Below are 72,089 nucleotides of genomic sequence, written 5' to 3'. Positions count from 1 at the left end.
TCTACCTTCGATTTTCCAGCATCTGCAGTTCCTTCTTATACACTATTCTATCTCTAGTTTTGTCACAAACTAAACCTGGAAAAGCCTTCTAAGTTAGACACAAAATGCTGGAGTAACTCAGCAGGTCAGGCAGCATCTCTGGAGTAATAGGATGGGTGATGTTTAGGGTCGAGACTCTTCTTCAGACCCTTCTTCAGTGTAAAGAAGCTCTTGACCTAAAACGACGCCCATCCTTTTGTTGGGGGCATGCCGAACTTCCTAATTGTTGGAGTAACTCAGCGGGATAGGCAGTATCTCTGGATAGAAGGAATGAGTGATGTTTCGGGTCAAGGCCCTTCTTAGGGTCTGTAGAAGGGTCTCAACCCGAAATGTCACCCATCCTTTTTCTCCAGAGATGCTGCCTGAGCCGCTGAGTTACTCCAGCTTTTTGGGTCTTTCAGTTTAAACCAGCATCTGCAGTTCCTTCCTAAGTCTTCTAAGGAAGTGGAGGCATTGGTGTGCTGTCTTGGCCATTGCCCTTTGGCCCAACTTGCCCATGCTGAACAACATGCCCCATCTACACTAGTCCCACCTGCCTGTGTTTGGACCGTATCCTTCTAAACCTATCCTATCCATGTCCTTGTCCAAATGTCTCTTAAGCATTATGATAGTACTTGCCTTAACTACCTCCTATGTAGCTCGTTCCATACACCCACCACCCTTTGTGTGAAAACGTTACCCCTCAGGTTCCTATTAAATCTTTCCCCCCTCAACTTAAACCTATGTCCGCTGGTTCTTGATTCCCTAGCTTTGGGCAAGAGAGTACCAATGCGGCACGGTGGTGCAGCGGTAGAGTTGCTGCCTTACAGTGCTTGCAGCGTCGGAGACCTGGGTGCGATCCTGACTACGGGTGCTGTCTGCACGGAATTTTACATTCTCCCCGTGACCGCGTGGGCTTTCTCCGAGATCTTCGGTTTCCTCCCACACCCCGAAGGCGTACAGGTTTGTAGGTTAATTGGCTTGGTAAATGTAAAAATTGTCCCTAGTGTGTGTTGGATAGAGTCCCTGTCCCACGATGCAAGTTTACCCAAGAGCTCTCCCGAGTTAAAAAAAAATCAAACTCGTGGTACTTCATCACGAGTATTTTCTTACTCTTGGAAATTTTTCACACCGTTGAAAAAACTTCACGAGTTACCGCGTTTCCCGAGTACCTGCCGTTAGCGTTACGAGCCGCTACGAGACATATACGAGCTCCGACGTACCCGCTACGTACATTCTACGTACTTACCACGAGTTTGATTTTTTTTTTAACTCGGGAGAGCTCTTGGGTAAACTCGCATTGTGGGACAGGGCCTTTAATATGCGGGGATCGCCGGTCGGCGTGGACTCGGTGGGACGAGGGGCTAGTTTCCGCGCTGTATCTCTAGACTAAAAATAAAAGTAGAACAGGTGGATTTAGGCCATTCAAATAGTAGAAGCAAGTTACTGAATGAATGAATGAATGAATGAATGAATGAATGAATGAACGAACGAGTGAATGAATGAATGAATGATTAATGAATGAAAGTGTGTAGAGATGGCCAGAAGGAGGCAGTGTTAGGTCATGTTTCCCCAGCAGAAAGTTAAATCAAAGCCTTAATGGGAAAGTGAGCATTTATTTTTAAAAGGTACACAAAATTGCTGGGGAAACTCAGCGGGTGCAGCAGCATCTATGGAGCGAAGGAAATAGGCGACGTTTCGGGCCGAAACCCTTCTTCAGTTTCAGGTGTGTAAAATCATGAGGAGAATGCACAGAGAGTCCAACTGACCGTTGTAACATAAAGAATTCCACTAGTTTAGCTTAGTTTAGCGAACCAGCAGTGGAACAGGCCCTTCGGCCCACCGAGTCCGAGCCAACCAGCGATAACCGCGCAGTAACACTGCCCTACACACACTAGGGACAATTTACAATTTTACAGAAGCCAATTAACCTGTAGGCCTTTGGAATGTGAGAGGAAACCGGAGCTTCCGGAGAAAACCCAACGCTGGTCACGGGGAGTACGTACAAACGTGCAGACGGCACCGGTGGTCAAGGTGGTCAAGGTGGTCAAGGTGGAACTCTGGCGCCATAAGGCAGCAACTCTATCGCTGTGCCGTGGTGCTGCTGCTAGGCTTACAACTTTAGGAAGTGAAGCCGAGAGGCCGTGTATTTCTCTTCCTTGGTGGCACAGTAGGAGAGAGAATCAATAGATGTCAGAATCACAGGCAAAATAACAAGAGGCTTATTACCTAGGGGTGAGAGATTGCAAGGGTCTGAGATCCAGTGGTTCAATAATGCTTTCACTGTCACTTGTACAACTTCTTCTGCAGTTGTATAGGGCTTTTTTTCTGCAGTTGTATAGGGCTCTGGTGAGACCACATCTGGAGTATTGTGTACAGTTTTGTTCTCCTAATTTGAGGAAGGACATCCTTGTTATTGAGGCAGTGCAGTGTAGGTTCACGAGATTGATCCCTGGGATGGCGGGACTGTCATATGAGGAAAGATTGAAAAGACTAGGCTTGTATTCACTGGAGTTTACGAAGGATGAGGGGGTATCTTATAGAAACATATACAATTATAAAAGGACTGAACAAGTTAGAAGCAGGAAAAATGTTCCCAATGTTGGGTGAGCCCAGAACCAGGGGCCACAGTCTTAGAATAAAGGGGACGTCATTTAAGACTGAGGTGAGAAAAAACTTTTTCACCCAGAGAGTTGTGAATTTATGGAATTCCCTGCCACAGAGGGCAGTGGAGGCCAAGTCACTGGATGGATTTAAGAGAGAGTTAGATAGAGCTCTAGGGGCTAGTGGAGTCAAGGGATATGGGGAGAAGGCAGCCACGGGTTATTGATACGGGACGATCAGCCATGATACAATGAATGGCAGTGCTGGCTCGAAGGGCCGAATGGCCTCCTCCTGCACCTATTTTCTATGTTTCTATGTTGTGTAAAGTGCCATCAAGGGTGACAGCACTATCCTACACACACTAGGGACTTTTTTTACATTTACACCAAGCCAATTTACCTACAAACCTGTATGTCTTTGGGGTGTGGGAGGAAACCGAAGATCTCAGAGAAAACCCACGTGGTCATGGGGAGAACGTAAAATTTCCGCGCAGACAGCACCCGTAGTCGGGATTGAACCCGGTTCTCTGGTGTTGTAAGGCAGTAACTCTACCACCGAGCCACCGCCTCCACCCCACGCAGAGTTTGCACGTTCTCCCTGTGACCGCGCGGGTTTCCCCCGTGTGCTCCGGTTACCTCTCACATCCCAAAGACGGGCTGGGTCTGGAGGCTAATTGGCCTCAGTAAACTGCTCCTGGTGTGTAGGTGAGGGGACGAGAAAGTAGAATAACATAGAACTGGTGTGAACGCCTGATCGATGGTCGGCATGGACTCGGTGGGCCGAAGGGCCTGTTTTAATGCTATCTCCAAACTATAAATAAGAAATGATTGCATAGGTCAGAGTTTAATACCATCATTGACTTCAATGTATAATTAGCTCCAGAGAACTAAAGGCCCAGCTAAGGAAGATGCGTAATCTCAAATCAAAATCAGTTTAAAAATCAATGGGTCTAGTTATTATCAAGTGCGTGTAGTTGCCAATATGTACGTCAGCACTCGGATAAACATAATTCAGGTCCTTATGTTTTTTGGCATTTGAATCCAACTGTAAAGATACTGAGTTGTTATGATAATTGTTATTGAAACTTGTATTTCTTGTTTCCGCCCTGTGCTCTCAGTAATCCTATTGTCATTGTTCTGACTATTGTCATAAGAAAAATGCATAGAAACATAGAAAATGGGTGCAGGAGTAGGTCATTCGGTCCTTCAAGCCAGCACTGCCATTCAATATAATCACGGCTGATCATCCAGGATCAGTACCCTCTTCCTGCTTTCGCCCCATATCCCTTGATTCCATTAGCCCGAAGAGCTAAATCCAACTCTCTCTTGAAAACATCCAGTGAATTGGCCTCCACTGCCTTCTGTGGCAGAGAATTCCACAGATTCACAACTCTCTGGGTGAGCAGGTTTTTCCTCACCTCAGTCCGAAATGGCCTACCCCTTATTCTTAAACTGTGACCCCTGGTTCTGGACTCCCCCAACATGGGGAACATTTTTCCTGCACCTACCCTTAAGAATTTTATTTTTCAAAAAGGTACCCTCTCATCCTTCTAAATTCCAGTGAATATAAGCCCAGTCGACCCATTCTTTCATCATATGTCTGTCCCGCCATCCCGGGAATTGGTCTGGTGAACCTGCTTTCAATTTATCTTCTACGGCTCACCAATGTTAAATGCTTTTATTGATTTCCCTTGTACAGAGTGTGTCTTTATTATGCTTGTGCCATCTTTCCATTTACCATGCTAGTTGCCATTTTAAATTACAGAAACTAAGCTACATCCCATTTTTCACCTTTGTGTTTTGTGTGATTATCTCTAAACCAGGTAGAGTTGCTGCCTTACAGCGCCAGAGATCCAGGTTCGATCCTGTCTGTACGGAGTTTGCACGTTCTCCCTGTGACCGTGTGGGTTTTCTCCTGGTGCTCCGGTTTCCTCCCACACTCCAAAGATGCGCAGGTTTGTTGGTTAATTGGCTTCTGTAAATTGGCCCTGGTTTAGTTTAGTTTAGTTTAGAGATACAGCGCGGAAACAGGCCCTTCGGCCCACGGAGTCCGCGCCGACCGGCGATCCCCGCACAATAGCACTATCCTACAAACACTCGGGGCAATTTACAATTTTACCAAAGCCAATTAGCCAACAATCCGGTACGTCTTTGGAGTGTGGGTGGAAAACGGAGCAACCGGAGTAAACCCACGCAGGTCACGGGGGGAACGTACAAACTCGCTACAGACAGCACCCATGGTCAGGACCGAACCCGGGTCTCTGGCGCTGTAAGGCAGCAACTCTACCGCTGCAGCATCATGCCACAACGCGTGTAGGAAAGACGTAGTGTTCCAGCGATCGCTCGTTGGCGGAGACACAGTGGGCTGATGGGCCTGTTTTCACACTGTATCTCTAAACTAAACTAAATCTTTCCCTTCACTGTCCTGGCTTGTCTCATTGGCAGGTTCGTTGCCACCTTAAATCACAGAAATTGAGCTGCACTCCATTTTTCACATTTGTGTTTTGTGCTATTATCCCTAAAACAGGGCGTAGCGGTTGTGATGCAACCTCACTGCGCCGGTGACCCCGGTTCGATCCTGACCACGGGTGCTGTCTGTGCGGAGTTTGTACGTTCTCCCCGTGACCACGTGGGTTTTCTTAGGGTGCTCCGGTTTCCTCCCACACTCCAAAGACGTTCAGGTTTGCAGGTTCATTGTCTTCGTATGAATGTAAAATTGTCCCTAGTGTGTGTAGGGAAGTGCTGGTGTGCGGAGATCGCTGGTCGACGTGGACTCGGTGGGCTGAAGGGCATGATTCCGCGCTGTACCTCTAAACTAAACTAAACGTACAAACTCCGTACAGACAGAACCCGTTGTCAGGATCGAACCTGGGTCTCTGGTACTGTGAGGCAGCAACTCTGCCACTGGGCCATAGTGTATCTGTAAATGGATATGACTTAGTTACGTGACCGGGATAAAAAATAGCAGATGAGCAGTAATATGGGACTGTGGAAAAGGAACTGCAAATGGTGGTTTAAACCGAAGATAGACACAAAGATGCTGGAGTAACTCAGCGGGACAGGCAGCATCTCTGGAGACAAGGAATGGGTGATGTTTCGGGTCGAGACCCTTCTCAGACCCTGTCCACTTGGTGCCTGGATTAGGGGGTAGAAACAATGAACTGCAGAGGTAGACAAAAATGCTGGAGAAACTCAGCGGGTGCGGCAGCATCTATGGAGCGAAGGAAATAGACAACGTTTCGGGCCGAGACCCTTCTTCAGACTGATGTAGGGTGGGGAGGGGGGGGGAGAAGAAAGGAAGAGAAGGAGCCAGAGGGTTGAGGGAGAGCTGAGAAGGGGAGGAGACGGAATTTGGAGGTCAATGTTCAAGCCGTTGAGGTGCAGACTGCCCAAGCGGAACTGCAGATGCTGGTTAATACACACAAGGACACAAAGTGCCGGAGTAACTCAGCAGATCAGGCAGCATCTCTGGAGAACGTGGGTCGAGAGGGCATTAGCTATGAGGAGATTTTGGACAAACTTGCAATGTTTTCTCTGGCGCTTCAGAGGCTAAGGGGAAGCCTGAGAGAAGTATTTAAAATTATGAGGGGCGTAGATGTGGTGGACAGTCTGAACCTTTCTTCCAGGGTGGAAATGTCAAAGACTACAAGACATAGCTATAAGGTGAGAGGGCAATGTTTAAACAATGTGGGGCACATTGTTTAAATGGGGGGGGGGGGGGGGGGGGGGTTGGTGAGTCACAGAATCATACAGCATAGAAACAGGCCCTTCGGCCCAACTTGCCCAAACCGGCCAACATGCCCCATCTCCATTAGTCCCACCTGCCTGTGTTTGGCCCATATCTCTCTAAACATGTTCTATCCATGTATCTGGTTCTTAAACGCTGCCTCAACTATCTCCTCTGGCAGCTCGTTCCATAGACCCACCGCCCTTAGTGTGAAAAAGTTACCCCTCAGCCTCCTGTTAATCCTTTTCCCCCTTCACCTCAATTCCCCTACAGTGGACACGAGACACTATGCGCCTAGCCATGAGTGCCTGGAACGAGTTTCCAGGGGTGGTGGTGGTGGTGGGGCCAAATGCTTGGCAAACGGAACTAGCCTAGATGGGGGAAGTTCGGCATGGTCGAGTTGGGCCGAAGGGCCTGTTTTCACGCTGTATGACTCTATGATCTCAGAGACTTCACCAGCCTCGAAGGTGACGGCCACAAAAATGATTCAGCGACTCATGCCACAAACCTCCAATCTATTCCGACTCTGATTCTTGCCTCATATAGCAAACATTTTTAACGTGCTGGACCCAGGCTTTGACATTTGGCTTGCACATAATATTATGCAAACAGTATCTTTCAGGGAAGGGAATCACGCAGGTTCAATAAAATTGGTTCTTGGAAACAAACAGATAAATGTGGAACTGGTGACACATCAAACATCAGCTGCTGTTTTTGTGTGACCTCTCATGCATTCTACATTTTACTGCCTGACATCTCTTCTCCTTCCCCCTGTCTCTTTCCAATAATGTAACATTGTTTTTCCTTAATTTCTGACAATTGAGGCATGTTCCGTATGCATGACTTTACCTCCTCAAAGGATGTTTTACATTTTGAACTGAATTGTCTGCGTTTTCCACTCACCGCGCGGAAACTGGCCCTTCGGCCCACCGTGTCCGCGCCGACCAGCGATCACACCTCGTACACCAGCACTGTGCTACACACACTCCGGGTAACTCAGCGGGTCAGGCAACATCTCTGGAGATAATGGGTGGGTGACGTTTCGGGGTCACAACCCTTCTCTAGTCTGAAGGAGAGTCCCGACCCGAAACGTCACCCATCCTTTTCCCCCCGAGATGCTGCTTTTCCCCCCTTTAGTTACTCCAGCACTTTGTGTCTATCTTTGGCATAAACCAACATCTGCAATTCCTTGATTCTACTCTAAGACTGGACTTGTTCACTTACAGTAACAGGAGTGAAGGGGTGGGGGGGTTGGTGGTGAGTGGGGGGGATGGAATGCGGGGGGGGTGCGGGAGGGAAATGAGGCCAAATAGTCCCTTACACTGACAAAGATGTGAAGTCAGTTGAACTGCCACAGACTGCGACAGGGTTGTAAGTGAACTTCGACAGGTGTACAGTAGAGAGCATATTGACTGGTCACATCACGGACTGGTTCGGCAACTCGAACGTCCCGGAAACAAGTTACTCCAGCACTTTGTGTCTTTTTGTGTAAACCTGCATCTGCAGTTCCTTGTTTCTACTTTCCTGTCCACGGCCCGGGACAAGTTTCTTTTGAATGGTGTTATTGTACCTGCCTCCTCTGGCAGCTCGTTCCTTCGACCCACCACCCTCTCTGAGTGAAAAAGTTGCCCCTCAGGTTCCTTTTAAACCTTACCCTCCCCCATCAGGCAAAAGATATAGAAGTGTGAAAACGCACACCTCCAGATTCAGGGACAGTTTCTTCCCAGCTGCTATCAGGCAACTGAATCATCCCACCACAACTGGAGAGCGGTCCTGAACTACTAACTACCTCATTGGTGACCCTCGGACTATCTCTGATCGGACTTTACTGGCTTTAACCTGCACTAAACATTATTCCCCGGTTATGTATCTATACACTGTAAATGGATCGATTGTAATCATGTATTGTCTTTCTGCTGACTGGCCAGCACGCAACAAAAGCTTTTCACTGTACCTCGGTACACGTGACAATAAACACAACTGGCTCACCTCAAACCCATGCCGTCAGGTTTTGGATTCACCCACCCTGTGTAAAAGAGTCTGAGCGTTCAGATTGTACGAAGCAATATAACAAGATGCGGGCAACATTGATTATTGAACATTTAATCACGGAACGGTACAAGATTATATTAATATAGAGATTGAGCAATTCCACATACAGGAATCGCATTAAAGGCACGTATTGTTTAAGGCACAGTGTAGAAGCCAACTCATTTCTGAAAATAAATATATACTTCTGGTAATTTACTAGAAAGGCACTAATGAATAGTTGATTAAAGCTTAAGCAGTTTTCTCTATGTTAAATATGCTTTCTGCTGCATTCACCATTTTGCATATTGCTGTAGCCATTATTCATATTAAATATTATGACTTTAAATTGAAAACTCGGCCCCATTTAATTCCCACTTTACTCCAAAGTCCCGAACCTCATTGGTGACCCTCGGACTATCCTTGATCGGACTTTGCTGGTTTTTACCTTGCTAAAGGTCGTGTACCTGTACTCTGTGGATGGCTCCGTTGTAACCATGTATTGACTTTTTGATGGCTGGTTAGCACACAACAAAAAAGCTTCTCACTGTACCTCGGTACACGTGGCAATAAATTAAACTGAACTAAATGAGACTCCGACTGATGGAAGTTACACCTAATGAAGTTTATCCTTCCTTCCTGAAATTGCCCCAAACCCTTTCCACTTCACGCCTTGATCTGGCTAAAAAGAAGACATTATCACACTTGCCTGTGATAGTGCAATTAGAGGAGAACGTCAGGGACAGTCTTGCTATTGAGGGGGTGCAGCGTAGGTTCACCAGGCTAATTCCCGGGATGGCGGGACTGACATGGGATGAAAAATTGGGTCGACTGGGCTTGTATTCACTGGAATTTTGAAGGATGAGAGGGTATCTTATAGAAATATATAAAATTCTTAAGGGATTGGGCAGACTAGATGCAGGAAAAATGTTCCCCATGTTGGAGGGAGTCCAGAACCAGGGGTCACAGTTTAATAATAAGGGGTAGGCCATTTAGCACTGAGATGAGGAAAACCCTTTTCACCCAGAGAGTTGTGAATCTGTGGAATTCTCTGCCACAGAATGTGTTGGCCAATTCACTGGTTGTTTTCAAGATAGAGTTAGTCATAGCTCTTAGGGCTAACGGAATGCAAGAACGGGGTACTGATTTTGGATGATCAGCCATGATCATATTGAATGGCCGTGCTGGTTCGAAGGGTCAAATGGCCAACTCCTGCACCTACTTTCTATGTTTCTAAGTGAAAGAAGGACGATGATTCCAGATTCTTGAATAATATGGGCGTCAGGGGTGATGAGAAGGCAGGACGATGGGGTTGAGAGGGTAAGATAAATCAGCCATGATTGAATGGTGGGAGTAGACTTGAAGGACCAAATGGCCTAATTCTGCTCCGAGAAATATCTTGTACTTGACATAGATTTTACTGATATAGTTTGCTCGGTCCTTGTAATTGTGTACACTTGCAGAGGAAGGATGTACTGGCACTGGAGGGGGTCCAGAGAAGGTTTACGAGAATGATCCCAGGAATGAGTGGGTTCATATATGATGAGCATTTGACGGCACAGGGCTTGTACTCGCTGGAGTTTAGAAGAATGAAGGGATGGGGGGACTGGATTACATTTACTGGATAGTGAAAGGCCTGGATAGAGTGGATATAGAGAGGATGTTTCCACTAGTGGGAGAGTCTAGAACCAGAGGCCATAACCCCAGAATAAAGGAACGTGCGGGCAACACAGTGGCGCAGTGGTCCAGTTGCTGCGTTACAGCGCTTGCAGCGTCGGAGATTGGGTTCGATCCCGACTACGGCTGCTGTCTGTATGGAGTTTGTACGTTCTCCCCGTGACCGCGTGGGTTTCCACGAGATCTTCGGTTTCCTCCCACACTCCAAAGACGATCAGGTTTGTAGGTTAATTGGCTTGGTGTACGTGTAAGTTGTCCCAAGTGTGTGTAGGATAGTGTTAATGTGCGGGGATCGCTGGTCGGTGCGGACTCGATGGGTCAAAGAGCCTGTTTCTGCGCTGTAACTCTAAACTAAACTAAACTTTAGAAAGGAGAAGGTGGTGAAATTTATTTAGTCAGTGGGTGGTGAATCTGTGGAATTCATTACCACAGAAGGCTGTAGAGGCCAAGTCAATGGATAGTTATAAGGCGGACATTGACAGATTCTTGATTAGTACGGGTGTCAGCGTTTATGTAGAGAAGGCAGAAGAATAGGGTTGAGAGAGAAAGATAGATGGAATGATGGAGTAGACTCGATGGGCCGAATGGCCTAATTCTGCTCCTAGAACCTATGAACATTATGGACAATTATGAATACCCAGGCAAACTATTTAGTGAAATATATATTCATAGATTATACACAATTACGAAGGACCTAGTAAACTATTAGAACCTTTAAAACAAGATTTTGCTAAATATATACCATGTGATACAATACTTTGCTAGCATTTGAGGTAATGCCGTGAAGTACAAACCAGCAACAGAATTATTTAATCTTTAAGAAAGAACTGCGGATGCTGGAAAAAATTAAAGGTTTTCCACCACTGGCCACATCTTCCCATCTCCTCCCCTTTCTGCTTTCCGCAGAGACCGCTCCCTCTGTAACTCCCTGGTCAATTCGTCCGTTCCCACCCAAACCACCCCCTCCCCGGGTACTTTCCCTTGCAACCGCAGGAAATGCTACACTTGTCGCTTTACCTCCCCCCTCGACTCCATTCAAGGACCCAAGCAGTCTTCGTTCCAGGTGTCAGCTGCCCTACATCGGTGAGACCAAGCGCAGGCTTGGCGATCGCATCGCCGAACACCCCCGCTCAGTTTGCAATAACCAACCTGATCTCCCGGTGGCTCAGCACTTCAACTCCCCCTCCCATTCTGTATCCGACCTTTCTATCCTGGGCCTCCTCCATGGCCAGAGTGAGTCCCACCGCAAATTGGAGGAGCAGCACCTCATATTTAGCTTGGGTAGTTTACACCCCAGCGGGATGAACATTGACTTCTCCAATTTCAGATAGTCCTTGCTTTCCCCCTCTTTCCCCTCCCATTCCCAGCTCTCCCAACAAGCCTACTGTATCCGCCTCTTCCTTTCTTTTTCCCTCCCCCACCCCTCCAAAATAAGTCTGAAGAAGGGTCTCGACCTGAAACGTCGCCTATTCCTTCCCTCCATAGACGCTGCCTCACCCGCTGAGTTTCTCCAGCATTTTTGCCTACCAACAGAATCATTTAAAAGTGCTGCCACTAGCTTTGGAGCAGAAATTCTGTATAATGTTAAAAACTTTACATCTACTTTTGACGTCCAACATGAAGTAAATGGTGACAGGAAGTGTCATAGGGCACAGAAACTGACCCGGCTCATCCATGCTGACCAAGATGCCCCATCTAGGCTGGTCCCTCCTGCCCACGTTTGGTCCATATCCCTTCAAACCTTTGATAGAGTCCTCAACTCTTGCAGCACGGAAACAGGCCCTTCGGCCCAACTCGTCCATGCCGACCAAGACGCCCCATCTAGGCTTCTCCCTCCTGCCCACGTTTGGTCCATATCCCTTCAAACCTTTGATAGAGTCCTCAACCCTTGCAGCACGGAAACAGGCCCTTCGGCCCAACTCGTCCATGCCGGCCAAGATGCCCCGTCTAAGGTAGACCAACCTGTCCGCATCCCTCGAAAAACTTCTCCCACCCAACAAAACTGCACATCAAAGAAAAACCAAACAAACCAACAAACAGAGACCAGCTTTTACAATTATGTGAACACATTAAAAGAAAGTAATAAATAAGCATTTTAAAAAAAATCGGAATGAAAATGACCTAATTTTCCAGCTAGATCTTCACTCCACCACTTGGAGATTAAGACATTGATACATGTAAATCAGACTGATTCAAGAATTAAAAATCGTGAAATGATGAGACTACACAGAAGGACAGCGGGTAAGGAAACAGCCTTTCATAAAATGCCTTTTGTGTTGCAAAGAAGGAAACATTAATTGCTCTTTTCCAGCGAGGAGTAGTATTCTGTCAGCACCTTCCATGCCTTTGGAGCCATGAAACCATCAGGTGGATTTTTATTCTCCCGAGCGAGCTGCCTCATACGAGTGCCTGAGATGAAATCGAAACTCTGTGGTCTAAAAATAAAGTGAAACAAAATACAAATTTAATGCACTCTGCATTTAAAATGTGTGTGTGTGTGTGTGTGTGTGTGTGTGTGTATGTGTGTATGTGTGTGCGCGCGCGGGCGTGGGCGTGGGCGTGCGTGTGTGTGTGCGTGTGCATGTGCGCGTGTGCGTGTGCGTGGGCGTGGGCGTGGGCGTGGGCGTGGGCGTGCACACATAATAATAATAATAATAATAATAAATTTTATTTGTGGGCGCCTTTCAAAAGTCTCAAGGACACCTTACAGAATTTAACAAGAGTAAAAAACATATAATCGGAGTAAAATAAATAATAAAGACATCACCAATACACAAATTAAAGACAGCATTCGATCCAAAGACAAAAAAATCAAAAACACAATGTGAAGAGAGAGCAGCGGCAGCTAAACCGCGCCAGCGTCCACTCTCCCTTCCGACAGCCATCTTGGACACAAACTAAAATAATCACTTACACGCAAAAATCATCCCCCCACAATGGTTACCACTGTGGGGGAAGGCACAATGTCCAGTCCCCATCCCCAGTTCTCCCAAAGATATACATGTATATATGTGTGTATGTATGTGTGTGCATGCATATGTGTGTGAATGTGTATGTGTGTGGGTGTATGTGTGTGTTGTGTGAATGTAAGTGTGTGTGTAAGTGTGTGTGTGCGCGCATGTACATGTGTATCTGTGTGTATGCATGTGTGTGCGTGCATGTGTGTGTATGTGTGTGTATATACTTGTGGGTCCATGTTGTGGAGTAGCTCAGGACCAGCAACTGTCCTCAGTCAGCAAAATCGGATTCCAAAAACACCCGACACAAGGAACTGCAGAAGCTGGTTTACAAAAAGAGACACAAAGTGCTGGAGTAACCCATGGGGTCAGACAGCATGTCTCTGTGTAGAGGGAGGTTGGTTTATGCGATGGTCTGGGCATGGGTCACGTGCAGGGCAGAGGAGATTAGTTGACCTTGGCATCATGTTCAGCATGCACATTCATTAGGTCACATGTGATAGGAGTCGAATTAGGCCATCCAGCCCATCGAGTGTTAACTTGAATGAACATTAACTAACATTAAACTAACATCAAACTAAACTAATCAGAAACCTTCTAACGTTCATAAGTTCTAGGAGCAGAATTAGGCCATTCGGCCCATCAAGTCTACTCTGCCATTAAATCATGGCTGATCTATCTCTCCCCCCCCCTAGTTCCATTCTCCTGCCTTCTCCCCATAACCCCAGACACCAGCAAAGATACTAGAGGAACCTAGTATCTTTGGACACCAGTACTAATCAAAAATCCATCTATCTCTGCCTTAAAAATATCCACCGACTTGGCCTCCACATCCTTATGTGGCAAAGAATTCCACAGATTCAAATTTCTCCTCATCTCCTTCCTAAAAGAATGTCCTTTCATTCTCAGGCTATGATCTCTAGTCCTAGACTCTGTAACACTAGTGGATACATCCTCTCCACATCCACTCTATCCGGGCCTTTCACTATTCACCTTCCAGGGTCGTAGAAGTCCATGCACCTCTTGTCCTTGTCGTAGGCGGCCACTCTGAAGGGTATGATCTCCACTGTGGTGAGGCCTGGGGCCATGCTCAGCACCTTTGCGCCGTGCGTGGGTTCGTACAGGTCCTTCTTGGTCACGGGATGAGGCATGCCGGCCGGGTCTCGGCCCACGATGTAGAAGTTGGCTCCAGCAATCATCCGGGACCTGCAGTGCCACTGGACCTGCAAGGGGGCAGCAACGTTAACACGTGTACGAAGAACCCAACTGTTGCAACGAAGCAGTTTAGTTTAGTTCAGTTTAGAAGTAGTAAACACTGCCCAGTCCGTCATCGGCTCGGACCTTCCTTCCATCGAGGGGATCTATCGCAGTCGCTGCCTCAAAAAGGCTGGCAGTATCATCAAAGACCCGCACCATCCTGGCCACATACTCATCTCCCTGCTACCCTCAGGTAGAAGGTACAGGAGCCTGAAGACTGCAACGACCAGGTTCAGGAATAGCTACTTCCCCACAGCCATCAGGCTATTAAACCTGGCTCGGACAAAACTCTGAACGTTAATAACCCATTATCTGTTATTTGCACTTTATCAGTTTATTTATTCATGTGTTTTGTAGTCAATGCCTATTATGTTCTGTGTGCTGAAGCAAAGCATGAATTTCATTGTCCGATCAGGGACACATGACAACAAACCCACTTGAACTTGAAATACACAGCTGAGTTACTCCAGCTTTTTGTGCCCAGGAGATCCATTGTTGGCTGGGGAAGGTGTGATAGACAATAGACAATCGACAATAGACAATAGGTGCAGGAGTAGGCCATTTGGCCCTTCAAGCCAGCATCGCCATTCAATGTGATCATGGCTGATCACCCCCAATCAGTACCCCGTTCCTGCCCTCTCCCCATATCCCCTGACTACGCTATTTTTAAGAGCCCTATCTAGCTCTCTCTTGAAAGCATCCAGAGAACCACCCTCTGAGGCAAGGAATTCCACAGACTCACCACTCTCTGTGAGAAAAAGTGTTTCCTCGTCTCCGTTCTAAATGGCTTATCCCTTATTCTTAATCTGTGTAAACTCCTTATTCTTAACTGTGATCTTAAGTGGGATACAATGTAGCGAATTCTCAACACATAATAGCATCATTCAGCAGCATGAACACCGAACTTTCCAATTTTAAGTAACTTCAGTACGGTGGCACCACCATGGTGTTGCACCCGCACAGCGCCAGCGACCCGGGTTCGATCCTGACTCTGGGTGCTGTCTGTACGGAGTTTGCACGTTCTCCCCGTAATTTACATGGGTTTTCTCCGGGTGCACACTCCAAAGGCGCGCAGATTTGTGGGCTAATAGGCTTCTGCAAATTGTCCCTAGTGTGTAGGATAGGACTAGTGTACGGGTGATCGCAGGTCGGCAGGGACTCGGTGGGATGAAGGGCCTGTTTCCACACTGTATCTCCAAAGTCTAAAGTCAAAAGACTGGAGGATAGAGATACAAGAAACTGCAGATGCTGGTTTACAGAAAAAGACACAAAGTGCTGGATGCAACTCAGTGGGTCCTCGTTAAGACCCTTCCTTATTTTTTTACTCTCTCTTGAACCAAGTCCCACTTCCTCCAGCCGGAACTGCTGGATTTGCATTCTTGATCAATGCCAAAATTCTGCATTGTCATTGAAGCGCTTAAAATAAGATAAGGCTTGGTGCATATTAAGACATTCTCAGCATTGCGTGAGATGACAGCTTGAAATGATGGAGTGCGGGTGATTTACATTCACGGCTATTTCCCCACCAGATTCTCCCAATCCCTGATCTTCAGAAGTTCATGAGTTCTAGGAGCAACAGTAATGTCACTTGGCCCATCAAGTCTACAAGATGAGTTTGATCATATTTATGTATAGTGTTATCTGATCTCATAATTTCATAAGTGATAAGAGCAGAACTAGGCCATTCAGCCCATCCACTCCACCATTCATAAGGTCATAATTGATAGGAGTAGAATTAGGCCATTCAGCCCATCAGTTTAAGAATAAGGAGTAAGCCATTTAGAACGGAGACGAGGAAACACTTTTTCTCACAGAGAGTGGTGAGTCTGTGGAATTCCCTGCCTCAGAGGGTAGTGGAGGCAGGTTCTCTAGATGCTTTCAAGAGAGAGCTAGATAGGGCTCTTAAAGATAGCGGAGTCACGGGATATGGGGAGAAGGCAGGAACGGGGTACTGATTGGGGATGATCAGCCATGATCATATTGAATGGCTCGAAGGGCCGAATGGCCTACTCCTGCACCTATTGTCTATTGTCTATCAAGTCAACTCCGCCATTCAATTCTGGCTGATCTATCTCTCCCTACCTAACCCCATTCTTCTGCCTTCGCCCCACAACCTCCGTACTAATCAAGTATCTGTTAATCTCCGCCTTAAAGCTTTCTGTGGAGATGAATTCCACAGATTCACCACCCTCCGACTAAAGAAATTCCTTCCCATCTCTTTTCTAAAGGGACGTCCTTTTATTCTGAGACTATGGCCTCTGGTCCTAGACTCTCCCACTAGTGGAAACATCTTCTCCACATTCAATCTCTCTTCTCTGCATAAGTTTAGATTGCCAGAGAAATAGGGACTGCAGACTTATGATTTCCTGATTAACATTTACTTCAAATTGCTGCCACACCAGCCTAGTATCCTCCTAATCCACATCATACTGTATAAGGACACAAAGTGCTGGAGTAACTCAGCGGGCCAGGCAGCATCTCTGGAGGAAAGGAGTTGGCGACATTAAGAGTCAAGTCTTCAGACCTAAGAGTCCCTCTCAGTCTAAAGGGTCTCAAACCTATGGGGAGAGGATGAGTAGGCTGGGACTCTATTACTTGGAGCGCAGGAGGATGAGGGGTGATCTTTCAAAGGTGTAAAAAATCATGAGAGGAATAGATCGGGCAGATGCACAGAGTCTCTTGCCCAGAGTAGGTGAATCAACGACCAGAGGACATAGGTTTAAGGTGAAGGGGAAATGATTTAATAGGAATCTGAGAGGTAACTTTTACACACAAAGGGTGGTGGGTGTACGGAACAAGTTGCCAGAGGAGGTGGTTAAGGCAGGGACTATCCCAACGTTTAAGAAACAGATTGACAGGTACATGGATCGGACAGGTTTGGAGGGGATATGGATCAAACGCAAGCAGGCCGCACTAGTGTAGCTGGGACATGTTGGACGTATGGGCAAGTTGGGCCGTTAGGACCTGTTTCCACACTGTATCACTCAATAACTCTACGAGAGTCAGAGGTTATTGGAAGACGGCAACAGGATGGGGGGGTGGTGATGTATTGACTGAAAGAATGGGTCGACTGAGCTTGTATTCACTGGAATTTAGGATGAGAGGGAATCTTATAGAAACATATAACATTTTTAAAGGATTGGACAGACTAGATGCATGAAAAATGTTCCCCATGTTGGGGGAGTCCAGAATCAGGGGGTCACAGTTTAAGAATAAGGGGTAGGCCATTTAGCACTGAGATGAGGGAAAACTTTTTCACCCAGAGAGTTGTGAATCTGTGGAATTCTCTGCCACAGAGGGCAGTGGAGGCCAATTCGCTGGATGTTTTCAAGAGAGAGTTAGATGTAGCTCTCAGTGCTAACGGAATCAAGAGATGTAGGGAGAAAGCAGGAATGGGGCACTGATTTTGGATGATCAGCCATGATGATATTGAATGGCTGGCTCGAAGGTTCGAATGGCCTACTCCTGCACCTATTTTCTATCTTTCTATAAGTCCACCTGCAGAAGTTCAAGGGGGTATTTGTTGATATACCACTTCTCAATCTTCTAAAGTTTTCCATTAATCCTTTTGCACTGTCATTTGAGCGTATACATCTTATAGCTTGTGTAGTTTAGCTCATTCTAGAGATACAGCACAGAAACAGGCCCTTCGGCCCAGCGAGACCGTGCCGACCAGCGATCCCCGCACATTAATACTGCCCCTACACACACACACACACTGGGGACAATTGTTTCTATGCTTCTATGTATCACTCTGTGACTCTATGGGTATCATAGAAACTAGAAACATAGAAAATAGGTGCAGGAGGAGGCCATTCAGCCCTTCGAGCCAGCACCACCATTCATTGCGATCATGGCTGATCGTCCCCTGCCTTCTCCCCATATCCCTTGATTCCACTAGCCCCTAGAGCTCTATCTAGCTCTCTCATAAATCCATCCAGTGATTTGGCCTCCACCGCCCTCTGTGGCAGGGAATTCCACAAATTCACAACTCTCTGGGTGAAAAAGTTTTTTCTCACCTCAGTCTGAAATGGCCTACCCCTTTATTCTGAGACTGTGGCCCCTGGTTTTGGACTCACCCAACATTGGGAATTTTTTTCCTGCATCTAGCTTGTCCAGTCCTTTTATAATTTTATATGTTTCTATAAGATCCCCCTCATCATTCTAAACTCCATTGAATACAAGCCTAGTCTTTTCAATCTTTCCTCATACGACAGTCCCGCCAGAAAGTCCTGACATCCCAGGAATCAATCTCGTGAACCTACACTGCACTGCCTCAATCACAAGGATGTCCTTCCTCAAATTAGGAGACCAAAACTGTACACAATACTTCAGATGTGGTCTCACCAGAGCCCTATACAACTGCAGAAGAACCTCTCTACTCCTATACTGAAATCAGGGGTTTCAGGGTTTATGGGGAGAATGCAGAAGGATGGGGTGTGGGGGATGCCATGTGGAACTCTCTGCCACAGAAGGTAGTTGAGGCCAGTTCATTGGCTATATTTAAGAGGGAGTTAGATGTGGCCCTTGTGGCTAAAGGGATCAGGGGGTATGGAGAGAAGGCAGGGATGGGATACTGAGTTGGATGATCAGCCATGATCATATTGAATGGCGGTGCAGGCTCGAAGGGCCGAAGCCGAATGGCCTACTCCTGCACCTATTTTCTGTTTCTCTGCATCAACTGCAAAGACTCCACAAAAGGCAAGGCTCGGCGACTGACCTCGGTGGGGCCAGCGTACATCATGGGCGAGGGGAAGATGGCGACGACGGTGGAGCTGGGGTCCAGCACGCCCTCCTCCAGCACGGCCGCGTGCTGCCGCATGCGCCAGGCCAGCGGCACGTCATCATCCTTGGTCCAGCCGCCCAGCGGGTGCAGCAGCAGCACCGGCCGCTTGTAGCCCTGCTCCAGCAGCCTGCGCCTGGTGTCCTGCATCAGCAACGCATGGCCGTTGTGCACCGGGTTGCGCAGCTGGAACGCAAAGATCGCATCTGCGGCAGGGACGAGAGAAAGGTCATAAGGTCAAAAGAGCCTGACGAAGGGTCTCGAACGAAACGTCACCCATTCCTTCTCTCCAGAGATGCTGCCCGTCCTGCTGAGTTACTCCAGTTTTTTGTGTCTGTCTTAGGTCATAAGATCTCTCTCTCTCTCTCTCTCCATCCCTCCCCCACCCAAGTCGCACCAGCTTCTCGTTTTCACCCAACTAACAGCTAACAAATGAAGACAGACACACAAAGCTGGAGTAACTCAGCGGGACAGGCAGCAACTCTGGAGAGAAGGAATGGGTGACGTTTCGGGTCGAGACCCATCTTCAGACTGGAGAAGGGTCTCGACCCGAAATGCCACCCATTCCTTCTCTCCAGAGATGCTGCCTGTCCCGCTGAGTTACTCCGACTTTTTGTGTCTATCTTTGTTTTAAACCAGCATCTGCAGTTCCTTCCTTCACAGGTCATAAGGTCATACAGTATGTGAAACTTATTTGGTTCTCAGTTATATACTTCAGTTATATATATCCTCAGTTTGAAATTCTGCGCCCATATATCACACTCGGTGGAATTTTATAACCCAGCAGTGCTCAGTTCCATCCGTGGCTCAGAAGGGAGGCATACAGCCCATCACACCTGAAACATCTAGGCAATTAATCCTATGTCCTACCATAAATTCATAAGCTCATAAGGGATAGGAGCAGAATTAGGCCATTTGTCCCATCAAGTCTACTCCGCCATTCAATCATGGCTGATCTATCTCTCCCTCCTAACCCCATTCTCCAGCCTTCGCCCCACGACCCCTGACACCCGCACTAATCACAAAGGATTTCTGTCGCAGGAAACTTGCTTTGGTCCAGTTTAGTTTAGTTTAATTTAGAGATACAGCACGGAAACAGGCCCTACGGCCCACCGAGTCCGTGACGACCAGCGATCCTCGCACATTAACGCTGTCCTACACACACACTGGGGACAATATTTTTACATTTTATACAAATTAACCTACAAACCTGTACATCTTTGGAGGGTGGGAGGAAACTGAATATCTCGGAGAAAACCCATGCAGGTCACGGGGGGGGGGAACGTACAAACTCCGTACAGGCAGCACCCGTAGTCGGGATCGATCCCGGGTCTCCAGCGCTGCAAGGCAGCAACTCTACCGCTGCGCCACCGTGAGCCCTCGTGCTTAACTCAAGGCGGTCATAGCACTCAAAGCACAAAGTGCCGGAAGAACTGCACAGGTCAGGCAGCATCTGTGGCAGGAGACACGAGCAACTGCAGGTGCTGGAATGTCAGTTTATTGCAGCAGTCCGAAGAAGGGTCTCGACCCGAAACGTCACCCATTCCTTTTCTCCAGAAATGCTTGCCAGATCCACTGACTTTGTGACGATCAATGGATAGGATATGGGCCAAACACAGGCAGGCAGTACTAGTGTAGATGGGGCATATTGGTGTGGGCAAGTTGGGCTGAAGGGCCTGTTCCCATGCTGTATCACTCTATGACTCTACATGGAACAAAAAACTGAGAAATAAACCACAAAGTGACTGATGGACGATGTTATGTGCCTTAACCGATGACAGATGGCACAATGGGCTAAGTGTTCGGCTGGCAACCGGAAGGTAGCCGGTTCGAATCCCGCTTGGAGTGCATACTGTCGTTGTGTCCTTGGGCAAGACACTTCACCCACCTTTGCCTGTGTGTGAATGTGTGTGAGTGATTGGTGGTGGTCGGAGGGGCCGTAGGCGCAGATTGGCAGCCACGCTTCCGTCAGTCTGCCCCAGGGCAGCTGTGGCTACAGAAGTAGCTTACCACCACCGAGTGTGACTGAGGAGTGAATGAATAATGCGATGTAAAGCGCCTTGAGTATTAGAAAGGCGCTATATAAATCCCATCCATTATTATTATTATTATTAACCGAGCAGCGAAAAGAGATTATTAGAACAGTCCAGCTAGTTCAGAACAAAGGATAATCGATTTAGCAATATCAATACCACTGAATTTGGCGATTTTGGTTTAGTTTAGATTAGTTTATTGTCACATGCACCGAGGGACAGTAGAAAGCTTTTGTTGTGCGCTAACCAGTCAGCGGAAAGACAACACATGATTACATTCGAGCCATTTACAGTGTACAGATACATGATTATAGGGAATAACGTTTAGTGCAAGGTTAAACCAGTAAAGTCTGGGCAAGGATAGTCCGAGGTTCACCAATGAGGTAGATGATGGTTCAGGACTTTAGAGCAAACATGGGATTAAATGAGACCGAGTTTTCAATTTAATGTCATAATATTTAATATGAATAATGACTCCAGCAAAATGCAAAATGGGTGAATGCAGCAGAAAGCCAGTAAAGTCCGATCAAAGATAGTCCGAGGTAGACAGAAATGCTGGAGAAACTCAGCAGGTGAGGCAGCATCTATGGAGCGAAGGAATAGGTGACGTTTCGGGTCGAGGCCCTTCTTCAGACGTCACCTATTCCTTCGCTCCATAAATGCTGCCTCACCCGCTGAGTGTCTCCAGCATTTTTATCTACCTTCGATTTTTCCAGCATCTGCAGTTCTTTCTTAAAAGGATAGTCCGAGGGTCACCAATGAGGTAGATGGTGGTTCGGCACGGCTCTCTGGTTGTGGTGGGATGTTTCAGTTGGGAAGCTGATAACAGCTGGGAAGAAACTGTCCCTGAATCTGGAGGTGTGCGTTTTCACACTTCCGTACTCTTTGCCCGATGGGAGAAGAGGGGAGAAGAGGGGAGATGAGAGTGAGTGAAGGAGATGTTTTTTACCAGCGTTCATGTCCTTGAACTTCTGTTTGAGCTCCATGGGTGTTAGACGATATTGATCCAAGCCGTCATTCCACCGGATCCGCTCCAGTACCTGGAGGTCTCCTCCAACGAGCCAGTCGCCACTCTCCATCACCATCTGGAAGTTAGTTTGGAAAACAACATTTAATGGATCGCGTTTTCAATATCCCGCCCACTAGGAGGATGAGGGGTGATCTTATAGAGGGTGTGTAAAATCATAAGCGGAATAGATCGGGTAGATGCACACAGTCTCTTGCCCAGAGTAGGTGAATCGAGGACCAGAGGACCTAGGTTCAAGGTGAAGGGGAAAAGATTTAATAGAAATCTGAGGGGTCACTTTTTCACACAAATGGTGGTGGAACAAGCTGTCAGAGGAGGTAGTTGAGGCTGGGACTATCCCAACGTTTAAGAAATACTTAGACAGGTACATGGATAGGACAGGTTTGGAGGGATATGGACCAAACACGGGCAGGTGGGACTAGAGTAGCTGGTACATGCTGGCCATTGTACGCAAGTTGGGCCAAAGGGCCTGTTTCCACACTGTATCACTCCATGACCTGCGTAAACTCACAACTTCTGCCCTGACGTGTGAAACTACACTTTGGGTTTAGAGATACAGCGTGGAAACAGGCCCTTCGGCCCACCGAGACCGTGCCGACCAGCGATCACCCCGTACACCAGCACTGTCATATACACCAGGGAGAATTTACAATTTTGTTTTTATTGAAGCCAATTAACCGAGAAACCTGTACGTCTTTGGTGTGTGGGAGCAGCAGGAGGAAACCCACGCAGGTCACGGGGAAAATGGGGAGCGGAGTCAAGGGATACAGGGAGAAAGCATGAACGGGGTACTGATTGGGGATGATCAGCCATGATCACATTGAATGGCGGTGCTGGCTCGAGGTGCCGAATGGCCAACTCCTGCACCTATTGTCTGTTGTCTATTATTGTGCAAACTCCATAAAGACCATGGCGCTGGCGCTGGCGCGTACGGCAGCAACTCTACCCGCTGCGCCACCGTGCCGTCACATGCTGTCCGATTTAATGAACTGAAGCTAGCTATTATGAAATTCAAACGTAGTTCTTTCTTAATTGCTTAGTTAGTGTCTTAACACGGGTTTTCATAAGTTCATAGAAACATAGAAAATAGGTGCAGGAGTAGGCATTCGGCCCTTCGAGCCTGCACCGCCATTCAATATGATCATGGCTGATCATCCAACTCAGTATCCTGTACCTGCCTTCTCTCCATACCCCCTGATCCCTTTAGCCACAAGGGCCACATCAAACTCCCTCTTAAATATAGCCAATGAACTGGCCTCAACTACCTTCTGTGGCAGAGAATTCCAGAGATTCACCACTCTCAGTGTGAAATTTTTTTTTCTCATCTCGGTCCTAAAAGATTTCCCCCTTATCCTTAAACTTCATGTTATTTAGTTATAGGAGCAGAACTAGGCCATTCGGCCCATCATATCCACTCCACCATTCAATCATGGCTGATCTATCCTTCCCACGCAACCCCATTCTCCTGCCTTCTCCCCATAACCTCTGACACCCGTACTAATCAAGAATCTGGCAATCTCCGCCTAAAAATATCCATTGATTTGGCCTGCACAGCCTTCTGTGGCGATTAATTCCACAGAATCAGAGACTATGGCTTCTGGTCCTTGACTCTCCCACTAGTGGAAACATCCTCTCCGGTTACAGTGAAAAGCCTTTTTGTTGCGTGCTGTCCAGTCAGTGGAAAGACTATACATGATTGCAAACAAGCCACCCCCTGTGTACAGATACAGGATAAAGGGAATAATATATAGTGTAAGATAAAGTTCAGTAAAGTCCGATTAGAGATAGTCCGAAGATCTCCAATGAGATACACGGGAGGTCAGGACCGCTCCCGAGCTGCTGAGAGGATGGTTTGGTGCCCGATAACAAGGTTCAAGGTTCAAATGCATTTGTCACATGCACCAACTAAGGTACAGTGAAATGAATTTGCCATAGAAACATAGAAAATAGGTGCAGGAGTAGGCCATTCGGCCCTTCGAGCCTGCACCGCCATTCAATATGATCATGGCTGATCATCCAACTCAGTATCCTGTACCTGCCTTCTCTCCATACCCCCTGATCCCTTTAGCCACAAGGGCCACATCTAACTCCCTCTTAAATATAGCCAATGAACTGGCCTCAACTACATTCTGTGGCAGAGAATTCCAGAGATTCACCACTCTCTGTGTAAAAAATGTTTTTCTCAACTCAGTCCTAAAAGATTTCCCCTTTATCCTTAAACTGTGACCCCTTGTTCTGGACTTCCCCAACATCGGGAACAATCTTCCTGCATCTAGCCTGTAAGATCTATAAGATCCCCCCTCAATCTTCTAAATTCTAGCGAGTACAAGCCGAGTCCATCCAGTCTTTCTTCATATGAAAGTCCTGCCATCCCAGGAATCAGTCTGGTGAACCTTCTCTGTACTCCCTCTATGGCAAGAATGTCCATGCAGCGATACAATTGAAAAAGTTGGGAGGAAACTGTCCCTGAATCTGGTGGGGTGCGTTTTCAGATACAGGATAAAAGGATTCCCTTATCATGTATCTGTACATTGCAAATGACTCGATTGTAATCATGTGTTGTCTTTCTGCTGGCTGGTACACGTGACAATAAACTAAACCAAAACTGAAATTGAAACGGAAAAGGAGTTGCGTGCTAACCAGTCAGCGGAAAGACAATACATGATTACAATCGAGCCGTCCACAGTGTACAGATACATGATAAGGGAAAAATGTTTAGTGCAAGGCAAAGCCAGTAAAGTCAGATTAGAGCTCTGAAGAAGGGTCTCAACCCGAAAAGTCATCCATTCCATCTCTCCAGAGATGCTGCCGGTCCCGCTGAGTTACTCCAGCTTTTTGTGTCTTACGTCCAATTGGAGATAGTCGGAGGGTCTCCAATGAGTAGACCGCGGGGGTTGTTACGTACTTTAATGTAGGGGTGACTCTCGCAGGTGGTTCCCCATTGCCGGGCGCAGCGCTCCTCCTGCCGGTGCTGGTAGAACTCGGGCTTCTGGAGGACAGCCACGGTGCGGCCAGAGTAGACGAGGGCGATGGCGGAGCTGCCGGCGATGCGAACCTTGTCGTCCGTGCCGACGGGCAGGACGATGGGAACGGTCAGGTTGATGAGTCCACCTGCGGACGACAAGACCCGTCACCCCACGGGGTCAAAGCCGCGTCCCTTTCAAAGCCCGTCGGAGGGAACTGCCAGACGCTAGTTTATAACTCAAAATGCTGGAGCAACTCACTCAGCGGGACGGGCAGCTTCTTCAGAGAGAAAGAATGGGTGACGTTTCGGGTTGAGACCCTTCTTCAGTCTGAGTAAGGGTCTCGACCCGAAACGTCACCCATTCCTTCTCTCCGGAGATGCTGCCTGTCCCGCTGAGTTACTCCAGCTTTTTGTGTCTATCTTCATATTTAAATAAGGACCATGTTGATCCATATATTTAAATTAAGGCCCCATTTATCTACATATTTAAATAAGGGTCATGTTTATCTATATATTTAAATTAGGGTCCCATTGATCTACAAATTTAAATAAGGGCCCCATTGATCTACATATTTAAATAAGGGCCCATTGATCTACATATTTAAATAAGGGCCCCGTTGATCTACATATTTAAATAAGGGCCCCATTGATCTACATATTTAAATAAGGGCCCCATTGATCTACATATTTAAATAAGGGCCCCATTGATCTACATATTTAAATAAGGGCCCCATTGATCTACATATTTAAAAAAGGGCCTCATTGATCTACATATTTAAATAAGGACCCCATTGATCTACATATTTAAATAAGGACCCCATTGATCTACATATTTAAATAAGGGCCTCATTAATCTACATATTTAAATAAGGACCCCATTGATCTACATATTTAAATAAGGGCCTCACTGATCTACATATTTAAATAAGGACCCCATTGATCTACATATTTAAATAAGGGCCCATTGATCAACATCTGGTTTCCTCCCACATCCCAAAGACTTGAGGCTTTGTAGGTGAATTGGCCTCAGTAAATGTCCCCCTAGTGTGCAGTGGATGGGAAAGTGGGATATCATGGAACTGGTGAATGGTCTGACATACAGCTTGGAAACTAGACCTCCGGCCCACCGAGTCCACACCGACCATTGCACGATCCCCCTGTGACCCGCCTGGATTTTCTCCGAGATCTTTGGTTTCCTCTCACACTCCAAAGACGCACAGGTTTGTAGGTTAATTGACTTGGTAGAAGTGTAAACTTGTCCCTAGTGTGTGTGGGATGGTGTTTATACGCAGGGACCGCTGGCTGGTGTGGACTCGGTGGGCCTGTTTCCGCGCTGTATCTCTAAAACTAAAACTAAAGAAAATGGAAAATTATCTTTCACAATTTTTAGCATTGAGGTCGAGATTTCACACTCTGCATCTGAATTCTCACAACTTATCAATATTAGCATTTTATTTCAACCTATTGAATTTATTTCAACCTAGTGTATAAAATCATGAGAGGAATAGATCGGGTAGATGCACAGAATCGCTCGCCCAGAGTAGGGGAAGCGAGGACCAGAGGACATAGATACAAGGTGAAGGGGGAAAAGATTTAATAGGAATCTGAGGGGTAACTTTTTCACACAAAGGGTGGTGGGTGTATGGAACGAGTTGCCAGAGGAGGTAATTGAGGCTGGGACTATCCCAACATTTAAGAAACAGTTAGACGGGTACATGGGTAGGACAGGTTTGGAGGGATATGGACCAAGCATTGGGAAGGTGGGACAAGTGTAGCTGGGACATTGTTGACCGGTGTGGGCAAGTTGGGCCGAAGGGCCTGTTTCCACACTGTATCACTCTTTGACACTATGACAAATTCCATGTGAAATCACCCTGGAGAACAAGGGTAGGTGGTGTTTGGTGTACGGATTACTGCCATCACTGATAGGGTTTGGAGAGTTTGCAGTCTTACCGTCCAAGAGCATCCCAAAGTGCAGAACCTGGAGGAACTCCCGTTCCCTCATGAAGCCCGAGAGAGGGGTGGCCCATCCTTCCGATAACACCTGCACCCACTGCAGATCCAACTGCAAGAGAAACAAACCCGGAGCTATATCCACCTCCACTCCAACCTCCCTGTGTAAAACACCATTATTAACGACACTATTATAGATAGACACAAAAAATGCTGGAGTAACTCAGCGGGCCAGGCAGCATCTCTGGAGAAAAGGTGCAGGTGAGGGTTTCGAGTCGAGACCCTTCTTCAGACTGAAAGTCGATGGGGGAGGGGGAGGGAGAGGGAAACAAGAGATAGGGAAAGATTTAACGGGGTATGGGCCAAACGCAGGCAGGTGACACAACGATAGAGTTGCTGCCTCACGGCTCCAGAGACCCAGGTTCAATCCTGAATACGGGTGCTGTCTGTACGGAGTTTTTACGTTCTCCCCTACTTTTATTTTGGTGCAGGTGTGAAAAGGGAATGCAACAATTGTGTACGTTCATAAGAGATAGGAGCAGAATTAGGCCATTCGGCCCATCATGTGTAGTCTGGCATTTCATCATGGCTGATCTATCTGTCCCTCTTAACCCCATTCTCCTGCCTTCTCCCCGTAACCCCTGACACCCGTCATAACCCCGTACTAATCACAAATCTACCTATCTCCGCCGAATCTATCCATTGACTTGGCCTCCACAACCTTCTATGGCAAAGAATTCCAAAGGTTCACCACCCTCTGACTATAGACATTCCTCCTCATCTCCTTCCTAAAGGAACGTCCTCTAAGACTCTCCCACTAGTGGAAACATCCTCTCCACATCCACTCTATCCAGACCTTTCACTATTCGCACTATGAGCAGCACCTCATATTTAGCTTGGGTAGTTTACACACAAGCGGTATGAACATTGACGTCTCCAATTTCAGGTAGTCCTTGCTTTCTCCCTCCTTCCCCTCCCCTTCCCAGCTCTCCCACAGCCCACTGTCTCTGCCTCTTCCTTTATTCTTCCCGCCCCCCCCCCCTCCCGCACCCCACATCAGTCTGAAGAAGGGTCTCGACCCGAAACGTCACCTATTCCTTTGCTCCACAGATGCTGCCTCGCCCGCTGGGTATCTCCAGCATTTTTGTCTACTTTCCCTATCACTATTAAGTAAGAATTTCATTGTTCCATCTGGTACATAGGGCAATGAAATACTCTTGAATCTTGACTATTCGATAAAGTCTGAAGCAATCTGCTTTGCATTTATCAGTGTGTAGGAAGGAACTGCAGATGCTGGTTTATATCAGATCAAGACCCTTCTCGGGACAGTCAGAAGAAGGGTCTCCTCCACCCATTCCTTCTCTCCAGAGATGCTGCCTGTCCCGCTGAGTTACTCCAGCATTTTTGTGTCCATCTTGCATTGATCATTAGTCTCGCTGGAGTAAAGCCTCAGAGAGGCGGAAGGGCAGGGTTTACCCGGGTAATCTGCAGCGTAGGTAGAGTCCGTGCTGCTTCGCGCACCAGGTCGTGCTTGTTGTCTGGGACAAACAGTTCCTTCACTCCTTCGCTGGCGGCTGCAGGAACAATGCCCTGGGAATAACAATAGGGAACATCCCGTCACACCACCTGCTGGCTCCCATCCCAGAAAAAGAACAACGCCTCGCCACGTGGCACAGTGGTACAGCTGGCAGAGCCGGCTTCAAACCTGGCCTCGGCTGCCATCTGCTTTAGTTATAGTTTACTTTAATAACCATATAACCATATAACAATTACAGCACGGAAACAGGCCATCTCGGCCCTACAAGTCCGCGCCGAACAATTTTTTTTTTTCCCCTTAGTCCCACCTGCCTGCACTCATACCATAACCCTCCATTCCCTTCTCATCCATATGCCTATCCAATTTATTCTTAAATGATACCAACGAACCTGCCGCCACCACTTCCACTGGAAGCTCATTCCACACCGCTACCACTCTCTGAGTAAAGAAGTTCCCCCTCATGTTACCCCTAAACTTCTGTCCCTTAATTCTGAAGTCATGTCCTCTGGTTTGAATCTTCCCTATTCTCAAAGGGAAAAGCTTGATCACATCAACTCTGTCTATCCCTCTCATCATTTTAAAGACCTCTATCAAGTCCCCCCTTAACCTTCTGCGCTCCAGAGAATAAAGACCTAACTTATTCAACCTATCTCTGTAACTTAGTTGTTGAAACCCAGGCAATATTGTCTCCTGTACTCAGGTACAGTGAAAAGCCTTTGTAGTGTTAGATAGTTAGGTACAGGCAGACAGACAGACAGACAGACAGACAGGCAGGCAGGCAGGCAGACAGGCAGCGGACAGACAGGGGACAGACAGGGGACAGATAGACAGACAGACAGACAGACAGACAGACAGACAGACAGACAGACAGACACAGAGACGACAGACAGAAAGACAGACAGACAGACAGACAGACAGACAGACAGACAGACAGACAGACAGACAGACAGACAGACAGACAGACAGACAGACAGACAGACAGACAGAGACAGACAGATTGTGGAAACAGGCCCTTCGGCTTAACATGCCCACACCAGCCAACATCCCATCTACACTAGTCCCACCTGCCTGCGTTTGGTCCATATCCCTCCAAACCGGTCCTAGCCATGCACCTGTCTAACTGTTTCTTAAACATTGGGATAGTCCCTGCCTCACCTTCCTCCTCTGGCATCTTGTTCCACACACCCACCAGCCTTTGTGCGAAAAAGTTACCCCTCAGATTCCCATTAAATCTTTTCCCCTTCACCCTAAACCTATGTCCTCTGGTCCTTGATTCGCCTACTCCGAGCAAGAGACTCTGTGCATCTACCCGATCTATTCCTCTCATGATTTTATACACCTCTATATGATCACCCCCTCGTCCTCCTGCGCTCCAAGTCCCAGCCTATTCAACCTCTCTCTAGAACTCAGACCCTCGAGTGCTGGCAACATCCTCGTAAATCTTCTCTGTATTCTTGAAACTCAGCGGGTGAGGCAGCATCTATGGAGCGAAGGAAATAGGCAACGTTTCGTCCCGAAACGTTGCCTATTTCCTTCGCTCCATAGATGCTGCCACACCCGCTGAGTTTCTCCAGCACTTTTGTCTACCTTCGATTTTCCAGCATCTGCAGTTCCTTCTTAAACAATTCTCTGTACTCTTTCCAGCTTGACAACATCTTTCCCACAACATGGTGCCCGGAACTGAACACAATAGTCTAAACGTGGCCTCGCCTAAACGTTAGTAGCGTGCTATCCAGACAGCGAAAAACCGTGCCTGATTACAATCAAGTTGTCCGCATTGTACAGATACAAGATAAATATTAGGTAATAGTTAGAATGAGAAACGCTGCTGTTGAAACAAAGGTCTAGGAGTGGAGCGACTGTCTGCCTGTGTGGAGTTTGCAGTAATTCTTCCTGTGTTCGCGTGGGTTTCCTCCGAGTGCCCAGGTTTCCGCCCACATCTCAAATACGTGCAGGTTTGAAGGTTAATTGGCCCCTGCACATTCACTCTGGAGCGGATGTGAAAGCGGGTTTACAGGGAACTAGTGTGAAGGGGTGATCGATGGTCGGCATGGACTCGGTGGGTTGAAGGATGTGTTTCCATGTTGTATCTTTAAACTAAACCAAACTAAACCAAACTAAATTAAACTAAACTAGTCTAAAATACACTAAATGGCCTAATTTGAGGAAGGACATCCTTGTGATTGAGGCAGTGCAGCGTAGGTTCACGAGGTTGATCCCTGGGATGGCGGGACTGTCATATGAGGAAAGATTGAAAAGACTAGGCTTGTATTCACTGGAGTTTAGAAGGATGAGGGGCAATCTTATAGAAACATATATAATTAAAAAAGGACTGGACAAGCTAGATGCAGGAAAAATGTTCCCAATGTTGGGCGAGTCCAGAACCAGGGGCCACAGTCTTAGAATAAAGGGGAGGTCATTTAAGACTGAGGTGAGAAAAAACTTTTTCACCCAGAGAGTTGTGGATATATGGAATTCCCTGCCACAGAGGGCAGAGGAGGCCAAATCACTGGATGGATATAAGAGAGAGTTAGATAGAGCTCTAGGGGCTAGTGGAGTCAAGGGATATAGGGAGAAGGCAGGCACGGGTTATTGATAGGGGACGATCAACCATGGCAGTGCTGGCTCGAAGGGCCGAATGGCCTCCTCCTGCACCCATTTTCTACGTTTCTAAACCAAACCAAACTAAATTAAACTAAACTAAACCAAACTAATACAAACTAAACTAAACTATTTTGCCTTTAAAGGTGACAATAGACAATTGGTGCAGGAGTAGGCCATTCAGCCCTTCGAGCCAGCACTGCCATTCAATGTGATCATGGCTGATCATCTTGAACTTGTGCCATATGGTGAGTCGGTCTATTTAATGATGGTGATTATTCCGTTCACGGTTACACTACAAAATACCACCCCAAAGGCCAGAGCTAACGTCACTGGTGTGGGATCACGATGTTCTTAAATAGCGTGATCACAGAGAGGAAGCTCCACGTCTCACATCAGAGCAGTTGTGAACCACAATTGCAACATCACAGAAGTTGCTGTTGGCACCAAGCCCTGACCAAGCGCCTGCTTCCTTCATGTGAACTTGCTCCGGTTTCCTCCCACATCCCAAAGACGTGCGGGTTTGTAGGTTAATTGGCCTCGGTAATAATTTGCCCCTCGTGTGTAAGGGAGTGGAAGCGAAAGTGGGATTGCATAGAACTAGTGTGAACGGGTGATCGATGGCCAGAGTGGCCTTTGGTGGGCTGCAGGACCTGTTTCCATGCTGTATCTTTAAACTAAATCACCAGCCCAAGTTAAGAAAATTCACACTTAAGCATCTTCTAGTATGAACCACACTGAGACATTGCCCAATAGGAAATGGGTGAAACGTGTTAAATTAATGTAGCTTATTGTTCAAGTACAAAATGACACAGCGTGCTGGAGTAACTCAGCGGGTCAAGCAGCATCTCTGGAGAACATGGATAGCTGACGTTTTGCTTCTCCTCGCTCCGATGGGAATTTAGTGTAGGTTAGTTTAGAGATACAGCGTGGAAACAGGCCCTCTGGCCCACCTTATCCACTTCAGTCAGTGATCACCCATACACTTGCACTATCCTACGCACTAAGGACAAACTACAGAAGCCAATTAACCAACAAACCTGTACGTTTTTGGAATGTGGGAGGAAACCAGAGCACCTGGAGAAAACCCACATGGTCCAGGAGAGTCTTTTGAATGTGGAGCAACTCAGCGGGTCAGGCGGCATCACTGATGGACATGGATAGGTAACGTTTCAGGTCGGGATCCTTCAATGTTCTGAAGATGGGTCTCGACTCGATACGTCACCTATCCATGTTCTCCACAGATCTTGGCATTGTGTTCAGTATGTTGGGATGGCGCGGTGGTAGTTTTCCTGCCGTACAGCGCCAGAGACCCGGGTTCGATCCTGACTAGGGCTGCTGTCTGTATGGAGTTTGTACGTTCTCCCCGTGACCGCGTGGGGTTTCTCTGAGATCTTCGGTTTCCTCCCACACTCCAAAGACTTACGGGTTTCATAAGGTCATAAGGAGTAGAATTAGGCCATTCAGCCCATCAAGTCTACTCCGCCATTCAATCATGGCTGATCTATCTCTCCCTCCTAACCCAATTCTCCTGCCTTCTCCCCATTTAATTGGCTTGGTGCAAATGTAAATTGTCCCTAGTGTGTGTAGGATAGTCTTGGTGTGCATGGGATCGATGGTTGGTGCGGACTCGGTGGGCCGAAGGGCCGGTATCCACGCTGTATCTCTAAACTAATCTAAACTAAACATTGTGGGCCAAAGGGTCTGTCCCTGTACTGTACTGTTCTACATAATTATTGCAGGTTTATGCTCCACTGCTGGACCTCACCAGTTCCCACGGGAATCTGGACTTCGACGTCAGTTAGGCTGAAAAATGACAAATGTCTGGCCATAAATGTTCACCGTTTCGGACCAGTTCCTGTCTGATAACTCATCTGTAACTGCAGGTGGAAGTACTTAGTGGCTGCCTTGAAAGTGCTTAACGCACTGTAGTTCCTTATGCTTTGCCTTCTAACTTACTGTGGGCACAGAAAGTCACCATACCCCCTTCATGCTTGTGAAAGGTACATTTAGTTCAGTTTGGTTTAGAGATTCAGCGCGGAAACAGGCCCTTCGTCCCACCGAGACCGTGCCGACCAGCGATCCCCGCACATTTGAAACAAGTTTGAAACAAGTTTATTCATGGATAACCCCTTGAGATGGACAGTCATCTCGTTTTCGAGGGGGTCCAACATAGAACATACAGCACAAGACATAACATACATAGAGGCTCTCATTGACCTACCTACCCACACACCAATCCCAAAACCCCTCCATCCCCACTTGTTATAGTTTATAACAATTGTTAATTGGCTTTACATATCCAATAATAATAATAGTTATGTGTTACAGCATAATGTTGATGCATAATACCATATACCACCTATCATACATCGTACGTTAATACATACTTTCAACATTATTACATGATATATTATTTCATGATATTGTGACATAATACAATATAAGACCTTGTTACACTATGCAATACAATAATACATAAGTGTAATGGCCATGCATATACAATAGTTATGCCAAATGATCACACACAGAGCAAGCTAGATAAAGGAGCTCGAAGACTCTAATACTAGAAACAGGTACATGGTTTTATAAGGAAGGGTAAAAGTGTATTTTTAAATAGACGAAATGAGCTAATAGTTCTTATGGTACTAGGCAGAGTGTTCCAGTCAGAAGGAGCTTTGAATTTAAATGCACGTCTCCCAATTTCTTTGTTAGTTCTTGGAATAAAAAAGAAGGGTTGCTGAATATGTCTTAGTGAATATGAGGGTGTGTATGGTAATAGGTCTTGTTTTAAATAAGAAGGGTAATTGAGATGGATGCATTTAAAGATGAACTGGAACCAGTGGTAGCATCTTCGAGCGTGGGGGGATAACCAGTTTAGAGTTTCGTACATAGAACAGTGGTGAGTTATATATGGACACCTTAAAATAAATCTGCAAAGACTATTATAAACTACATTGAGGGGTTGAAGATGTGTACCAAATGTATTCTGATAGACAATATCAGCATAATCTAGTGTTGGTAGTAGTAGTTGAGAGACAATTATTTTTCTCATCTGAAAGGTGAAACAATTTATATGGCGGTAAAGAATAGCTAGATTACAGCTGAGTTTTTTAGTAATCATCTCACTATGCTGCGTAAATGGAAGCGTTGGGTCGAGCCAAACACCAAGATATTTGAAGTTCAATACTTGTTCTAATGGTGATCCTTCATTAAATGATATAGTCAGATCTACAGAATTACCAAGGTCTTGTCTGGTACCAAATAACATACTGCATGATTTATTTTTATTTAAAATTAATTTGTTAAATAATAGCCATTTGTGAACAGAAGTAAGATCTGATTGAAGGGATCTTTCAATTTCAGACTTGTTAGTACTAGATGTATATAGCACTGCATCATCGGCATATAGTTGTGTTTGACAGTCAGAACAGATATTAGGGAGGTCGTTTATGAAAATAGAGAAAAGGAGTGGTCCCAAAGACGAACCTTGCGGGACCCCCTTCTCAACAATTAAGGAATTGGATTGACTTCCATTAAAGGTGACACATTGGCGTCTGTTATGAAGGTATGAGTTAAACCACAGTAGATTGTTTTGAGAAAGACCAATAGAGTAAAGTTTATCAAGCAGTAGGTAGTGGTCAACAACATCAAAGGCCTTGGTTAGATCAAGAAAGATGGCACCGGTGAGTTTACCATCCTCAGAAGCTGTGAACACATCGCTGGTGAGTTTTAACAGAGCTGTAGTTGTGGAGTGATTAGGTCTGAACCCAGACTGGCATGGAGATAGAATGTTGAAAGTTGAGACATAATGTGATAGCTGGTTGAACACTAGTTTCTCGAGGATTTTAGCCACCGAGTTGATAATTGAGATGGGGCGGTAATTGTTAATATCGTGTGGGTCGCCTCCCTTATGCAGTGGAGTAACATTGGCACACTTCCATGTGGAAGGGAGGGTACAAGTTGAGAAGGATAAATTAAACAGGTCGCATAGTGGGTACATTAGAATATTAGCTCCTAACTTAATGAATTTAGTCTCAATGCCAGCTGGTCCAGATCCACAATCATCCTTTAATTCATTAATAGCATGTTGAACGTCAACAGGTTTTATTTTTTGAAAAGAAAAAGAGCTTCTACATGTAGAGGTAGCTGGAAAGTCACATATAATAGAATAAGTCAAATATAGTAGAGCTACATACAGTGGAGAAGTGCTGGTTGAAAGCATTGGATATAACAGCATGGTCCTGAATGATGTCATTGTTGACCCGAATCTGAGTGCTAATATTTTGATTTGATTTATTAAGAACATTATTTAGTCTTTTCCAGAACTTTTTTGGATTATGCATGTCTTCAGAAAGATGTTTTTTAAAATGACTTGATTTAGCATTATGTGTTTTTGTCGTACACTGATTCCTTAAGGACCTATATTTTTCCCAATCAGCAGGGTCCTTTGTTTCCCTGAAAGTCTTCCAGACTTTATCCCGCTCATTAAAAAGGTTGATCAAATCAGCACTAATCCATGGTAAATGTTTTCCCTTGACTTTTATTTCTCTCCAGGGGGCATGCTTATCGATAGCTCTTGTGACTTCAGTGTATAAATAATTCCAGGCATCCTCGACAGTTGGTATAAGTTGAAACCTGTCCCAGTTTATTGCAATCAGGTCATGCATATAATTATCATAATTAAATTTTCTACATTGTCTAACACGAATATGTTTAGGAGGGAGACGGGAAGGTTTAATCTTCCACACACAGAAAATAGCAGAATGATCGCTAAAGCAATCTGACAAAACACCAGATGTTAAGATTCGGTCAGGATATGTAACAAGAACCCAATCTGATAGTGATGTAGAATTGCCATGAACTCTGGTAGGTTCGTTGATTAACTGGGTCAGGTTTATACTTTTAAGCAAGTTTTTGTCGTTAGAAGAGGAGCGATCGAGCCAGTTTTTATTGACGTCACCAAGAAGCACACATTAACACTATCCTACGCACGCCAGGGACAATTTAACATTTTATACCAGGCCAATTAACCTATAAATCTGTGCGTCTTTGGAGTGTGGGAGGAAACCGAAAATCCCGGAGAAAACCCACGCCGGTCACGGGGAGAACGGATCGAACTCGGGTCCCCTCTCATTCCCTCTCATCCTTCTAAATTCCAATGAATATAAGCCCAGTCGACCCATCCTTTCATTATATGTCAGTCCCGCCATCCCGGGAATTAACCTGGTGAACCCATGCTGCACTCCCTCAATAGCAAGGACATCCAAGTACACGTGTTCATTCCACGTACCTTCTCTTCCAAGAGCTCTACCAAGCGTTGGATGCATTCATTGACGGAGGTGAGGTTTGTTTTCAACACCAACTCCGAACTTTCGGGCTTCTCGTACTCCGAATCAATGCCAGTAAAACCTGTGGAAAGAAACACCAAGAACTGAACAAAGACGTGGAGCTCCGGTAATTCCAGGACATTCAAATAAAGTGCACCGATGGGTGCCACGGTGGCGCAGCAGTAGTGTTGCTGTCTTACAGTGCTTGCAGCACCAGAGACCCAGGGTCGATCCTGACTACGGGTGCTGTCTGCACGGAGTTTGTACATTTATCCCCGTGGGTTTTCTCCAAGATCTTCAGTTTCCTCCCACACTCCAAAAAGACAGGTATGTAGGTTAATTGGGTTGGTGTGTGTGTGTGTAAATTGTCCCTAGTGTGTAGGATAGTGTTAATATGCAGGGGTCGCTGGTCAGCGCGGACCCGGTGGGCCGACGGGCCTGTTTCCGCGCTGTGTCTCTAAACTAAACTAAACCATGTTTGAAGTTTTTCCATGTGTTTCACTGAGTTTTGTAGTTTAGTTTAGTTTAGTTCAGAGATACAGTGCAGAAGCAGGCCCTTCAGTCCACCGAGTCCGCACCGACCAGCGATCCCCACACACTCACAGTATTTTATACACACTAGGGACAATTTACATTTATACCAAGTCAATTGTGAATCTGTGGAATTTTCTGCCACAGAAGGCAGTGGAGGCCAATTCACTGGATGTTTTCAAGAGCGAGCTGGATTTAGGTCTTAGGACTAAAGGAATCAAGAGGTATGGGGAAAAAGCAGGAACGTGGTACTGATTTTAGATGATCAGCCATGACTTTGGAGTGTGGCAGGAAACCGAAGATCTCCGGAGAAAACCCACGCGACCAGGGGAAGAACGTACAACCTCCGTACAGACAGCACCCGTAGTCGGGATCGAACCTGGCTCTCCGGCGCTGTAAGCACTGGAAGGCTGCAAATTTACCTCTGAGCCACCCTGCTGCCCTTAAATAACACAATTTTTTATAGCTTGACATTCGACAATAAAGTCTTTGACTTTAAGAAAAGACACAAAGTGTTTGAATAATTCAGCAGAGTCAAGAGTTGAGTTTAGTTTATTGCCACGTGTACCAAGGTACAGCGAAAAGCTTTTGTGTCGTGCTAACCAGTCAGCAGAAAGAAATACGTGATTACAATCGAGCCATTTACAGTGTGTAGATACATGATAAGAAAATAATGTTTAGTGCAAGGTAAAGCCAGCAAAGTCCAATCAAGGATAGTGCGAATGTCACCATAGAGATAGACAGTAGTTCAGCACTACTCTCTGGTTGTGGTAGGATGATAACAGCAGTGTTTCATTGACAAATGTCCTGAATCTGTGCAATGAAATTCTTAATAACATAGAACATAGACTAACGTGGAACTAGCGGGGAATGCTGATCGATGGTCGGCATGGGCTCAGTGGGCCGTTGGACCTGTTTCCCCACTGCATCGCTAAGCTCAACTCTAAAAATGCAAACTAAATGTTTCCTAGTGAGAGTGAAATGTTTGTACCTTTTATCTCTCCAGCTCTTGCCTTCTTGTAGAGACCTTTCACGTCACGATTTTCACAGATGTCCAGGGGGGCATCAATGAAGACTTCAAAAAATGGAAGGTTGGATACTTCATGGCTTTTTCTTGCCTTTTCACGATCCTGAAAAATGCAGGAGTATGTAGTCCATCAACAACTTTTGGTCCATACTCCACAGCTAACAAGGGCCTGTTTCCTTTGTCATCGTTTTCCCAAATCTTTCATTCATGTGTTCCACATCTCTCTATATCACCGTCTATATCTCTCATAGAAACATCGAAAAATAGGTGCAGGAGTAGGCCATTCCGCCCTTCGAGCCAGCACCGCCATTCACTATGATCATGGCTGATCATCCAAAATCAGTGCCCTGTTCCTTGGTTCCGTTAGCCCTAAGAGCCAAATCTAACTCTCTCTGGAAAACATCCAATGAATTGGCCTCCACTGCCTTCTGTGGCAGAGAATCCCACAGATTCACAACTTCATAACGTTTTTCCTCATTTCTGTCTTAAATGGCCTACCCCTTATCCTTAAACTGTGACCCCTGGTTCTGGACTCCCCCAACATTGGGACTCCTGCAACGAGCCTGCCCAATCCCAAGAATTGTATATGTTTCTATAAGGTCACCTATCACCCTTCTAAATTCCAGTGAATACAAGCCCAGTTTTTACGTGCTCCCCATGACCATGTGGGTTTCCTCTGGGTGCTCTGGTTTCCTCCCACACTCCAAAGACGTGCAGGTTAGCAGGTTAATTGGCTTCCCTAAAAATTGTACCTAATGTGTGTAGGATAGTGCTAGTGTACAGGGTGATCTCTGGTCGCCGTGGACTCGGTAGGCCGATGGGCCTGTTTCAATACTGTATCTCTGAACTAAATAGTGTGTATAAGGAGATTGGATCAGTTAAATTGAGTAAAGACCTTTAGGTCTTCATAACTGGGTCAGTGAAAAAAATCTACCACCTCACAGGTCACAGGACTGGATAGACTTGGTTTATACTCTCTAGAATTTAGGAGATTGAGAGGGGATCTTATAGAAACTTACAAAATTCTTAAGGGGTTGGACAGGCTAGATGCAGGAAGATTGCTCCCGATGTTGGGGAAGTCCAGGACAAGGGGTCACAGCTTAAGGATAAGGGGGAAATCCTTTAAAACCGAGATGAGAAGAACTTTTTTCACACAGAGAGTGGTGAATCTCTGGAACTCCCTGCCACAGAGGGTAGTCGAGGCCAGTTCATTGGCTATATTTAAGAGGGAGTTAGATGTGGCCCTTGTGGCTAAGGGGATCAGAGGGTATGGAGAGAAGGCAGGTACGGGATACTGAGTTGGATGATCAGCCATGATCATATTGAATGGCGGTGCAGGCTCGAAGGGCCGAATGGCCTACTCCTGCACCTAATTTCTATGTTTCTATGTTTCTAAAGGGACCTGGGTTTGACCCTAACCTCATATTCTATCTGTGCGGAGTTTGCACGTTTTCCTTGTGATTGGGTGGGATTCCCTCAGTTCCTCCGGTTTCCTCCCACATCCCAAAGATGTACTTCGAACGTTCATTAGGTGTGAATTGGCCTGAGTGTGGGTGGATGGTTGAACGGTCAAGGTAGAATGAAGTCAACAAGGGAAAATTGAGTAAGGAAAGTTAAATGAATGTGCAGGAAGGAACTGCAGATGCTGGTTTAAACCGAAGACAGACACAAGATGCTGGAGTAACTCAGCGGGACAGGCAGCATCTCTGGATAGAAGGAACGGGTGATGTATCGGGTCGAGACCCTTCTTCAGAGTCCGAAGGAGGATCACCCATTAAATTAATGGGAATCCCCTGAGAGATAGCATGACAGAGGGCCGAACTGCCTCTTGTTATGGAGAATTATCGAGGATGAATTATACAGTATAATTATAGGTAGACAAAAATGCTGGAGAAACTCAGTGGGTGAGGCAGCATTTACGGAGCGAAGGAATAGGTGATGTTTCAGGTCAAGACCCTTCTTCAGGCCTCTATAATTATAGAGTATTGTTGAGAAATATGAATTATCTCTAATGGGCATTAATATAGTTTAGTTTAGGTTAGTTAGTTTTGGTTAGTTTAGTTTAGTTTAGTTTAGTTTATCTTATTTTAGTCATGGAGGGGGTGAGCTGTATTGTCCAAGATGCTCTGCAGTTTGAGCTTTCCTGACGAGCTTGTTGGTCCTGTTGGATAACAGCCAGTGGCCTGAAGAGCCACAGCCTTACAGCGCCAGAGTCCCGGGTTCGATCCTGACTAGGGGAGCTGTCTGTACGGAGTTTGTACGTTTCCCCCCGTGACCTCAGGTTTTCTCCGAGATGTTCGGTTTCCTCCCACACCCCAAAGACGTACTACAGGTTTGTAGGAAAGTGTTATGCCCCTGTCCCACTTAGGAAACCTGAACGGAAACCTCTGGAGACTTTGCGCCCCACCCAAGGTTTCCGTGCGGTTCCCGGAGGTAGTCTTAACTTCCACCACCTGCAACCTCCGGCAACCACCTTCAACTAGCATCGCAACCGGCTTCGACTAAAAAATTACCGACTTTTAAAACGGCAACCTTATATTTAGTCGTGGCCGGTTTTGAATTATTTGAAATAATCGCTGGAACATAGATGAAGCGGAAACCACTTTCGACCATTAGGGAGACTGACAAAAACCTCCGGAAAACGCACAGAAACCTTGGGTGGGGCGCAAAGTCTTCAGAGGTTTCCGTTCAGGTTTCCTAAGTGGGACAGGGGCATTAGTGCGCGGGAATCGCTGGTCGGTGCAGACTCGGTGGGCCGAAGGGCCTGTTTCCGTGCTGTATCTCTAAAACGAAATAACTAAAAAATAGCCTTCAGTCCATCGGACCAGGGAACGGAGAAAGAGGTGAATTGACTTCATGGGGTACGTCAAGTGGGCAAGTGGGTTCCTTGTACCTTGGCGAATGGTGAGATGAAGCTGGCTATACAGACGAGACCAGCATCGGCAAACAGCTTGGCCACCTCGGCGATACGCCGAATATTCTCCTCGCGGTCCTCGGTGCTGAAGCCCAGGTTTTTGTTTAGTCCTTGCCTGATGTTATCTCCATCGAGCGAGTAACAAGGAATGCCGTGGGTCACCAGGTACTCCTCCAGGGCAAAACCAATGGTGGTCTTCCCCGCACCCGACAGACCTGAATGGGGCAAGCACACTCAACATTGGTTCAGTCCCACCAACCCGCTTCTTCACACTTCACTACCCAGGCCTTTCACCAGAGGCTAGCGATCAGCAATCGCTCAGTTACACGCCCGCGTTCCAGGGCCTCCTTCCAAAACGCCTCAACTTGCATGGTGTTGTGCAGGACAACAGGAGAGGGGGAGGGGGTGATGGAGAGGGGGAAGGAGAGGTAGTGGGGTGAGCGAGGGAGAGGGGGAAGGAGATGAGGAGGGGAGAGGGAGAGGGTGAGGTAGAGGGGGAGGGAGAGGGGGAAGGGGAAGGGAAGGGAAGGGGAGGGGAAGGGGAGAGGGAGATGGAGATGGAGAGGTAGAGGGGGAGGGGGAAGGGAAGGGGAGGGGGGGAAGGGGAAGGGGAAGGGGAAGGGGAGGGAGGGGGGAGAGGGAGGGGGAAGGGGAAGGGAAGGGAAGGGGAGGGGGAAGGGGAGAGGGAGAGGGAGAGGGAGAGATAGAGGGGGAGGGGGAAGGGAAGGGGAGGGGGAAGGGGAAGGGGAGGGGGGGAGAGGGAGGGGGAAGGGGAGGGGCAGGGGGAGGGGGTGAGAAAGAGAAGCACAATTAATCTACAAACTTGCGCGTCTTTGGAATGTGGGAGGAATCCGGAGCACCCGGAGAAAACCCACCCCTGGAGTGTGTACGTTCTCCCTGTGACCGCGTGGGTTTTCTCCGGGTGCTCCGGTTTCCTCCCACATCCCAAAGACGTACAGGTTTGTTGGTTGATCGGATTCTGTAAATTGCCCCTAGTGTGTAGGATGGAGCTCGTGTACGGGGTGTTCGAGGGTCAGCACGGAGGCGGTGGGCCGAAGGGCCTATTTCCACGCTGTATCTATAAAACTAAACTCCCACTGCCGTCCTGTGCAGCTGCCGCAGGCTGCATTTGATGCAGTCAGTCACCTGGTCGCTGTAGGGCTTCCCGCAGCAATGCATGTACATCGCATCTCTATCTCAAACAATGGGAGAAAATATCTTCAAATTGCGAGGGGAACATGGGGCATTATCTTTGGGATGAAAAAGTTCCATTGGTTCGTATCGGGCCTTTTATATTGGTCACAGACCATGCATATCAATGTGTCGGAAGGAACTGCAGATGCTGCTTTACACTGAAGATAGACACAAAAAGCTGGAGTAACTCAGCAGGACAGGCAGCATCTCTGGAGAGAAGAAATAGGTCATAACGTCATAAGGAATAAGAGTAGAATTAGGCCATTCAGCCCATCAAGTCTACTCCACCATTCAATCATGGCTGATCTGTCTCTCCCTCCTAACCCCATTCTCCCGCCTTCTCCCCATAACCCCCTGACACCCGTACTAATCAAGAATCTATCTATCTCTTCCTTAAAAATATTCACTGACTTGAAACATCCTCTCCACATCCATTCCATCCGAGCCTTTCACTATTATGTATGTTTCAAAGAGGTCCCCCCTCATTCTTCTAAACTCCAGCGAGTACAGGCCCAATGTTGACAAACGCTCATCGTAAGTTAACCCACTCATTCTTGGAATCCAGGCGACGTTTTGGGTTGAGACCCTTCTTTAGACTGAGAGTCGGGGGGAAGGGGGAACGAGAGATTTAGACGGTACTTAGGATGAATGAATGGAAGATATGCAAAACTAATGATAATCAAGGCAAGGTGGAGACCACAATGGTCCATTGTTGGCTGTGGGATAGGTGATAATGTGTTACACTGACAGTGGAACTCGACAGAATGAGGAGGGTGACTAGAGTGGGGGAGGGATGAGGAGAAAAAGGGGATTTAAGGGTCACTTAAAGTTAGAGAAATCAATATTCATACCGAAGATAGAAACAAAATGCTGGAGTAACGCAGCGGGATAGGCAGCAACTCCGGAGAGAAGGAATGGGTGACGTTCCGGGTTGAGACCCTCCTTCAGACTGATGTCAGGTGAGTGGGCGGTACAGATTTAAAATATGGTCAATATTTAACCGTTGTGTTGTAATCTGACCAACTATGGTCCTAAGATCATCTCTGACCCCTCTCACCCTGGCCACAAACTCTTTGAATCACTTCCCTCTGAAAGGCGACTCCGGACTGTCAAAGCTGCCACAGCCAGACATGAAAACAGCTTTTTTTCCACAAGTAGTAGCTCTACTCAATAACCAAAAGTCTGTAGCCTCCTTTTGCTCTGGTATTTTATTTAATTCACATGTTTAATCGATAATGTTTTATTATTAATGTTTAATGTTTTATGTGTCATTCCTAACTGTCACTGTATGTCATGTTGTCACTTGCAGGTGGAGCACCAAGGCAAATTCCTTGTATGTGAATACTTGGCCAATAAACTTATTCATTCATTCATTCATTCATTCATTCATTCATTCATTCATTCAAGATGGAATTTAATTGAGATTGGGCGAGTCCAGGCCCAACATCATGACAGATTTGCGTGAGATGCCAAATAGTTTGAGTTAACCTGCTACCTGTTAGCCAGACGGTGCAACCACGGAATCCTCTCCTTGTGCCGACTATCTGTCCTCTCTTGCTTCGACTAACGTGATGCGCCTGATACACCACGTTGGTGGATTTGTGAATTTCCTGTTGGAAACAACAAGTATTTTTTGTTAGCCACGTTGTGCCGCAGTAATGTGATCGACTTCAGGAAGTGCAGCGGTACACATACCCCGGTTTGCATTGACAGCTCCGAAGTAGAGATGGTTGAAAACGTCAAATTCCTGGTAGTCAATATAACCATCAACTTCTCCTGAACCACCCACATTGAAGCAACGACCAAGAAAGCACACCAACGCCTCAACTTCCTTTGAAGGCTTAGGAAGTTTGGCAAATCCCCTACAACTCTCACCAACTTCTACAGATGCACCACAGAGAGTATTTTATCAGGGATGCATCACAGCTTGGTTTGGGAACAGCTCCATCCAAGACTTCAAGAAATTGCAGCTTCTTCTTCTTGCGTATGGCGTGCACAGCCTAAAGTTGTTGGGACAACTTGTTCTATTTGATCTTATTTCATTGAGCACGCCAAGTTGATTGCATTCGTCGAAACAGGGCGGACCACGTGAAGGTTGCAATCTCCCACCCCAAATTGCAGCTAATTGTGGACGCAGCCCAGACCATCACACAAACCAACCTCCCTTCCATTGAGTCCATTTATACCTCACGCTGCCTTGGCAAGGCCAGCAGCAAAATCAAGGACGAGTCGCACCCTGGCCACTCCCTCTTCTCCGCTCTCCCATCGGGTAAAAGGTATAGAAGTGTGAAAACGCACACCTCCAGATTCAGGGACAGTTTCTTCCCAGTGGTTATCAGGCAACTGAATCATCCTACCACAACCAGAAACCATTTTTTCCAAAGCCATCCTCCCTAATTGACGATCCTCGGACTATCTTTGATTAGACTTTACTGGCTTTACCTTGAACTAAACATTAAATAAACTGAACTGTATTTTGTATCTCTTCTTGTTGACAAATAATTAAAAATAGAACCCATCATATTCAACTGCCATTGATCAATGTGTTAGGTGACACATCATATGGTCATCGATTGAATGCTACGTTGTGAAGGATAGGCCAGGAAATTAATTATTTGGGATTTATGCTCGTTTAAACTCACACACCAGCAGATTAGTTTAGTTTAGAGATACAGCATGGTAACAGGCCCTATAGCCCACCGTGTCCCGGCCGACCAGCGACAGAGCGACCATCTGTACACTAGTTCAACACTACACCTGAGGGACAATTGACAGAATCCGATTAACCTAGAAACCTGCATGTCTTTGGAGTGTGGGAGGAAACCGGAGCACCCGGAGAAAACCCACACAGGTCACAGGGAGAATGTACAAACTCCATACAGACAATGCCCGTGGTCTGGATCGAACCCGGGTCTCTGACGCTGTAAGGCATAAACTTTATAAAGGGACATTGATTGAACGCTTCTTTGGAATGGATATGCCATGGAATAAATCATTTAGGATTCATGTTTGTTTAAACTCACTCACCACCAGATTAAACAGAACTAAATACAGTTCATTAAAGGCCCTTCACATTTATTAAACTTTACACAAAAAGATTGGATTAAGGCCAAGGGGTTGAGTGGATGCAAGCTGCATATGAAAAGACCTTTTTTCTAATTTTGTATTCATTTGCTGCTTAATACAGAATGGACAACTATTGAGGATCATTGTGGATTAACTTGTAGTTTGTACCTCTCTATGTAGAGTCATAGAGTGATACAGTGTGGAAACAGTCCCTTCGGCCCAACTCGCCCACACCGGCCAACATGTCCCACCGGCTACACTAGTGTAGTGTGTAGTCTAGTTGTCTCTATGAGCCAAGAGACAACCATTAGGTTAGTTTAGTTTACAGTTTAGTTTAGAGATACAGCATGGAAACAGGCCTATTGGCCTGGCGAGTCCATGCCGACCAGCGACCACTCGTTTACGCAGGATCTGTGCAATCTTTCTACACACTTTAGGGGCAATCTTTTAGATGGGGCCAATTAACCTACAAACCCGCGCGTCTTTGGGAAGTGGGAGGAAACCGGAGCACCCGAAGGAAACCCACGGGCGACACTGTGGCGCAGCGGTAGAGCTGCTGCCATACGGCGGCGGAGACCCAGGTTCGATCCTGACCTCGGTTGCTGTCTGTACGGAGTTTGTACGTTCTCCCTGTGACCCTGTTTTCTCCAGGTGCCCCGGTTTCCTCCCACACTCCAAAGACGTGCGAGATAGTTGGTTAATTGCCTTCGGTAAAAATAGTAAATTGTCATTAGCGTGTAGGATAGTGTACGGGGTGATCGCTGGCCGGTGCGAACTCGGTGGGCTGAAGGGCCTGTTCCTGCACTTTGTCCCTAAACTAAACTAAAATCTGATGAAATTAATTAGAGTGAATCTCTAGGGTCAATGGCAGCAACTGATCTACTGGATATTTTGCCAGTGAAAGTGTTCATCCTGGCTGAAGGATGTGGACATTTTTCAGTACCATACTTGAGTAGACAGTCCGAACCTTTTTCTCCAGAATGGAAAAAATTAAATACTAGAGGGCACAGCTTTAAGATGAGAGGAGCAAAGCATGAGGAAGGTTTTTCTTACACAGAGGATGGTGAATGCTTGGAATGCACTGCCTGGAGTGGAGGTGGAGGGAGACACAATAGTGGCATTGAAGAAACTTTTGGTTCAAACAAAGATATGCAGGGAATGGAGGGTTATGGATTACGTGTGGGCAGATAAGGGTTGTTCTTGGCATCATGTTCAGCACATGCATTGTGGGCCGAAGGGCCTGTTTCGTTTAATTTCGTTCAGTTTAGTTTATTTCAGTTTCGTTTCATTTTTAGTTTAGTTTAGAGAGACAGTGTGGAAACAGGCCCTTCGGCCCACCAAGTCCTCGCCAACCAACAATCACCCGTACACTATGTTCAAGAAGGAACTGCAGATGCTGGAAAATCGAAGGTAGACAAAAATGCTGGAGAAACTCTGCGGGTGAGGCAGCATCTATGGAGCGAAGGAAATAGGCACCGTTTTGGGTCGAAATGGAGTCTGAAGAAGGGTTTCGACCCGAAACGTTGCCTATTTCCTTTGCTCCATAGATGCGGCCTCACCCGCTGAGTTTCTCCAGCATTTTTGACTATCACCCATACACTAGTTCTGTCCTACCCACGAGAGACAATTTATAGAAGCCAATTAACTTATAAACCTGGAATGTGGGAGGAAACCAGAGCACCCGGAGAAAACCCACACGGTCACCGATCTATACCATCTAAACTGATCACCAAACTCGGTAACCTGGGCATCGATCCCTCCCTCTGCAACTGGATACTGGACTTTCTAACAACGATGAGTCGGCCTACAGGGAGGAGGTCCAGCACTTAGCAGCATGGTGCGCTGACAACAACCTGGCCCTTAACTCCAAGAAGACCAAGGAACTCATTGTAGACTTCAGGAAGTCCAGGGGCGGCACGCACACCCCCATCCACATTAACGGGACGGAGGTGGAACGTGTTTCTAGCATCAGGTTCCTGGGTGTTAACGTCTCCGATGACCTCTCTTGGACCCACAATACCTCAACTCTGATCAAGAAGGCTCACCAGCGTCTCTTCTTCCTGAGGAGACTGAAGAAGGTCCATCTGTCTCCTCAGATCCTGGTGAACTTCTACCGCTGCACCATCGAGAGCATCCTTACCAACTGTATCACAGTATGGTATGGCAACTGCTCTGTCTCCGACCGGAAGGCATTGCAGAGGGTGGTGAAAATTGCCCAACGCATCACCGGTTCCTCGCTCCCCTCCATTGAGTCTGTCCAAAGCAAGCGTTGTCTGCGGAGGGCGCTCAGCATCGCCAAGGACTGCTCTCACCCCAACCATGGACTGTTTACCCTCCTACCATCCGGGAGGCGCTACAGGTCTCTCCGTTGCCGAACCAGCAGGTCCAGGAACAGCTTCTTCCCGGCGGCTGTCACTCTACTCAACAACGTACCTCGGTGACTGCCAATCACCCCCCCCCCCCGGACACTCCTCCCACAGGAAAAACACTATGTATGTATATATGCTAATGTAAATATTTATTCAAATCATATGCTATGTCGCTCTTCCAGGGAGATGCTAAATGCATTTCGTTGTCTCTGTACTGTATACGGACAATGACAATTAAAGTTGAATCTGAATCTGAATCTGAACATACAGACTCTGTTAAAAGGGATTCACATGCAACGGAATTCCACTCTGATTCTCACTTAGCGGCTGACTGGAAAGTGTGTGAAAAGTGTGAAGTTAATGCAACTTATAGTTGGAGCAGTGTGGCAGCAGAGACTGCCGTGTTATTAGACTTCTCCTTCACCGATGACTATTTTGCTTGCCTTGTAATTATTCAGCTGGTGTTCCACATGCCTTGAACTGCAGCCCACAGCTGTGAACTGCAAGGCGCTGATAAACTGTGCCAAGCAGGAATGAAACAGCAGAAAAACAGAAGTGTGGAAGTAACATAGAAACATAGACACTAGTTGCAGGAGTAGGCCATTCAGCCCTTCGAGCCAGCACCACCATTCAATATGACCATGGCTGATCATCCAAAATCAGTACCCCGTTCCTGCTTTCTCACCATATCCCTTGATTCCGTTAGCCCTAAGAGCTATATCTAGCTCTCTCTTGAATACATTAGGTCAGCAGAAAGACTATACATGATTGCAATCAAAGACTATACATGATTCCAAATTAAGCCGTCCACAGTTTACAGATAGAGGATAAAGTGAATAACATGTAGTGCTATCTCTGGAGAGGGTCCAGAGGAGGTTTACAAGAATAATTTCAGGAATGATTGGGTTAGCCTATGATGAGTGTTTGACAGCACTGGGCCTCGACTCGCTGGAGTTTAGAAGGTTGAGGGGGGACCTCATTAAAACTTACAGATTAATGAAGGGCATAGATAGAGTGGATGTGGAGAGGATGTTTCCACTGGTGGGAGAGTCTAGGACCAGAGGTCATAGCCTCAGAATTAAAGGGCGCTCTTTTAAAAAGGAGGTGAGGAAGAACTTCTTTAGTCAGATGGTAGTTAATCTGTGGAACTCATTGCCACAGAGGGCTGTGGAGGCCAAGTCAGTGGATATTTTTAAGGCAGAGATAGACAAATTCTTGATTCGAACGGGTGTCAAGGGTTATGGGGAGAAGGCAGGAAAATGGGATGAGGTGGCAGAGATCAGCCAGGATTGAATGGCAGAGTAGACTCGATGGGCCGAATGGCCTAATTCTACTCCTATAACGAGTGAACCTGTGAGAACTAGTGTGAAGGGGTCGATGTGGACTCAGTGGGGTGAAGGGGCCTGTTTCCATGCTGTTTCTCGAAGCTAAACTCAAATACACAAGAGTAAGTTGGTGTCCTTATTATTTTCCTTTCCAGAAACTCAACCCGGAACAGCTGTGGGATAATGCAACACTCGACAAGCAACCTTTTAAAACAGGGAACAAAACAAATGTGTTTGGTCAAGGGTCCCTGGCATCTTTTAAAAAGGCGTTCACAATAAACTTATTTGAATGGAGGTGATTATGTACGTAATTAAGGAAATTTAATCTTACACTCTGCCAATGTCTCTTTTCAAACATAGAATTAATTTTCACCAAGGACCAACCTTAGTTCATTTGAGCAGTGCAGGATTTAGGTCAAATCCAGATGCTGTAAACTGAACCTGTTTTTATTGCAAGGAGATACAACAAGTGATTGTTGAAACTAGGATTTTTCGCAGGTATAAAATAAATTAATTTGTTAAGAATCGAAACAGTATAACCCAGCACGGTGCATAGCAGGAACAGAGCCCTTGGGCCCACAATGTCTGTGCCAAAAACATCTTCTCTACCTGAATGTGATCCATATCCATGCATATCCACGTGCCCAGATAAAGGCCACTTAAACACCACTATCGTATCTGCCTCCACCACCACTCTTGACAGTGCGCGCTCCAGGTACCCACCATTCCCCGAGTGAAACACTCGCCCTGCACATCCCCTTTCAATTTTGCCCCTCTCACCTCAACGCTATGCCCTCTAGTCTTTGACATATCCACTCCGGGAGAAAGGTTGGAACTGTCTTCCCTATCTATCTGTGCCTCTCATAGTTTTATATACTTATCTCAGGTCTACCCTCAACCCTCCGACACTCCAGAGAAAATAATCCAGGCTTGGCCAACCTCTGCTTATTGGTAGTACCCTCTGTAGGTCAATCACTACTGCTGATATGATCCATGTCTGGTTTTGCTATTTGGGGCCCGATCCCTAATCCATGTCGGGTTTCCACCATGCCATCCTGTAGAGTGTAGGCAATGAGCTACGACTTTGCGCCTACAGTACCTGTCGTTGTGGTCTCTGTATGTATTCTTATTAAAGTACTTATTATGAAGTTCTATGACTCAGTGTTAACAGTCCTTTACACATGGTGTCAGAAGTGAGGCAGCCTTTTGGTGTCAGTCTTCTAATTGAGGCAACCTTCCCCCTCTCCAAAGCATCACCATCCTTCCTGCAATGGGTCGACCAGAAGGCTCTTCAGATTAGTTTACTTTAGTTTAGTTTAGAGAAACAGCGCAGGAACAGGCCCTTCCGCCCATCGAGTCCGTGTTGACCGGCGATCCCTGCACGACAGCACTATCCCACACACACAATTTACAATTTTACAGAGCCAATTAACTGACAAACCTGTACGTCTTTGCAGTGTGGGAGGAAACCAAAGCACCCGGAGGAGAAATCCCATGCAAGTCACGGGGAGAACGTGCAAACTCCGTACAGACAGCACCCGTGGTCAGGATCATACCCGGGTCTCTGACGCTGTAAGGCAGCAACTTTACCGCTGCGCCACCGTGCTGCCCTTTAAGATATGCTGGAAGTGAAGGGTTATGGATCACATGCAGGCAGATGCGATTAGTTTATCTTGGCATTATCTAAAACATTGAAGTCCAATAAAGTCTGATGAGTGGTTTCTAATTAGCGAGATGGGAGCTCATGTCCACTACTCCAGCTGATGACAGGCCCGTACAGTTTGCAAATGGAAACAGGTCCTTCAGAACACCGACCAGCGATCACCCCGCACACGAACACTACCCTACACAATTGGGACGATTTACAATTTTTTCCGAAGCCAATTAACCTACAAACCTGTACGTCTCTAGAGTGTTGGCCTCAGTAAATTGTAAGTTGCCCCTAGTATGTGTCGAATAGAGCCAGTATACAGGGTGATCGATGGTCGGAGCGGACTCGTCAGGCCGAAGGGCCTGTTTCTACGCTGTACTTCTAAAGTCAAAAGCAAGATTCCAGCATCTACAGTTCCTTGGTTAAGAATAAGGGGTAGGCCATTTAGGACTGAGATGAGGAAAAAACATTTACACCCAGAGAGTTGTGAATCTGTGGAATTCTCTGCCACAGAATGTTTTCACTGGATGTTTTCAAGAGAGAGTTAGATTTAGCTCTTAGGTCTAAAGGAAACAAGGGATATGGGGAAAAAGCAGGAACGGGGTACTGATTTCAGATGATCAGCCATGATCATATTGAATGGCGGTGCTGGCTCGAAGGGCCGAATGGCTTATTTGTGCACTTATTTTTCTATGTTTCTATGCTTCTTGTGTCTCCTGTTCAAAGAAACATAGAAACATAGAAAATAGGTGCAGGAGGAGGCCATTCGGCCCTTCGAGCCAGCACCGCCATTCATTGTGATCATGGCTGATCATCCCCTATCAATAACCCGTGCCTGCCTTCTCCCCGTATCCCATGACTCCACTAGCCCCTAGAGTTCCATCTTCATATCATGTTCCCTTCATATCAAGGGAAGTCAGGTTGACTTAGAAACGACGGCACGCTTTGTGACGGGATTTACAAGCAGCTAAAAGAAAACGTCAACGAGAAGCGGAATAGCAATCGTCAAACTTGTAAGGAGAGGCCAAGCGGCGGAGGTAGACCCTGCTTTCCAGCATCGGTGAACGCAGAAGAAATGACTTTGCTAACAGTTCTAGTTGGCAGTGCGGGCTGACATAGTGTTTTACACAGCTAGGGTGCCAAGTGTGCGAAACAGTGAGGCAGTGTCTGAAAACCCTCTTTCTAACAACCCACAGCAGACTTCAGGCTTCACTGTAAAGCAATACCACGCAGCCTTGAATACACCCACTGTTCGTGTCGTATGTTCACCAGATTATGCAATCTCGCTTTACTCAAACACAGTTAGGTGTTGTGTAAACCTGCTGGCCGCAGTGGAATTCATAGTTTGGGGAAAGTTTGCTTCGACCCACTATTCTCCCCCACCTCCCACATTCTGACAATCCTGGTTGGTGTCCCAGTCACCCCACCAAGATTAGGGACACACTCGAACGACAGTTTTACATATTTATAACCAAAGCCAAATAACCTACAAAACGTGTACGTCTTTGGAGTGTGGGAGGAAACCGAAGATCTCGGAGAAAACCCACGCAGGTCAAGGGGAGAATGTACAGGCTCGGTACAGATAAGCACCCGTAGTCAGGATCAAACCCAGGTCTCCGGCGCTGTAAAGCAGCAACTCTACCGCCTCGCCACCGTGCCGCCACGAACAGTTGCCCTATCCTTGAACCTTGAACCTTGAACCTTGAACCACCACTAACAGTTGCCCGATTACAATGTTGATTATTGGCATAGTTCTTACCGCGGAGGCAGAGAATTCCACAGACTCACAACTCTCTGTGTGAAAAACTATCACCTCAAAGCTCTGCCCTCTGGTCTTTGACATTTCTGCCCTGAGGGAAAGATTCCTATTGCCCACTCCATATAAACCATATAATAAACTTCTATCGGGTCTCCCCCTCAGCCTCCAATGCGGCGAAGAAACAATCCGAGGTGAGACTTTCGACTTTAGAGATGGAGCGTGGAATCAGGCCCTTCGGCCCCACCGAGTCCGCGCCGACCAGCGGTCACCCCGTGCACCGGCACTATCCCACACACACACACACACACACTCGGGTCAATTTACAATTTACAGAACACAATTAACCTACTAACCCGCACGTGGGAGGAAACCGGAGCACCCGGAGAAAACCCACGCGGTCACGGGGAGAACGTGCAAACTCCGTACAGACAGCACCCTTGGTTTTGCGTAGCATCTGACTTAGGCAACGGTCCTTGGGACATAACCTTAACTCATGCCGGGTAGCGTCTAGTATTACTGTATCAGTTCTGGCGACCATGTTACAGGAAAGATATTGTCTAGCTTGAAAGGGTTCAGAAAAGATTTACGAGGATGTATTCAGGACTAGAGGGCCTGAGTTACAGGGAGCGGTTGAGCAGGCTGAGTCTCGATTCATTGGAACACTGGCCAGAGTCGGGGAATCGAGGACCAGAGGACAAAGGTTCAAGGTGAAGGGGAAAAGATTTCATAGGAATCTGAGGGGTCACTTTTTCACACAAAGGGCGGTGGGTGTGTGGAACAAGCTGCCAGAGGATGTAGTTGAGGCTGGGACTATCCCAACGTTTAAGAAACAGTTACACAGGTACATGGATAGGACAAGTTTGGTGGGATAGGGGCCAAACGCGGGCAGGTAGGACTAGTGTAGCTGGGACATGTTGGTCGGTGTGGGCAAGTTGGGCCACAAGGTGATGGATTACTCAATGACACTAAGAAGCCAATGCATGGCATTGGGAAATCCAGATCCATATGCGTTCAATCCGTTCATAACAAATAAAAATTACATGAATAAACATGGCTTTAGATTACATGTAATACATTCAGGACATCCCCTAATGATTGGACTTTACTACGTGGGTTTTCTCCAAGATCTTCGCTTTCCTCCCACACTCCAGGCGTGTAGGTTTGTAGCTTAATTGGCTTAGTATGAATGTAAATTGTCCCTGGTGTAGGATAGTGTTAATAAGGTCATAAAATCATAATGAATTGGAGTATAATTAGGCCATTCAGCCCATCAAATCTACTCCGCCATTCAATCATGGCTGATCTATCTCTCCCTCCTAATCCCATTCTCCTGCCTTCTCCCCATAACCTCTGACACCTGCACTAATCAAGACTCTGTCTATCTCTGCCTTAAATATAACCACTGACTTGGCGTCTACAGCCTTCTGTGGCAAAGAATTTCCAACGATTCACCAGCCTCTGACTAAAGAAATGTCTCCTCATCTCCTTCCTAAAAGAATGTCCTTTAATTCTGAGGCTACGACCTCTAGTTCTAGACTCTCCCACTAATGGAAACATAGTGTGCGTGCATCGCTGGTTGGTGCGGACCCGGGGGGCCAACCGAAGGGCCTGTTTCCACACTGTATCTCTGAACGAAACGAAACTAACCAAAATACTGTACCTGTAGCAACATGCAATATAACTTTCCTTCTTTGCTTCAATGCCTTTGGTGCAATCATTTAAATATTTTGGCAGCAGACAGATGAAAAGAAGAAAGTCTTTACAATCTTCCAAAAATGTAAATGTAATCATTCCTGAGAACACGCACAACCCATTTAATAAGGATCTCAGCATGTAACTTGTATGTTAGTCCCTTGGCTCAAATTTATAACTGTAACGTTACATGAGAAAAGGCGTAAGTGTGAAAGTGTGAAGTGTGAAAGTAGACAAGTGTGAAAACGCACACGACACCATATTCAAGGATAGGTTCTTTCCAACTGTTATCTGGCAACTGAATCATCCTTAATTCCCGGGATGGCGGGACTGTCATATGCTGAGAGAATGGAGCGGCTGGGCTTGTACACTCTGGAGTTTAGAAGGATGAGAGGATATCTTATTGAAACATTAAAGATTGTTAAGGGTTTGGACGCGCTAGAGGCAGCAAACATGTTCCCGATGTTGGGGGAGTCCAGAACCAGGGGCCACAGTTTAAGAATCAGGGGTAAGCCATTTAGAACGGAGACGAGGAAACACTTTTTCTCACAGAGAGTTGTGAGTCTGTGGAATTATCTGCCTCAGAGGGCGGTGGAGGCCTGTTCTCTGGATGCTTTCAAGAGAGAGCTAGATAGGGCTCTTAAAGATAGCGGAGTCAGGGGATATGGGGAGAAGGCAGGAACGGGGTACAGATTGGGGATGATCAGCCATGATCACATTGAATGGCGGTGCTGGCTCGAAGGGCCGAATCTATTATCTATTGTCTATTACCACAACCAGAGCGCAGTCCTGAACTACTATCTACCTCTTTGGCGACCCTCGGACTATCCTTGATCAGACATTGCTGGCTTTACCTTGCATTAAACGTTATTCCCTTATCATGTATCTATTCACTGTAAATGGCTCGATTGTAATCATGTATTGTCATTCTAGTGACTGGTTAGCACGCAACAAAAGCTTTTTACTGTACCTCGGAACACGTGACAATAAACTGAACTGAAATTGAAACTGAGAAACTGTCGCAAGAATGGTCCCCAGGCACTCAACCAGGAGATTAAGCTTTGTTGAATAGTCCAGTTCAGAATTGAAACATAGAAACATAGTTCAAGTTCAAGTGAGTTTATTGTCATGTGTCCCTGATAGGACAATGAAATTATTGCTTTGCTTCAGCACACAGAACATAGTAGGCATTTACTACAAAACAGAAATATAGAAAATAGGTTAAGTAGGCCATTCAGCCCTTTGAGTCAGCACCGTCATTCACTGTGATCATGGCTGATCATCCAAAATCAGGACCCCATTCCTGCTTACTCCCCATATCCCTTGATTCCGTTAGCGCTAAGAGCTATATCTAACTCTCTCTTGAAAACATCCAATGAATTGGCCTCCACTGCCTTCTTTGGCAAAGAATTCCACAGCATCATAACCCTATTCCATCTCACTGTCCCAAAAAATAATAGAATACACAATACACAATACAATTTATTTGTCACTTGAACCTCATAGAGGCTCAAATGAAATGTTGTTTCTACCAAAGATCCTATAGCGGAGCCATAAGATCTTTGGTTTCTACAGTCATACACACAAGAAAAAAAGACCCAAGACACAACACAATTTATACAGACATCCATCACAGATTATATGGTCCCTAGATGTGGGATGTATCAAAATATATATATTTTTAAAGACACAAAGTGCTGGAATAACTCAGAGGCTGAGGCAACATCTCTGGAGATGTATCCACAAGAACAGAAACTACTTGGAAACATAGAAACATAGAAAATAGGTGCAGGAGCAGGCCATTCGGCCCTTTGAGCCAGCACCGCCATTCAACAGACTATTATCTAAATGGTGGCCGACTAGGAAAAGGGGAGATGCAGCGAGACCTGGGTGTCATGGTACACCAGTCATTGAAAGTGGGCATGCAGGTGCAGCAGGCAGTGAAGAAAGCGAATGGTATGTTAGCTTTCATAGCAAAAGGATTTGAGTATCGGAGCAGGGAGGTTCTACTGCAGTTGTACAGGGTCTTGGTGAGACCACACCTGGAGTATTGCGTACAGTTTTGGTCTCCAAATCTGAGGAAGGACATTATTGCCATAGAGGGAGTGCAGAGAAGGTTCACCAGACTGATTCCTGGGATGTCAGGACTGTCTTATGAAGAAAGACTGGATAGACTTGGTTTATACTCTCTAGAATTTAGGAGATTGAGAGGGGATCTTATAGAAACTTACAAAATTCTTAAGGGGTTGGACAGGCTAGATGCAGGAAGATTGCTCCCGATGTTGGGGAAGTCCAGGACAAGGGGTCACAGCTTAAGGATAAGGGGGAAATCCTTTAAAACCGAGATGAGAAGAACTTTTTTCACACAGAGAGTGGTGAATCTCTGGAACTCCCTGCCACAGAGGGTAGTCGAGGCCAGTTCATTGGCTATATTTAAGAGGGAGTTAGATGTGGCCCTTGCGGCTAAGGGGATCAGAGGGTATGGAGAGAAGGCAGGTACGGGATACTGAGTTGGATGATCAGCCATGATCATATTGAATGGCGGTGCAGGCTCGAAGGGCCGAATGGCCTACTCCTGCACCTAATTTCTATGTTTCTATGTTTCTAATATGATCATGATTTCTCCCCATATCCTTTGCATATCATATATCTTGATTCTAAATGGCGGGATTGGGGTTGTCCTACTTTCTCTATGCTGGGCAATTCTTCCTCATAGTTTCGTTTCGTTTATTGTCACGTGTACCGAGGTGCAGTGAAATGCTTTTGTTGCATGCTCACCAGTCAGTGGTTAGCATCGAGCTAACATGTCCAGGTACATGATAAAGGGAATAACGTTTAGTAAAAGATAAATCCCAGTAAAGTGCGATTAAAGATAGCGCGAGGGTCTCCAACTAGGTAGATGGTTGCTCAGGACCAGTCTCTAGTTGGTGATAGAATGGCTCAGTTGCCTGATAACATTTGGGATGAAACTGTCCCTGAATCTGGAAGTGTGCGTTTTCACAATCCTGTATTTGCCTGATTGGAAAGGGGAGAGGGGAGAAGAGGGAGTGACCAAGGTGACTCTCATCCTTGATTGTGCTGGTGGGCTTGCCGAGGCAGCGTGAAGCGTAGATGGAGCCAATGCAAGGGAGGTTGGTTTGCGTGATGGTCTGGGCTACGTCCACAACTCTCTGCGGTGTCTTGCGGACTTGGATGGAGCTGTTCCCAAACCGTGCTGTGATGCATCCCGATAAAAATGCTTTCCACGGCGCATCTGTAGATCAGTCTGAAGAAGGGCCCTGACCCGAAGCATTACCTTTCTCTCCAGAGAGGCTGCCTGACCCGCTGAGTTACTCCAGCACTTTCAGTCAATTCTTCATCTTGGATTGATGCCAATCTAATTGTACTCAGGCAGCCTGAAGGGATTGTGCAACAAACTCTGAATCACCACGCCCAACAGGTTACCCACATTCAGTGTACTCATCCACGCGCCACTATCAATTGCCTGTCAATTAGGCTTCTATTGACTGTGGGAACCTCAGGTTTGATGAATCAACTATTTCGATGATTCAACTACTCTGCAGTTCAGCCTGAGAATGACTGCGAACACCACAGCATCATTTCAGTATCCATATGCTTTCCTCAAAGTTATACGTTGGAGTAACCCAGCGGGACAGGCAGCATCTCCGGAGGGAAGGAACGGGCGACGTTTCTGCTCGAGTCCCTTCTTCAGACTGAGAGTCAGGGGAGAGGGAAACAAGAGATGTGGAAGGATAGGGCGTGAAAACAAGAGAGCAAAGGGGACGAAGCTCAAGGAAAATGTAGAATAGATCATTGTTAGCCAGGGTGGCGATGACAACGAGGAACACAAACAGTCAAATTAATCAGGACGGTGAAACTAGTTGGACAACTAGGCTGGGCGGGGGACGGATGAAAATCTAACATTTAATCAGACGGACAGTCAAACCAGTGGGAGTGCCCTGTCACCATTGAGTTGGCTAGATAGAGCCTCTTCCCCTTGACACGTATGTCTGACTGGAAATGGCAGGGGAGCAGGGCTTGTATTTCATCAGTGGCTCTGGCAACTCATCATAGGTTTCCTCCAGCTCCGACACTCCTTGCTGACATAGAGTAGTCCTCTCAGAGTTTAACACAGAACACAGAACAGTACAGATGTGCAGGGAGGAATGTGCGGATGCCGGTTTACACCAAAGATAGACACAAAATGCTGGAGTAACTCAGTGGGTCAGGCAGCATCTCTGGGGAGAAGGAATGGGCGGCGTTTTGGGTGGAGACCCTTCTGCAGACTGAGAGTCAGGGGAGAGGGAAGCGAGAAATATGAAAAGGTGCAAAGAACAAACGAATGAAAGATATGCCAAAGGACAAATTTGCATATCTTTCATTCATTTGTTCTATGTACCTTTTCATATCTCTAATTTTCCTCTCCCCTGACTCTCAGTCTGAAGAAGGGTCTCGACCAGAAACGTCACCTACTCCTTTTTCTCCAGAGATGCTGCCTGACCCGCTGAATGCCCCTGTCCCACTTAGGAAACCTGAACAGAAACCTCTTGAGACTTTGTGCCCCACCCACCCAAGGTTTCCGTGCGGTTCCCGGAGGTTCCCGAAGGTTTTTGTCAGTCTCCCTACCTGCTTCCACTACCTGCAACCTCCAGCAACGACCTGCAACCTCCGGGAACCGCACGGAAACCTTGGGTGGGGCGCAAAGTCTCCAGTGGTTTCCGTTCAGGTTTCCTAAGTGGGACAGAGGCATCACTCCAGCTCTTTGTGTCCATCACTGAGTGCACTTCACACCCACCGTCCTCATCTTTGGACACCGTGTGCGTAGGGGCTGAAGATGTCCTGGTTGGGTTGCTCCTGGGCCTGGCCAAGCTGGCCATCCTCGAGTCACGGTGCCAGGCGGAGGAGGGCTCTGCCCGAGCCGGCTGCCTGCCCCTTTTCCGGGGTTTTGCCCGCGCCCAGGTGGTACTAGAGAGGGACTAGGATTGACAAGGATTGTAACATGGTTGTTTAATTTTCAGTATATTTGATATTTTAAGAATATTTGTTTTACTTTATGCTATGTTGGTGGGGTTGTAGATATTGTTTTGTATTGTAAATATTATTCTTGTAAATTATTGATTAAAATTAATTTTGGTTAAAAAAAAGACTAAAAGTATTAACTGTCTCAGCGGATTCCATCTGTGTCCAGGGCACTTTCTGCACCGTGCGGCTTTTTGGGTAAGCAGCGCCGCCATTGCTGGCTTGTTCCTGATGTAAACTTGAGCGATCGTACGGTGTTGTGTGTTGCAAACTGCCTTGATCGCACCAGGGACACAGAGTGCAGAATCGTTTAAGTAAGTGCGAGTTTACCAAAGTTGCCCACTGCGTATGTTTAGGAAGAAACTGCAGATTCTGGTTTAAACCGGAGATTAGTAACTGACTGTAGAAGGGTCTCGACCCGAAACGTCACCCATTCCTTCTCTCAAGAGATGCTGTCCGTCCCGCTGAGATTTTTGTGCCTATCATTCTATGTTTGCTTAATGGCATTTGATTCCACCACCTTCTCTGGCAGCCTCTTCCACAAACCTTTGTGGCAAAGTGGCGCAGAGGTAGAGTTGCTGCCTTACAGCGCCAGAGACCCGAGTTCGATCCTGACCACGGGTGCTGTCTGTATGGAGTTTGTGCATTCTCTCCGAGACCTGCGTGGGTTTTCTCCGGGTGTTCAGGTTTCCTCCCACATTCCGAAGACGTGCAGGTTTGTAGGCTAATTAGCTTGGTTAAATTGTCTCGACTGCGTGTGGGATATTGTTAGTGTGCGGGGATCGCTGGTTGGCCCGGACTCAGTGGGCCGAAGGGCCTGTTTCCGCGCTGTATCTCTAAACTAAACTAATAAAAACTTTCCCTTCAGATGCCCTTTCCTCGCACCTTGAACTCCTGCCCTTTGGAACCACATGCGATTAAACAATAATAGTGATAAATAACATTTAAATCCACTTAAAAATAAAGATTAAAGTTTTAGGCACAGTAGTGCAGCCGGTAGAGCTGTCGTATCACTTTTCCCAGGACCCCCAGGTTCGATCCTGACCTCGGGTGCTGTCTGTGCGGTGTGAACATGTTCTCCCTGTGACCGCGTGAGTTTCCTCTGGGTGCTCCGGTTTCCTCCCACATCCCAAAGGTGTGTAGATATTGTAGACAATAGACAATAGGTGCAGGAGTAAGCTATTCGGCCCTTCGAGCCAGCACCGCCATTCAATGTGATCATGGCTGATCATCCCCAATCAGTACCCCGTTCCTGCCTTCTCCCCATATCACCTGACTCTGCTATTTTTAAGAGCCCTATCCAGCTCTCTCTTGAAAGCATCCAGAGAACCGGCCTCAACTGCCCTCTGTGGCAGAGAATTCCACAGACTCCCAACTCTCTGTGAGAAAAAGTGATTCCTCGTCTCCGTTCTAAATGGCTTACTACTTATTCTTAAACTGTGGCCCTGGACTCCCCCAACATTGGGAACATGTTTCCTGCCTCTAGCGTGTCCAAGCCCTTAACAATCTTATATGTTTCAATGGCCCGTGTACGATTGGGGCTAGTGTGTAGTGGCAGTGGGTGAGGAAAGTGGGTTAACGATCAGCGGTCAGCATGGACTGGGTGGGCCGAAGGGCCTGCTTCCGCGCTGCACCTCGAAAATTAATCTCAGCTAATTTGCAATCGCGGCAGTGGAAATTCCCTCCAGAAGTGTCACAAAATAAAGTCTCGCTGTGGCTGCATTTGGGGGGGGGGGGGGGGAGTCACCACTGTAACCGAGATAAATTGGAAGGCAGACAGGAACGGCAAACATTGACTGTGAAAAAGCGCTGGAGAAACTAACCAGAGCGTGTTAGGACGAGGGGTCTGAATGGAGCACTGTAAATGGGAAAACTTACAATGAAACTTCTCTTGGTAGCCAGGAGACTGGTCTGCCTCATTACGCCGACCACACTGAACTCACTGTACTGAACACAGGAGCCTCCCGCCTAGGAACAATAAGTGGTAGTGTGGCTCATCCCAGAGAAACGGCACATCTCTAGCAGACTGTTGGGAGGCAGCGTGTGCATCATCATCCGAGCCCTGAGTCAGGTATCCAGGGAAGGAAATGCCAGAACTCCCCCCCTCCCCCCCCCAACATCACTTGGGAAAAGGTCTGATTTCATACTCAACTGCGCAAGGTTTGCTCGCATGAAAGAGCTTCTGTTCTTGACGTACAATCCATATCTGTTGCCCTCCGCATGGGCAATACAAGTGAAACCCTACAGAGCCCAGACAAGAGCATACTGTACTAGAATCGGTGGAAAAACACGGCTTTGTGTCACTCCCGTTAGACTTGGATAACGGCGCCGACACAATCTCTCTCTGATATCCAGTCAACCTTTCGGGTTTAGCTCAAGATACAAGTTTAGTTTACTTTAGAGATAGTTTAGAGATACAGCGCGGAAAACAGGCCCACCGAATCCACACCGACCCGCACATTTACACTACCTTGCACACACTAGGGAACATTTGTTTACACTTGTACCAAGGTGGGAGGAAACCGAAGATTCCGCGGTCACGGGGAGAACATACAAACTCCGTACAGACAAGCACCCATCGCCGGGATCGAACCCGGGTCTCTGGCGCTGCAAGCGATGTAAGGCAGCAACTCTACCGCTGCGCCACCGTGCCGGTTGTAGCGTTTTAAACACCATGCTATACACTTTTAAACGGGCTTGCAGGCAGAACTAATACTATGTACTTAGATTTGTTTAGAGATACAGTGCGGCAACAGGCCCTTCGGCCCACCGAGTCCGCACCGACCAGCGACCCCCGCACATCAACACTATCCCCCCCACACACACTTGGGACAATTTACATTTATAGCAAGCCAATTAACCAACAAACCTGAAAGTACACAAAAATGCTGGAGAAACTCAGCGGGTGCAGCAGCATCTATAGAGCGAAGGAAATAGGCAACGTTTCGGGCTGAAACCTTTCTTCAGACCAACAAACCTGCACGGCTTTGCTCATCGGAGGGAACTGCAGATGCTAGTTTACACCGAAGATCGACAGACACAAAGAATTGGGTTAACTCAGCGTTTAAGAAGGAACTGCAGATGCTGGGAAATCGAAGGTAGACAGAAATGCTGGAGAAACTCAGCGGGTGAGGCAGCATCTATGGAGCGAAGGAAATTAGGCAACGTTTCGGGTCTAGACCCTTCTTCAGACTCAGCGGGCCAGGTAGCATCCTTGGTGAAAAAGGATGGGTGACGTTTCGGGACGGGACCCTTCTTCACTACCTTGTGCATATACGTTAAAATGTGTGTATACGCACTTTAACACAACTGGGCTATTCTTAAATATATATTCACGTTAACATTACAGAGATATGCATCGTCACAATAATAGAAACATAGAAAATAGGTGCAGGAGTAGGCCATTCGGCCCCTCGAGCCAGCCTCGCCATTCAATATGATCATGGGTGATCATCCAAAATCAGTACCCCGTTCCTGCCTTCTCCCCATATCCCTTGATTCCGTTAGCCCTAAGCCCTTAAATACATCCAGTGAATTGGCCTCCACTGCCTTCAGTGGCAGAGAATTCCACAGATTCACAACTTTCTGGCTAAAAAAGTTTTTCCTCATCTCAGTCCAAAATGGCACAGCCCTTATTCTTAAACTGTGACCCCTGGTTCTGGACTCCCCCAACATGGGGAACATCTACTTCAATACTTCATTTATTTTCGGTCGCTTCTCATATCTCTAGTTTCCCTCTCCCCTGACTCTCAGTCTGAAGAAAGGTCTCGGCCCAAAGTGTCACCTATTCCTTCTCTCCAGAGATGCTACCTGTCCCGCTGAGTTACGCCAGCAAAGTGTGTTTTCCTCTTTTACAAATATAATTCGCACTGTGGTCGCCTATTAAACTTCCTGCTGTGTCCAAGCTCTGTGTCTGCTCTCGGTTTGAACCCTAGCCTCCCCTCTCTCTCCGTCCCTCTCCCACCCTCGTCACCCCGTTAGTTTCACAGCCATCCTGCCAGTCTCACTGCTCGTACCCCGTTCGCTATCACCTCTTCCACAACCAACAATGGACCGTTGTGGGCTCCACCTTTCCTGGGTGGTCGGTGCCGGCTCTGTTTTGTTCTGTAACTTTTTGTAAAATTGTTTTGTCCAGAGATGCTGCCCGACCCGCCGAGTAAATCCAGCATTCGGTGCCTACCTACCTATCCTCGGTGTAAACCAGCATCTGCCGTTCCTTCCTACACATTATGCCTGGTAGACAAACGCCTGTTGAACAGAGGTCTAGCTCGCTTGCTGGCCAATACAACAGCAGCTCGCGTATCTTTATTTTCATTCATTGTTCTTTATCTCTCCACAACATCATCGTCTATATCTCTCTCTTTCCCCTTATCCGTAACCGGTCTGAAGAAGGGTCTCGACCCGAAATGTCACCCACTCCTTCTCTCCGGAGATGCTGCCTGTCCCGCTGAGTTACTCCAGCTTTTGTTTTGGTGTCTATCTTCACATTATCATTCGTTTCTCCATTTGGGGGCGTTCAGCCGCCGTTCCCTCTGCGCAGTCTGCAAAAGTCCTGCGTCTACAAATTCGTTCCTCTCGCCCACCAACCCCTTTCCTCGGTGGCTTACCGTAATCGTCTTCTTATCATCCCCTGACATGCTGAAAGGCCGTCGTGGTGCCAGCAAAGTGACCTGTGTGTGCGTGTGTGTGTGTGTGTGTGTGTGTGTGTGTCTCCCTCTCTCTGTATCACTCCTGGTGGAATTGGCCAGGCAGAGGCGGGGAGTGGGGTAGCATCGCTAAAGTCTCCGGCTTTTTTAAATCACCCGGACACGTAGCATTTCCTCTCTCGGCAGCCCCAGAGCAGAGATCTGCATATCAATACCCAGCACGTCATTGCCGGCTGCTAGCAGCACAGGAAACCGGTCGTTTGGGAAAAGAGAGCGAGAGCGAGAGCGAGAGAGAGAAAAAGTGGGGCATTAAGCGGAGCTGAGACCCACCGAGTGAATGAATGCACGCAGATAAAGCGCCTGCTCGGCTCCCAAGTCAAGAAGAGGTCTCGGGAACTGGCAGAGAGTTCCCTCTCCTGCCTTGCATCTCACAGTGGCATCTCTAGAGAGTTATATTGTCATACTTTATGTCCCGGGCAGAACAGCGAAATTCTTACTTACAGCAGCACAACAGAATATGTAAAAACACTGTACCTTAAACAATATAATCAACGAATAAACCTTCATTGCTCATATATATATATATATCTTTATATAGCCTCATGTATATATCCTTATATATCTATTGATATATATATATATAGGAAGGAACTGCAGATGCTGGTTTAAACCAAAGATAGACACAAAAAACTGGAGTAACTCAGCGGGTCAGGCAGCATCTCTGGAGAGAAGGAATGGTGACATTTCAGACTCTTCAGACTCACTTTTTCTCTACATCATCGTCTATATCTCTCGTTTCCCTTTCCCCTGACTAGACTGAAGAAGGGCCAACCATTCTTTCTCTCTAGAGATACTGCCTTTCCCTGCTGAATTACTCCAGCTTTTTGTGTCAATCTTCCATATATATATATGCATACACATATATGTGTGTGTGTGTGTGTGTGTGTGTGTGTGTGTGTGTGTGTGTGTGTGTGTATATATATACATAAGTAGGTAAGTAAGTTTATTGGCCAAGTATTCACATACAAGGAATTTGCCTTGGTGCTCAGCCCACAAGTAACAACATGACATACAGTGACAGTTACGAATGACTCAGAAAACACTGAACATTAATAATAATAAAACATTAATGATAAAACACCATTGATCAAGCATGTGAACCAACAAAATACCAGATCAAAGGGAGGCTACAGGTTTTTGGCTGTTGAGTAGAGCTACTACTCGTGGATAAAAACTATTTTTATGTCTGACTGTGGCAGCTTTGACAATCCGGAGTCGCCTTCCAGAGGCAAGTGATTCAAAGAGTTTGTGGCCAGGGTGAGAGGGGTCAGAAATGATCTTGCCCGCTCGCTTCCTGGCCCTTGCAGTGTACAGTTCATCAATGGAGGGAAAGTTGCAGCCAATAACCTTTTCTGCTGATCGGACAATTCGCTGCAGCCTCCAGGTGTCGTGCTTGGTGGCTGAGCCAAACCAGACCATGATGGAGAAGGTGAGAACAGACTCTACGATGGCCGTGTAGAATTGGACCATCATTGCCAGTGGCAGATTGTGCTTCCTCATCTGCCGTAGGAAGTACATCCTCTGTTGTGCTTTTTTGACTGTGGAGTCGATGATAGCCCCCCACTTAAGGTCCTTGGAGATGATGGTTCCCAGGAACTTAAAAGACTCCACAAATGTGACTGTGGTGTTGTTGATGGTGAGTGGGGTGAGGGGAGGGGGAGCTCTCCTAAAGTCTACAATCAATTCCACTGTCTTAAGAGCATTGAGCTCTAGGTTGTTGCTACGGCACCAGGACGATAGCTGTGACACCTCCTGTCTGTAGGCAGATTCCTCCCCATCCTGGATCGGTCCAATCGGGGTTGTGTCGTCCGCAAACTTGAGAAGCTTGACAGGGGTGTCAGTGGAGGTGCAGTCATTGGTGTAGAGAGAGTGGAGGAGAGGAGAGAGTACTGTGCCTTGCGATGTTCCTATGCTGAAGATTTGCGGGTCCAAGATGTGCTTTCCTAGCCTCACATGCTGCTTCCTTTCTGTCAGGAAGCTGGTGATCCACCGACAGAGGGGTTCAAGCACAGTCAACTCGGAAAGTTTGGAGTGTAGTAACTCTGGCACAATGGTGTTGAATGCAGAGCTAAAATCAACAAACAAAATCCTCGCATAGGTCCCCTGGCGGTCTAGGTGCTGTAGGATGAAGTGCAGGCCCAGGTTGACTGTATCATCCACAGATCTATTGGCCCAACATGCAAACTGCATAGGATTCAGCAGGGGGATTGTGATATTTTTCAGCTTGGCCAGCACAAGTTTCTTCATGACTACAGAGGTCAGTGCGACAGGCCAATAGTCATTAAGACAAGTAATCCTTGCCTTTTTGGGTACAGGGACAATAGTGGAGACTTTGAAGCAGACATGGACAGTACATGTTTGCAGGGACTGGTTGAAAATGTCTGTATATATATATATCCCCACGCGCACACACACTCTCACACGCGTGTGTGTATCCATATTTTTGTCTATGTATCCTTATATATATATATACACAGTATACGGATATATAAACACTTTATGTCTATCTTGTCCAATCTTGGTATGGTTCATAAATACATATATATATACACACACAGACATACTACATATACAGAATAACAAACAATAATAGTGCAAAAAGACAAAACCAATGCCCCCAGGTAATGTAGTTCAGAGCTTATTTGGATGTCGTAGTATTTAATAGCCTGATTCCTGGGAGTGGCGCAGCGGTAGAGTTGCTGCCTTGAGGTGCCAGAGACCCAGGTTCGATCCCGATTTTTTCCGCACTGTATCTTTAAACTAAACCAAACACCGTCCCCTTGCACCTAGATCTTTTCCTCTACTTTTATATTTCATTCTTCTCTCCTTATCTGACGCCTTTTTGCCTCCTTTTCCTCTCTAACCTTGTGCATAGGGAGGGAAATGGGGCCAGACTCAAGGATCAATCTCTCCGAGGGTGGTACGGTGATGTAGCTGATAGAGCAGTCGCCTCACAGCTCCAGACACCTGGGTTCGATCCTGATCTCGGGTGCTGTCTGTATGGAGTTTGTACGTTTGCCCCGGGTTTTCTCCAGGTTCTCCGGTTTCCTCCCACACTCCGGAGACGTGTTAATTGCTCCTACCTTGTGTGCAGGATGCGAAGCTGGGATCACATAGAACCGATGTACATGTGATCAATGGTTGCCGTGGACTCGGTGGGCCGAATGGTCGGTTTCCATGCTGTATCCATCACTAAAACTAAAACTACAGGTCAAATCATAGAAACATAGATGGAGTAACTCAACAGGGCAGGCAGCATCTCTGGAGAGAAGGAATGAGCCTGGAGAGTAACAGAAACATAGAAAATAGGTGCAGGACTAGGCCATTCGGCCCTTCGAGCCTGCACCGCCATTCAATATGATCATGGCTGATCATCCAACTCAGTATGCTGTACCTGCCTTCTCTCCATACCCTCTGATCCCTTTTGCCACAAGGGCCACATCTAACTCCCTCTTAAATATAGCCAATGAACTGGCCTCAACTACCTTCTGTGGCAGAGAATTCCACAGATTCACCACTCTCTGTGTGAAAAATGTTTTTCTCATCTCGGTCCTAAAAGACTTTCCCCTTATCCTTAAACTGTGACCCCGTTGTTCTGGATTTACCCAACATCAGGAACAATCTTCCTGCATCTAGCCCGTCCAACCCCTAAAGAATTTTGTAAGTTTCAATAAGATCCCCCCCTCAATCTTCTAAATTCTAGCGAGTACAAGCTGAGTCTATCCAGTCTATCATGTGTGCATGTCTATGGAGCGAAGGAAATAGGCAACGTTTCGGGCCGATGGGCCCGAAACGTTGCCTATTTCCTTCGCTCCATAGATGCTGCTGCACCCGCTGAGTTTCCCCAGCATTTTTGTGTACCTTTGATTTTCCAACATCTGCAGTTTCTTCTTAAACACAGGAGTGCACGTCTTCCATAGACTAGGGTACTGTCCGATGCACCTCCACCCCATTGCAGACATTGAACTTTCTCTATGGAACTGATGTGCTGCAATACTGGGAACTATATTCTACACTCTGCATCTTCCCCATAGTAATAAACAACTGCGGATGCTGGCTTACATACAAAACAACACCAAGTGCTGGAACAACTCAACAGGTCAGGCAGCGTCACGGAGAACACGGATAGGTGATGATTAGGGTCCAGGTGCTTCTCCAGGCTACAGATGTTGGAATATTCCCTTCACTCTATCAGTTGTATTGGAGTTTGATTTGATTGTACCAGGCAAAAACAAAAATATTCACTACCTCACCGAACCTAAACATAAACTAAATCGAATTGTGAAAGGCCTAGATAGAGTGGATGTGGAGAGGATGTTTCCACTAGTGGGAGAGTTTAGGACCAGAGGTCACAGCCTCGGAATAAAGGGAGGTACCTTTCAGGAGGAGATGAGGAGGAATTTCTTTAGTCAGAGGGTGGTGAACTGTGGAATTCATTGCCACAGACGGCTGTGGAGGCCAAGTCATTGGGTATTTTTAAGGCGGAGATTGACAGATTCTTGATTAGTACGGGTGTCAAGGGTTATGGGGAGAAGGCAGGAGAATGGGGTTAGGAGGGAGAGATAGATCAGCCATGGTGGAATGGCGGGGTGGACTTGATGGGCTGAATGGCCTAATTCAGCTCCTATGTCTGATGGTCTTATGAACTGTACCAAGACTCACAGGTTTGAAGGTTAATTGGCTTGGTATAAATATAAAATTGTCCCTAGTGTGTGTAGGGTAGTGTTAATGTGCGGGGATCGCTGGTCGGTGCATTACATCTTCATCAGAGTTTGGGAAGATTCGGCCCCATTCCCTGCTACTGTAAGCGAAGGAGTCCAGTCTTGGTGTAGAAACAAAGAACTGCAGATGTTGGTTTATACCAAAGACAGACACAAAGTGCTGGAGTAACTCAGCGGGACCGGCAGCATCTCTGGAGAGAAGCAATGGGTGACGTTTCGGGTCGAGACCCTTCTTCAGCCTGAAGAAGGGTCTCGACCCGAAACATCGTCCATTACTTCCTTCTCTCCAGAGATGCTGCCGGTCCTGCTGAGTTACTCCAGCGTTTTGTGTCTGTCTTCAAATGACGTCACGCGCTCCAGACGGCTGTGCGGACACATGATGACACGCGCGACCATCGCGCATCAGTCATTACCGGCCCGTCACGTAAATGACGGCCAAGTGGGACAGGCCCTTTAGTTCTTTGGTCCTGTTGATGTTGAATGAATGAATGAATGAATGAATACTTTATTGTCACATGTGACAAGTCACAGTGAAATTCTTTGCCTGTGTACCCAAGGTATGCAAATAGTCGCTACATAAAGGGCGTTTACATCGTTACAAATTATCCACGCCAGGTCTATCTTTGTTCTTCACCCCCTCCTCCTCCCTCACGGCAGCCCGACCCCCCTCACACTGGGTCCTCCATTGCTCTTCCCCCTCCCTCACGGCAGTCCCCCCACGCCAGGTCCTCCTTTGTTCCTCCCCTCACGTCCTCACTCCCGCATGGGCCGCGCCATCATCGACCGACGCACCGACCTCTCCACTGTCGCCGCCGGGTCCTCTCCTGACGCCTCCGTGGCCCCAACCCCGGGCCCCAGAGGGAGGTTGTTGTCGCGGCACCACTCACTCAGGTGTTCTATCTCTCTTCTGTAGGCTGAATATTCACCATCCGTGGCCAATCGCTGTGGTGTCACTGGCAAATTTATAGATGGTACTGGTGGTCGTGTGTGTAAAGAGAATGGAACAGGGGGCTTAGAACCATTAAATCAATCATGGCTGATCTATCTCACCCTCTCAACCCCTTTCCCCTGCCTTCTCCCCATAGCCCCTGACACCTGTACTATTCAATGACCTGTTAATCTCCGCTTTAAAAATACCCAATGACTAGACCTCCACCGCCGTCTCAATGGTTCTTTATTGTCAAGTCTGCGGCAGGGAGTTCCACAGATTTACCTCCCTCTGGCTAAAGAAATTCCTCCTCATCTCCCTTCTAAAGGGTCATCTTTTTATTCTGAGACTTTGCCCTCTGGCCCGAGACTCTCCCACTTGAGGAAGCCGTCCACCGATCACTCATTCACACCAGTTCTATGTTATCCCACTTTTTCATCCACTCGGCACACACCGGGGCCTATTTTACGGCGGACCAATTTGCCTACAGAACCGCGCGTCTTTGGGACGTGGGAGTAAACCTGAGCGCCCGGAGGAAACTCACGCGGTCACAGGGAGAGCGTGCAAACTCCACACAGGCAGCACCCGAGGTCAGGGTCGAACCCGGCTCTCTGGTGCTGTGAGGCAGCAGCTCTCAAAGCTGCAACATTTGCTGTCCTTTTTGCTTCCTTTATATAGAGTACTTCGAGAGGGAACACTGCTACCTCACAGCTCCAGAGGCCCTGGTTCTATCCCGACCTTGGGTGCTGCCTATGAGGAGTTTGCAGGTTCTATCCCGACCCCAGGTGAACAAAGAGGAAGATGACTGAACTTTATTGCCTTCCCTCACGGTGGGAAACGTTGATTCCGCTGTGGGGGATGTTTTCATGTTAAACTCTATCTTGTATTGTGTTCTTTTTAATCGTATGGCAGTACGGTAACTCAAATCTCACTGTACCAATTGGTGCATGTGACAATAAATGTAACTTGAACAAACTTGAACTTGATCGCATGGGTGTTCGCCGGATGCTCTGGTTTCCTCCCACATCCCAAAGACTTTGGGTAGGTTAACTGTCTACTCAGAATAATGGCTATACTCGGCTTGTACTCGCTAGAATTTAGAAGATTGAGGGGGGATCTTATAGAAACTTACAAAATTCTTAAGGGGTTGGACAGGCTAGTTGCAGGAAGATTGTTCCCGATGTTGGGGAAGTCCAGAACAAGGGGTCACAGTTTAAGGATAAGGGGGATGTCTTTTAGGACCGAGATGAGAAAATCATTTTTTACACAGAGAGTGGTGAATCTGTGGAATTCTCTGCCACAGAAGGTAGTTGAGGCCAGTTCATTGGCTATATTTAAGAGTTAGATGTGGCCCTCGTGGCTAAAGGGATCAGGGGGTATGGAGAGAAGGCAGGTACAGGATACTGAGTTGGATGATCAGCCATGATCATATTGAATGGCGGTGCAGGCTCGAAGGGCCGAATGGCCTACTCCTGCACCTATTTTCTATGTTTCTAATAAAGGGATGTACCTTCGGATAGGAGGTGAGGACAGCACCCAAGGCCATGATCGAACCCGGGTCTCTGGCGCTGTGAGGCAGCAGCTCTACCAGCTGAGCCACAGTAATTCCTAACTAGCTGCAAAGGGAGGAACAGAGGCCCAGGACTTGGAGCTTTCTGAATAGGTTGGAGGGGAAGAGAGCGTTGAACAGGATGTATATCAGTCCAATGGCCTCATATACACGTGAAGCTGTGAGATTGTACCCTCTGACCAACTGAAACTCAGATTAAGGTCAGGATAACTCTTCTTAACCAATTTAACAAATAATCCATTGTATCTGAAATAAAGAGTCATCGAATATCCATCAAAGCTTTGCCCTCAAAACCTGAAACATTCTTGGAATGAAATCTGATCGGACAAAATGCGAGCTAAACTTTATTGCAAATTTAATGTATTACTAAATCCAACAATAGGACTTTATCCAGAAAATAAGTGTCTATTAAGAACTTAGAACAATATCCACAGGAGCATTTGATGCTTCGAACTACGTGTCCATTCATTAGGATTGTGGCCGATCTTCTACATAGCACAGTTTTCCAGCACTATGTCTTGCTTCCCTTGGATCTGTGGTGAATCTGTGGAATTCTTTGCCTCAGAAGGCAGTGGAGGCCAATTCACTAGGTGTGTTCAAGAGAGAGTTAGATAGAGCTCTTAGGGCTAACGGAATCAAGGGATATGAGTAGAAAGCAGGAACGGGGTACTGATTCTGGATGATCAGCCATGATCATATTGAATGGCGGTGCTGGCTCGAAGGGTCGAATGGCCTACTCCTGCCCCTATTTTCTATGCTTCTATGTTTACAGGCCTTCAGCCAGTGTAAAGCTGCCACCGCACAGCGCCAGAGAACCGGGTTCGATCCTGATCTCGGACCGTGCTGTCTGTGTGGGGTTTGCACGTGACCGGGCTCTCTGGAATGGGTGATCGATGGTCTGCGTGGACTCGGTGGGCCGAAGAGCCCGTTTTTTCCGACTGTATCTCTGAACTAAACTGAACTAAGCTAAGCTTAAGGTACACAAAAATGCTGGAGAAACTCAGCGGGTGCAGCAGCATCTATGGAGCGAAGGAAATAGGCAACGTTTCGGGACGAAACGTTGCCTATTTCCTTCGCTCCATAGATGCTGCTGCACCCGCTGAGTTTCTCCAGCATTTTAG

General features: G+C 46.9%; 1 protein-coding gene across 3 annotated transcripts; it reads right to left on the bottom strand.

Moving 5' to 3' along the window:
* Window positions 1-12,152: 12,152 nt before the first annotated feature.
* On the bottom strand, window positions 12,153-64,642 carry papss2 (3'-phosphoadenosine 5'-phosphosulfate synthase 2). Of its 3 annotated transcripts, XM_033034357.1 has the most exons (13): window positions 64,613-64,642; window positions 63,651-63,747; window positions 43,658-43,772; window positions 40,948-41,183; window positions 38,019-38,157; window positions 36,460-36,578; window positions 28,505-28,618; window positions 27,029-27,140; window positions 25,016-25,221; window positions 22,033-22,168; window positions 18,988-19,256; window positions 14,004-14,233; window positions 12,153-12,488 (listed from the first exon to the last, which is right to left on the bottom strand). In XM_033034357.1, the coding sequence occupies exons 2-13, from the start codon at window positions 63,678-63,680 to the stop codon at window positions 12,347-12,349; spliced, it is 1,848 nt and encodes a 615-aa protein (XP_032890248.1). In that variant the 5' UTR covers window positions 63,681-63,747; window positions 64,613-64,642; the 3' UTR covers window positions 12,153-12,346. The 3 variants fall into 3 exon arrangements, with proteins under 3 accessions (XP_032890248.1, XP_032890247.1, XP_032890246.1); XM_033034356.1 differs by lacking the exon at window positions 64,613-64,642 and having other exon boundaries at window positions 63,651-63,890; XM_033034355.1 differs by lacking the exons at window positions 63,651-63,747; window positions 64,613-64,642 and adding an exon at window positions 60,922-61,044.
* Window positions 64,643-72,089: the final 7,447 nt, after the last annotated feature.

The sequence above is a fragment of the Amblyraja radiata genome, chromosome 15, assembly GCF_010909765.2.
Source record: "Amblyraja radiata isolate CabotCenter1 chromosome 15, sAmbRad1.1.pri, whole genome shotgun sequence".
Taxonomy (NCBI): Eukaryota; Metazoa; Chordata; class Chondrichthyes; order Rajiformes; family Rajidae; genus Amblyraja; species Amblyraja radiata.
Note: the sequence above shows the minus strand (reverse complement) of the source record. Positions and strands in the feature narration are given on the sequence as shown.

Coding starts and splice junctions, on each gene's coding strand:
- papss2 (XM_033034355.1), bottom strand. CDS start 60,963: ATGAGGCAGACCAGTCTCCTGGCTACCAAGAGAAGTTTCATT. Junction 43,773..60,921: donor CTACCAAGAGAAGTTTCATT/GTAAGTTTTCCC, acceptor TGTTTCCAACAG/GAAATTCACAAATCCACCAA. Junction 27,141..28,504: donor CTACGCTGCAGATTACCCGG/GTAAACCCTGCC, acceptor TTTCTCTTGCAG/TTGGATCTGCAGTGGGTGCA.